Source organism: Thunnus albacares, chromosome 17 (genome assembly GCF_914725855.1).
Source record: "Thunnus albacares chromosome 17, fThuAlb1.1, whole genome shotgun sequence".
Classification (NCBI taxonomy): domain Eukaryota; kingdom Metazoa; phylum Chordata; class Actinopteri; order Scombriformes; family Scombridae; genus Thunnus; species Thunnus albacares.
In genome coordinates, this window is record NC_058122.1 from 12,728,699 (window position 1) to 12,797,500 (window position 68,802).

Sequence of the window (68,802 nt, forward strand, 5' to 3'; positions counted from 1 at the left end):
CTTAAGATAAGCATTTCTTGAGAGACAATTTACTGCTTGAGTGGTTCAGTATAAAAAGAGGGCAGAGAGCATGGAAGGATTATTATTATGAGGAATGTTGAAGTTTTTGCTACTATTTGGGCGAGAATCCTGCAACAGAATTTCATGGAAAAAAAACTTGCAAAAGTACAGATGGACTGCCTAAAACAGTGATTCAGTCACCACATTACTATGTTGCTAATGCAAACTTCCTATTTTCACACATGGAAGTCACCCCTCAGGTTTGAGAGCTTAAAACGGCCCCAGGGTTAGATGGAGTTGGGTGGAAAGCTGCCAACAAGGCAAGTCAAGATTTATATACAGTATATTTCAAGTGGCATGGGAATAGCACACTTTTTTTTACTGCCACCATGTTGAAGCTATAGGATGCCAGCTAAGTCCGGATTGATTCTCAAATTAATATATTACAGTATTTCTGACTGGTGGACAGGACTAGATGTTTGTTGCCAGTGTTATATTACATATGACAGGAGGAGCTGACAACAGGCTCACGGGACCCAAACTGTCATTAATAAGACAGGTACAAGATAGAATAGAATGAATAGCAGGATGCAAGAATGACATATGAGACCCATTTTTTCCACTTATAGTCACACGGAGAAATACTTTGTAAAAAGTAGCCGTAAGCAATCTGATAATAAGCATGAAAAAAGCATCCAATGATGAAACAGACTCATCTAAAGTCACATCACCGTGTTTATCCAAGTGTCAGGAATGAGCCAACAATGCAGAACTCAGAACTATGAAATTCCACGCTAATATTTTCAAGGCTAGAACATTGCTGGGCAGAAAAAGATGAGTAAAAACAAAGGAACAAATGTATAAATGTAACAACTGTATCTACAAGCCAACAATGTATTTCTGTCATGTAAAATTAACATTCCACTTATTTAAAGAAGTGGACACCCATCAGTTGATAAATTTAAATACTTGGGACTCTATCAGTCAATTGTTTTACTCTCCAAGAAAACAAATTGTCCAACAGCTTTTATTTCCCATGATTAAATATGGTTATATTATATATCTTTTAAATGTAGTCTACAATAATAATAATAACAATAATTTGTCCTGAGGTGTCCTTACCACATGCATCATTGTTTCATGTACGACATACTGAACTGGCTACCACTTCACTCTGGGAAACATTTTCATTGGTTGCTCTTTGTTTTCAAATACATTTTCTTTAACTGTCCTGTATACCTTAAACAGCTTATAGTTCCAGTAAGATCATCATATTCACTCAGACACACTCAGCAACCTTTTTTTATTGTGCCTAGAATCTTTAAAGAAATTGGGAGACATGCTTTTAAGTTTAAAGCACCATCAGACGGGGATAATTTGCCTGACTCACTCACTACTTCTTTCCATGACTTCAAGACTTCTTTGCTTAAATCTACTTGTTCTTGTTTTTGATTGAATTTACCCTCATTTTAGTTTATAAGTAGACCCAGTACTTTGGCATAATGTTATTTGATTCATTTATTTTGTTTCTTATTCATTCTTTGTACAGAAGACACATGTAACAGATGTAGTGGGCAGGTTTTGGGATGGTGTGAGAGCCCTTACGTTTATGTCCCTGTTGATGTTACTATGTTGATTGTTTTGTGTTGTTGTATTGTTTAATTTATTATCATTATTCTTAATAATGTATTTTGTTTTGTTTAAATGTTGTAAGTTTTATGTGTTGTGCCTGAGGACCCCCTTGAAAATGAGATGGTGCACCTCAAGGGGTTTATCCTCTAATTAAATTTTGAAATAAATAATCTTTGTCATTGACGTGGCAATGCCATTATGCATATGAGCAGACACAGAGTGCACTTGTACACATAAAAACACAGCAAACCTGCAAACACCAGCATGCACACTGTATTATTAACCCACATGAAGCAAATACTGGTAGTACTACTATGTCTGGTAGTAGTAGTCGTCCATGTGTAAACACGGATAAAGGAATTGTAACATTTTGCAGCTCTGCATATTGCAAGCACAAGCAAACTGTCACAGTCACACATTACGTACATGCTGCACTTAGGATGAGTGTTGGCCATGTGCTACTAGGTCAAGGAATTTGACATCATCAAATAGCTCTAAAGTCTTTCTTGTAGTTTGTAGTTTTACAGGACACATGCCGTGTCTACACATTTGTTCACCCCAAAACACACAGCAACACACACACACACACACACACACACACACACACACACACACACACACACACACACATGCACACGCAAACAGCTCACTGTGGGGCAGAGGGATCAGTCATGGACTCCCCAGAGCATGTCTGTGTTGTAGCGAATGCATTGCGACAGGGAACCTGACTCACCACAGCACCCGAGGGAGCTTGGCATCAGCGGCGAGCCTATACAGCCAACCGCTCGCAGCACCAAACCTCCTTTCGGAAGGGAAACAGCACCCAACGCACAGTCATCCTGCAACTGTCAGCGTCAATTACAGTGACTTTTTCAAATCATCTTCATGCTTCAATTCATCTCTCTGAACTGGAGCTGAATTGTCATCATCAGTTATGGTCTCAGGGGTTTCAGTGAAAGTGTTCCACGATCAGACATAATACGATCAGACTTTGATGACACTGAATAAAAGTCTAAATACTGAGTTAATTTGTAATCTGTATCTTAATGTAAGTCCCTCTGTGGCCAGTTGTCAGATTTTTTTTATTATACAGGAAAAGATTAAAAGAAACATTACAGATGTTAAAATGTGTTACATTTAAACTGACTCAATTAAGACTGGTTTACAGCAGGTTCCTGTTCTGCAGCACATAAAAGACAGAAACACATTACATAATAAAAACAGAAACAATCACAGAAACAAAACAACAACAACAAAACACAAACAAAGGAGAGGACTTGAGTGAAGTGAGTAAGATGGTGTGCCCTTCCGTCAGATAGTGTCTATATGCCTGTTTGAAGTGTTTAGTGTATGTATGAAAAAATGATCTCTGACCGCAGTTGTTTTTGTAAGCCTGTACTAGAATAAGTGAATGTGAAATTCATCTCATGATGTCTTGTGTTGTGTCTTGGAAATAAAGTAGTAAGTGTTGGAGGGGAGTTATTGTTTTGGATCTGAAAGTAAAATTTAATGGCTAATATAGTTCTGAAAAGTCAGGGCATTAGAATGTGAGAGTGCAGTGCAGTGGTGAGTCCAAGGGGGAAGGTTGCCATGGATCTCATAAGCTCTATTGTATAGTCTTGCTATTGGTTCAATAGTTTCCTTTGTGGTGAGGGACCAAATTGGGAGACAATAGGATATTGTTGAAAGAATGATTGCATGTAGATGTGAGCTGTGTCTCAACTCAGGGGCCGCATCCTTCAAAGGCTGCATTTGAAGACAAGGTTGTCCCAAGGCTGTCCCATTTCGAAGACTCCTTCAAATGCAGCTGAGAAATGTGGCCTTCTTTTCCTTAAATTGGAGGATCCAACAGATGAATCCTTTGCAGCCCAACCTATCCCAGAATGCATTTCCCACCAACTGGCAGTGATATGGCTGAGATTTTGAGCCAGGCTAAAAGCTGTTGCAATTTTCACTGTAGAACTGTTGATATGTTACTTTATTAAGTTTTAATAATTTTTCAGGTGAGAAAGTAACCATTTAGATTCCCAATATATGGTTATATCCAAATAATGCCTATTTGGAAATTTGCTCTGTCTCAGCTCAGCTGCTAGCAGTCTGACTCCTGAGATGATTGACTGGTCAACATTAGTTGTCATCCTGGGGAGACCATGATCTGATGAAGTGATCAGTAAAGCTCTTTTTTAATTTACTGCTGGCTCTATTGTCTCTGTAGCATTTTGATGATATAATTCCTTGTGGAAGAATGTTGGTCTCACAGATGAAGTCTTACAGTTGTAGCTGCCACATCAATTTGTCTGAATGTAAAGTGATGCTTCATGTTTTTCACTGGAAAGAACAACAATTTTGCCTCTGGGGCTCTATATGTACTGATACCACCACATTTCAATTAATATAAATCTATTAAAATGAACAGATTAGTCTACAGTTTGGATTTTTATTATAGCCACATTAAAAACTGAATAACATCATTTACTGCATCTCTCTGTCAATGAGGTTATTTTTGGTGAGAAAAAAAAAGTGTTAGTGGAGCTTTGAGTTGAGATTGTTTTGTCACAGTACAGTCAGGTAGGTGTGTTGAAGCTGAGCAGGTTCTGTTAGCAAGTACACTGCTGTTACAATTGCAGAATGACTGTACTGCATCCTCCTGTTCTCAGAACCCAAAACCACTTAAGAGAAAGAGAGAGAGAGAGAGACAGGATGAGCTTCTTTAGCTCATGAAGGAAGATATGAGGTTGCAGAAAGAGGCAGAGGAGAGGAGAGCCGAGAGAGAATGGATAGGCTCTTCTCTCTACTAGAAAGATTAGTTGAAAAATAAAAAATATTAAGTAATTGTTAAATACATTGTTTATTTCATTTACAGCAGTCTTTACAGCTAATTACAAAATAAATTAAGTACATAAGAAGTGGAATAACAGGGTGTCTGCAGGTCCTTAAAAAGTCTTAAATTAAATTTTATACATATCAGGCCTCAGAAAATGTGTTTATGTGTATTTTGGTTCAGTGGAGCAGGGAGTCCCTAGTGATGCTACTGGATCTGGATGGGCTGTCACAATAATGAAATTAAAATTTCTGGCTCCATTTCTACTAACTGTATTCCGATTGTCAACTACAGCTGTCAAGGTTGCTTGGTGACTGGAGCGGCACTTTGTCATGCAAGGGTAAGGACGGAAACAGCTGGTGACGCAAAAAGGAAATCTTCCATGGACCAGACCATCTCATTTAACAATACTCAGTTTGGCCTTTGCGGTCTATGAAGGACACACTTTTGTAGACAGATGCGGCCCCTGAATTGAGACACAGCTATGGTCAGATCTTGTTATAAACATATAATTTCTGATTGAGCTTCACATTCTTATGAATGTGGTTTCAATAAGTGAGATGTGAATCAAAGAATACTCCAAAATAATTGTAATAAACCTTGCTGTAGGTATGAATATTTAATACTGGACTGGCTGAAAAGTTACTGCTGCCACCACCTTTTTTCTCGGTATGGTCCGGTGTCAGAGATATGAGAAAGTTACACACTGACAACAATATACAAAAAATATATAGACTTTATTTTACAGCAATGAGTTCAGACAACAGCATTTTCATGGACCGAGGATAGTGCTGGCCAAGCTATAACATACCCCCCTCAGACAGTCTGTCCCCCAGCTAACCAGCCGCCCTGAGTGTCACAGCACACAAAACCACCCCACAAAAGTAACACACTAACAGTTGACATGTGGGTACACACACACACCCACACGTCCTGTTGCAAGAAGCATTTAAGCAAACACATTAGACTTAACACAGTGAAAACCACACAATTCCACCCTAAATAGGCACACTTGATCTCACACTACTATGGGGCGTGCAGACTAAACTAGCCAAGACAGTCATGTATCCCCCCCGTACCTATCAGGTATCTTTCCCCCAGTTTGCCCTGGTTGCCACCAATATACTGCTGCTGCTGCTTTTAAGATCTATAATAAAAAGTCACAAATAACCATAGAATAAACCAGGACAATAACAGACAAACTAAACACAAAAACACTTAAAATGTCCTTATTTAAAATGACCACTTAACTGTCCGGTCAAACGAGACCCTCCCCCACGGTCTAGGCTTGTTGCGCTGGTCCAACACAGCCCATATGCAGCAAGAGCCTGTGGGGGAATTGTCCGTCCAGCACCGGGACAGCGGAGCGGCTGACAGCGTGTCAGACACTCCAACACAAAGCTGGGAAGTAGCAGGGCACTCCTGGTGTTCCCTGGTCCCTGACTAAACTCAGCCCTACCACAGGAACATCTTCCCCTGTCCTATCTGTCTTCACTACCAGCAGCCCTAGACGGCTACGAACGGCACCCGCCCCCCTAACGTGAGTGCAGTATTAGTAGCTTCGTCGGGCAAACTACCCGCGACATACATGCTCGCTCCCCAGGACTCACTCCTGCTCTCTCAGCAGCCCCTTCACCAGTTTGCCACCTCAACAATCAAGGCCAACTGAGAACAATCAGCTCACCGAGTCTCTGTCAGCGGCAACAGTCCAGATCAGGTGAAACCCATAGTCTTTAGTTAGTTGTCCATACCATCACAGCGTATTACAACCCAATTTCACTACAATATTTACAGGTTTCTGTGATGGTTAGTGTTTGATTTACAAAATCATTGATAGACATTGATAGATTAGATTTCAACCAGTCATGTAAATAGTGAAGATCAGAAGAGAGTCCTGAGTTTATGACATCAGGATTTGAATCAGAAAGTAAAATTAGTAGACAATTGGAATATTTACACACTTCGGGAAGGACATTGATATACAGAAGAAAGAGTAAAGGACCCAAAATGCTGCCTTGTGGAACTCCCATTTTACAAGTTATAGGGGGAGATGTTATATGACTGATTTTAACCACTTGAGATCTGTTAAATAAATATGAGGAGAGCATCATTCAACAGAAAAGGAAAGTTGAAATGAGCTGAGTTTGTTCAGCACAATCTGATGATTCACTGTATCAAAGACTTAATGAAAATCAGTAAAAAATGGCTCCAGTGACATGACCTTTGTTGAGTGAAGTAGGTATTTGTCCAATAAATAACAACGCAAATATGGTTGATCGGGTAGAACGGAAACCATACTGAAAGTCACTGAGGAGGTTATTGCTTTCAAGATGATTGTTTAATAGGTTAGAGAGAAGTTTTTGATATTACTGGGAAAATGGATACTGGCCTGTAATTCAAAATAAGAGTTGGATCCTCAGATTTAAAAATTGGAGTAATTTGAGCAGTTTTACAGCCGGAGGGAACAATAGAAAGCCTAAGACAAAGACTGATCAGATGGTGGAGGAGAGGCATGCAGCTGTCAGCATCAGTCTTAAAACAATGCATATTTAAACCATAAATATCACAAGCATGAGAAATTTTCAAAGGGTTCAAAATATCAGACAGCTCATTCTGTGTAATCTCAGAGAAAGAGAACTAGTGGGATGTAGAAGAAAAATAGGTGGGGAATAAGAGGGAGTAGATGCTAGTTCTTTAACAGATGTAACAAAATAATCACTGAAAGAGCTTGCAATCTTTTTGATTTCAGTGATAAGAGTGCCCTGTAGAGAAATTTGACTGTTGTCATTCTTTTTCTTCTCATTTTCACCAATAATGACTTTAAGTGTCTGCAATAATGTTTTAGGTTTAGAAGCAGTTTCAATAATTTGCTTTTGGAAATAGACAGCCTTAGCCTTGTGTAGTTCAGTCGTACATTTCAGTTTCTGATCTCTACAAAATGTGTTTTACTCTCCAATGTTTTTGAAGATCTATACCTTTTGAGAGAGAGAGCCTTCTGTTTGAGTAATTGCAGAATTTCAGAATTAATCCATGGTAATTTAGTCTGCCAAAATTGTACGTTGTAGGCAGTGGTATATTTATTATGTGTTGTCTCCACTCTGTCATAGAATTGAGCTGATTGAACTGATAACTCCAGACGATGCATATTTAGAAGGTTGATTTGTAAATACCAGGTCAAGGACTGAACTGCAAGTGTTCCCAATTCTAGTCTGCTTTTTGATTAATTGATAGAGACCAAGCTTTATTGCAAACGCTTTAAAGGATTTTGATGGGCTGTCATTCCAGTCCAGATTGATATCACTCAATATAACAAGCTCCTTTGTTTTTACTGAGCTGCAATAAATAGACACTTGCACTGATATTTGGGGGCTTATAGTTGACAATGATTGTAATTGCATGTTCACACGTGAAATTTACAACCAGTTGCAAAGTCTAAGTTTCAGTTTCAATTTGTGTTACTAATTATGCATATTTCTGACTCACATAAAAGGCAACTGTACTGCTAGTTTCAACAGTGCGGTCTCTATGATATACATAGTAATTTTCTATTGAAAGAAAAGAATCAGGTAGTAGTATATTTAGAGTAGGAGTTGACTGTGATTCAGAAATTGCCATTATATGTGCTTTTGACTGCACAAGTATAATCTTAATTTCATTCAGTTTGGGGGCAAGACTTTCGAGTGTTTAGATGGCAAATTTTAAAACCTTGAATTCTACCAAGTTGGGACAGGGTAGATGGATTTTTTCTGAAGTGGATCAATCTTGTGGTTTAACTGCTTTAGTTTAAGGACACAGAACAGATTGAGAGGAGGGAGAGGAATAGTTAGAATTATTATATTTTTAGGAAAAGGGATAGGAATTGTGATTGGGAGCATGCGTTGTGGTTGTATTACATTTGGTAAAGGTATGTACCAGCAGAGGCTATTATAGTTGCATGATGAGCATACAGTCCCAAAAAGTACAAGTTGACATAAAAACATTTAAGTCAGTTTAGGGATTAAGTTAAACATTTCCAATAAAGTTCAAAATGAATTGCAATAAACAGAAGAATCGATTAGCAGAAAAGTTTAGATGGTGTTAAAAAATATTCAAACCCGCTTTTGTCAGATTTCATTGGGCATGTTATTTAAAGGTCCGCTACCCACAGATGGAATATGATGGTATGTGCTGAGAGGATCACTCTTTTTGCTTGATTGATGGGTAATTGATTCAGCTGGTCCAGCATAGTCCAGAGGTCATGCAGCCAGTCAAGCACATCCTACCCTAGGTCACACCATACCAAGGTACCAAAGTCCACCATCCACCAATGGAAAATGAGGGTTGGCGCTGAGAAGAGTACCCTTGTCAGCTGGTTGGTTGATGATTGGTTGTGCTGGTCCAGCATAGCAACACCGAAGGTCCGGTGGTCATGCAGCCTGCCATGTGCGCCCTGCCCTGGGTCGCACTCCACCATGGTGCAGTGGATTTCCAGATTGTGTGATTCCTAAATGACTGGGGTTCTGGTAGCCAGCCATGCATGTCCTACCTCGTATCCAACGACGCCATGGGGTAGGCAGACAGCCAGCCAAGGCAGCTTCACTCAATGCTTCTCCAGCAGCGTGGCAGGCAGTACATTCCATCCAGGCCAGGGAAATCACTGTGGACAGCAGCAGTCTTGGCAAACAAGTACAAGTTCACCAAGACATGGCTCAAATGAACTAACTTGTAGAGATAGCTGGTGGATTATCAGTAACTTTTGATAATGTAGATCTTGTAGTGTGTGTGGAGACTTTGCGGTTTTGTTTGAAAGTGACACCCACTGACCTCAGAGTGCGTTGAGAGGGAGCAAGCTTGTTGGCCATGTGAAATCACTCAGATGTGCAAGCAGTTCTTTGTAGAAGCATGGCATGAGTAGTAGTACAATTGCAGCATATCTGACAAACAACGAACCTACAGACATGTGAATTGTCAGGTATTTGATGTTTGTTTGCTGCAATAGTTCACAGCCATCAGCGACTGCTGCCATCTTGTCCTCTGTGTTCATTTAACAGTGTTTGGTGGGCCTATCATATCAGTTGTGTGTGTCACACATATCTAATGAAATAGGATCAGTGCTGCATGCATAAATGTTCTGTAGGCTTGTCTCTCCTGTGGGAGCCAGAATCCCAAGAGAAGTTTTTTCAAAGACATGTCAGTTTCTAAGGCATACCATTTTTCAAATCTCTGTGTTACATTGTGCTATGCAGATCACCCCCCGCTTTACACAATGAAATCTTACATATTGATTTAAGTTTTGAAATCATTTAAAGTTTTAAACAATTTTGGGGATTCTCGTTTGGCAAATGTAGGTGGAAAAATCTCTTAAAGCCATATGAACTGTAAAATATCACAAAATGAGAAAACATTTTAAGATAAACTAGTGCTGATGAACTGAAACTGCAAAATATTTATTTTTTTTGTTTGTTTGTTTGTTTTTGAAACAGCAAGAGTCAACCCATAAACAAGATTTTTTTTTGTATTGAATCACGGCTCTTTTTTGATTAAATCTAATTTTCAAACTTGGCATATACTCAAATGCAGTAAATGTCATATACACATAAATAATCCAACGTGCTTTCCTCCAACTGTGAAATACCCTGTTTAGACAATTGATCAAAATCATTCCTTTAATCCCTGTAAATAGATGAAAGCAACTCTTTTCTTTAAAATATTGTAGCAGAGCGACTAGACTAGAGTGACTGGAAGAGTACAAAGCTTCTGCTTTATCACCAACACATTAAAGGCTTACTTATACAAAAAATTAAATTGCAAAACCCAAACATTATCAGAAGTAATTTCAACCAACAAACACATCACCAAGTTTTTTTGTTTAATACCACTAACCATTTTGTGAATGGCTCTTCCCCTGGTGACTCTGCCTTTTTGAACGCTGACACAAACGTTTTTAACCTTTATCTCCTCAGCTTTTCATTTCCCTATAGAAACATATCTTGTCCTCATCTTGATGCTGATACTTCCAGTCACTGCATACTAATCTCTCTTAACAAAATAATATGTGCAGTTTCTAATTATATATAGCTGTGTTAATGTTATAATGGTTGTATTGCTGGGGCCTTGGAGAGAATGAGAGAATGGACAGAATGAAAAGGTGGTGAGAAGTAGGCAGAATAAAAGAGATTACAGCTGTCACAGAGCCTCATGACAGCCCACTGCCCTGAGCAGAAACACACCAATGGAAGAAAAATGTCCGTCACTCTTCCCCTTTTTTGTCTGTTTCTCTCACTCTTGACCAGGACTGTCCTCAACCAAGAAAATTGTTGGTCAAATGCAAGCTTCTCTTTAATCAATCAATTTGTCTGACCAAAGACAGTCATGTTTACAGTTGGATTGTTGCAGTGTCACTTATGGCACTCTATGCGTGGCCTAAGTTGATGTATAGAGATCACATAGGTTGATTTCCTACAAGACATCCTGCATCATTAACTCAAAGTAAAACATGTTACAGTAAAAAAGCAAACTGTTGACTATTTGACATATTGATTGGATAAGTACACATCATTCATGTTTGTGTCTATCCTCTTTCTTTTCTCTTGTGTTATTGCTCTCTTTCAGTTTATACTCCCACTACACTTCCTCAGTGATTTTCAATGATTTAATTTTTTTTACATTCCCACATTCTTACTTTTTCCACTTTAGTTAGCATTTTCCTTCCTCATTTGCTCATCCTCCTCTTTCACATGCTCCCTCTTTTCTTTGTTTACCTTTTTTACTTTGTCTCTCGCCAAGGGACTCCCCTCCCTATAGTTTTCTTCCTCTTTTCATTGCATCCTCACTTGCACATCTCTCCCCTCATCCCTCTCAAGTTCTAGCGGTCAATGGCGAACAGGATTCAGAGCCTTAATTACACCCCAGAGGAGCCTCCTCCTCTTCTCTTCTTATCTTCTTATCACTGCTGCTCCCTCATTCTCTTTGCTTTGTTCTTCTCCACTTTCTCCCTCCTCTGCCTGCTCCTTTTGCACACTTACATATTCTCCTGCCTCACTCTCTGTTTCCATCTCTTGAACAGTCACTTAACCAATCTCGGAACCCATCGGCTATCTGTCTGATGGTGATTTAGCCTCTGGGGGCAACGGCCAATATTGTTGGGTTTCTAGTGTAGCCAGCAGATATCCGGGCCAAGACTTCCACTTTCATGCACTGGTTTTTGTTTACAGTCCAATTAGCAACTTGATATGGTCCAGATGACATTTTGGTTAATCTCTATAAACAGATATATGCATATGAATGCAGATGATTAAAAAAAAAGCTAATAAAAAGCTAAATCATCATCAGATCATAGCCAATGGGTTCCGAGATTGAATTTCAGCCAATGTGTTCCACCTCTTTTGCTCTCCACTGTTTACCTGCATGGTAAACAACCAAAGCCTGCTCAAACGTGATTGATCAATACTACAAACAGACTACAAACAGAAACCAGAAGGCTTCTGGTACCGAAATCTTGTCCCGTTGCCTACAGATTCTGCATTCATATGCAGATATTTGTTTGTAGAGATTATCACTTAAGCCTACATTATTTATCTCTTTCTCATACAGTATAGCTTTCACTCTCAGCTCATTGTCATGATCATCTTATCCTGCTCTCTCACTCTGTGCATCACCTCTGCCCTTGTGGGTAACCATGAATTCTTTAAGGCAGAAGTACACCACAAAATATATCAAAAAAGTATGCTGTCAGGCTGTTTGTTGTTGTTGTTGTTTGTTTGCTTTCCAGTGACATTGGTTTGATCCTATAGGAACATTTTCTTTATTTCTCCCACTCCATAGGGAGGTCAAAGTTCAGAGTCAGCTCAATAACAATTAAACTGAGCGGATGTTTGCTGTTTTCTGGGTATGAACCAGCTGGTCTGCTGGGTAAGAATGTTCTCATAGTGGTTGAGCTGATATAAAAACTACATTGCCGTTTAAATAACCCCAAAATAGGCTCAGAAGCTAAAAGTGTGAACACTCTGATTCACTCAAACTGACACAGTTGACTTGAAGTATACAAACACATCTGTACTCTTTATCAAGCCATACAGTGTGTATGTGACGTCACATTTGTAAAAATGTCATCTGCTGACCACATTGTCTCCTCTGGTTTTCATTGCTGTGTGAATTACTGCACCTCCAGCATAACCCCCCCTCCAGACACACACACACACACACACACATACACGCACACACACACACGCACATATACATTCATTATATAAAGAAAGCTTTTCCACAATATTGTACGTCAGAATATAGATGAACATTAAACCAACTTTAGACAGGCTTCCTCTTCACGTCAAAATACTCCAAACTCCTCTTGTATCATTATAAAGTATATATTTTCATGTATCTTTATTAGAATACCACAAGGGCAACTGAGCAGGCTTGAGCTATGCAAAACATTTCACAGGGATCTAGAGCTGGCACACCAGAAAAATTAATGTTCTAGGCATGAATTATGGCATTATTCATATCCATGTCTTGCTGCTTCAGCAATCCTATTGAAAGTGAAGCTAGCTAGTGAAAGACAGCTTTAAATTTCATTACCTCATGGCGGGTGCTAGCCTCTCACCGGGCTGATGACTCATGGTGAAAATAGATAAATCAAACACTTTCCACTGCGTATATGTGTGTGCGTGTGTGTGTGTGTCTGTGTCTGTGTGTGTGTGTGTGTGTGTGTGTGTGTGTGTGTGTGTGTGTGTGAAATTTAATAGCTACATGTGTGTTTGCAGTCCATGCATGAACATGAGTGTTTCGAGTTGCTGTGCAGGGATTGCATGAGAGTGTGTGTGTGTGTGTCTCCTGTTTCTCTCTGAACACCATTCACATTCTCGGTGTGCAGCAGGGAAGGGAGTCAGCGGAGCGTAGCATTGCACTACCCTGCTTGTTATCAGGTGGAGAAGCTGAGGACAGAAAGTGGGCAGACGGGGCTGGCTGGTGAGTGGGTAAAAAGAGGTGAATGGAGGGATGAGCAGCGATGGAGAAAAAATGAGGGAGAAAGCCACAGATGAATTGAAAGACAAAAAGAGAGAGGATGGAGGGCAGCAGGCATGGACAAATGACTGGGAGATAGGAGAGAGGCAGGCAGACATACTTTAATCTTTGCTGAGAGCAGGCAAGAGACACTATGAGAGGATTGATATCGATGAAGATGGAGAGAAAAGGGAGGAAGAAGAGGGAGGGGAAAAACATTAGATGAGTTACAGGAGATCTTATGTGTCAGACAGAACAGCAACAGCTATGCTATTAGCTTCCTGAAATATGAATCGGTACACACACTGACAAACACACAGGACTGCAGGACAGATTTGGGGTTGCTGAGGCAGCTTCACATCCATATGTTCACATGTCCACGTGAATACAAATACTCAGTTTAATACGGATTAAAATGTACACATACTCATGCATGAATATTGTGGTTTGCACGGTGTTGCCAGGATAAGTTTGAGGAAAAAATGCACTTAAGTACTGAGAGTAAATGCAACATCTCATTAACAGTCACTATAAATAGTGAGATTCATGAGATTTTCATAGAGGTTCATGTAGAGGGCAAATTACTCAAATGTCCAACAGCCGTGAACTAGCAATGGGCAAAGAGCTGAACTGCCAGAAAGCAGAAAAGTTCAAGGTTCAAATGTCTGCAGTAATTGTATCACTGTACATACTTTACTCGGAAATTGATCATATGTCCCATCCCTACTGTCCAGCGACTGAAAACAGTCAGTTGCAGTCATATCACATGTGCTTCTAATTCACATTAGTGCCCACAGTGCATGTGTCATCCCAGGGCTGCCACTGGATGTATATGGTACATAAACAATGTTTTCCCTGTCCTTTCCACACACTTACACTTACAGCGTACATGCACACATACAAATGTCAGCGCATATCAAATGTAAGAGGAAGAGTATTTTTGCCCCCTGATGCTCTAATCCCTGTGGGATCCCTGTTTATACAGTGCTTAGGAGGAAAGGGGATAACAAGGCAGCATGCAGAGTCACAAATGTAATCAGGATCATATAATGCTATAGGCTGACCTCTTCTGGAACAAATTCTCTGCAGTCAAAGAATTGGCCAAGGAATATTATGTCTGAAAAAAAACAGCATTTATATAATCTTTATTTTGTGTGTGTGTGTGACAGAGGGTGTGTATTTTTCTGTTAGACGCATCTCTGCGTATTTTATGTAGATATGTTGTTTTGCATGCATGGCTGCACATGTGCACACAAGCGTCTCCGTGTGTAACCGCATGTGTGTGCAGCATGATAAACTTATTTATTAAAACACAGACTTTCAATATTTGATTTCCTGTGCTGAAGCTTCTAGGATGAGTGAGGTGAAAGGAGTGTCTTAAATATTTGATCAAACCCAGGTAGCGCCATGAAAAAGTCTGCTCTGACTGCTTGAAAAGGGGAGCACTGGTCTGACATCTCACTGGCAAGTAAGTAAAAACATTAAACCTTCTTTTAAGGCTGACTTTTTGTATGCATTGACATCAAAATGGAAAAAGGCAAGGATGCGATACAAACAGTATTTCAGTTTCAGTCTTACATTTTTCTTTCCTACACTTCACACTTTCATTTATAAATTATGTTATAAAATCATATAAGCACTCTAACAGGCTTTAAATTGAATACACAGACAAATGCAGAGATGATAAACATTGTCTCAAGAGTAAATGTGATGCAACAGTTGCCTTCACCAGATGATCTCTATAGCAACCACTCTAAGCTCTTGAATGGGTTAACACATTATATTGACCCCATGCAATGCAGGTTGTAGAAAACCATTCCTGTCTCAGTGATGAGCCATGAGTAAAGCACTTAAAGGGGCCCTATGGAGATTTATTGTCAACAAACAAAAGTTACATTTACATTTAATGTGGCACATTACTGCATTCCTCGGTGCATTCTGGCCACCTGTATCATTGGCATCCCTATGCCTAATTTTAATGTAACTACTTGAAAATCATGTCTGAGTGCAATTTCAAAATAAATATACCTTATATACACATGCACCATCAGGCTGATGACCAGGGACCTTACTGATGACCATCACACAGTCCTCTCAACAGCACATATAATATGGGTAATGGACATGTGCACTGTGATGTGCATTTATTCATACTTATATAAGGCAAGCCGCATCTAGAGAATTAATAAATAAAAACCTTTTCAGCATTCATTAGCTAGTATGTGGAGTATGCGCTAACAAACTGACAGCTAAGATCACACAACATGTGAATAAGACAACTTTTGGCTTTTCTGCTTCTCTGGAGCAGTCTGTCAGCTGCATGCAGAGACCACACTGATACCAACTCTCCATTAATCCCGGTAAGACAGTAGGCACGCTGACCTCCAAGTGTAAAAGTAGCAGAGCATTAACGGGATTAGTAACTGTAATGTAATTTACACATTGTAATCCCTTACACTACTTGTTACTGAAAGAAGTAATTACATTACTCTAACCTGTTACAAAGTAAAGCATTACTGTCCAGCACTGGTCAGTACACTGTGACATCACTAATGGGTGTGGTTAGAGGTGCAACACACTTGTAACTTTCAACCAGAGAGGGCTGTGAAACACTGCTTTTGTCATTTATTTTAATAAGTTTTCATTCTTGAATCCAAAACTGATAAAACAATAAAGATACTATTTAAAAACACTTAATAAATTGTTCTGTGCATACAAGTAAGTGGTTCTTGGCTTCTAAACAGCTTATGTTTATTTGACTTTCATTGAGTAGAAACTTCAGACCTTGGCTGACTGTATGTCATTGAAAATGTACAAATGGAAAAACCTGCATACTACTCTAGGCCATCCATAATGGCATTACATTACATCTGCCTTTCAAACTGAGGGCTTGTTTGCAGTGTCTGAACCTTGTGTTGATATTTCAATTTGCAGACACTCAGTCAGACAGTGAACAAGAGTTGTGAAGCTTATAGGGCCATTTCACAACAATAAATAAACCATTTGCACAAAGCTCACTGCCATGCCTCTCTCACACACAAATACAAATGGATGCACACACACACACACACATACAGACACTGATGAGAAAGGATGGTTCAGTAAGATTGTTCTAGTCTACCACAGAGTTAAGTTGTTGCCACTGAAATGAGGTTTGAAAAGGTTTTTCTCTTTGTTATTCATACTACCCGTCATGCTCGTTCCATAACATCACAAATGCATGATGACTAAGTATTTTTTTATCACCTTTTCTTTCCTCTTCTTCTTTTTAAACTCCACCTTCTCTCTTTTTTCATGTACTTTGAATGTGAATTGACGGTAAACGTGCATTCACAGCTCCCGACACACATGTTGACCTATTGAACAGGTCTATCAATGAAAAAAGGGGCCTAGCTGTTATAGACATATTCAACAAGACATGAAACTTCATCACTGCCAAGTGTGCCAGTATAAAATGTTGACTCACATAGTTAAATAATTATTGAAACGAGAAATTTCTCTCTGCTTGTCAGAGTTCCTCGGATAGGTAAAGTTTCCTGTCAAAGCTGCTAAGCACTTCATCTGCAGTACAGTTACTATCATGGTATAAAATTTACATAGATATGAATTATTCATAGTTTGTTAAAATGGGAAGAAGAAATTGATGTTAAGATTGTGTGTGTGTGTGTGTGTGTGTGTGTGTGTGTGTGTGTGTGTGTGTGTGAAGAGGAATATTTGAGCATAGACTATATTACATATTCATTAACATGTCTTCGAACACACATATGTGTAGTATGTTTGTTTTAACCTAAATCTAGGTAATGAATGGTCTCTGTTTATCTGTGTTTTTTTGTACAACGCTGCATATTTTCACCTACAGAAGGAGAAATCTTGTAGATACTGTTGCTCATTTGGTTCAGATACCCACTGGGATGTATTTATTCAAAACAGGTTTTAATGAAGTCTCAGTGGTAACATTTCATGCATCCAAATTGCACCCAGCATTTTAACTTAATCTTACGTGACACAATTTTACACACTGTTTTTTTTTCTTTTTGATGATGTTGGTGGTATTCTGATTCTGATATATGCTAATTATGTTTAATTTCCATAAAACAGGACTGCAATCTATGTGCTGCTGCTTGTGTTTTGTAGTGGATCAGACTGTTAAGAGCTTTTTGTATGATTTCAGGACTGAGAGTTCATCTGGAAGATTTGCTGAAGGTTGCAAACCTTACTTTGCTCCTGCACTCACACCCCCACTAACACATGACCATGACCTTTTATACGGCTACATAAATGTATGTAGAGACACGTTATTTATGCCACAATACCTCAATGCACATATGTTCTCTACCACATAGTCACTCTTTCTTTCATACACACAACACACACAAAGACCAAACAGCATTTATCAGCAGCCAGAATGTTGACAGAAAGTAAACAGCACTGCCTCTATCAGCCGATGTGTATCAGGGCTGCTGGGACCCCATTCATTCCCATTATCAGTGATTACCACCACTGAGTGCTCTTCCTCCCCCTGATTTTTATCTGTGCTTGCGAGCCAAAAGATCTCTATCAGACACCACAGTAACTACTGCTTAAGATATGAATGTTCACACTGTGAACTGTCATCATTTATCATTATCTATAAATGCATAGGTGCACTAAGAGGGTGAGGTGGGATGGCTGGGTGATAATGCTGCCGAGATGGGCAAATCATTCTAAAAAATAGACTCTGCTGTGGACTTAAATGTGGACATTTGCAGGACCTTTTGCACATGTTATTCCCATTTCACTGTTTCATTTGCTATATTACTAGAAAAATATTAAAAAATATTGAGGCGCTTTTCTCCAGTGTACTTGGAATATGGTTTATACTGAGCACGTACTACACAGGACTGGGGACTGCGGGGTCCAATAGAAGAAGCTAGTTTTTACTGATAGCCTGGGACCATGGATGAGTAACTTTCAGAGAAAGAGATGGAGAGTCATGCTTGTGAATAAAATTGTCCTTCCAGTCTCTTCATAATTTTGAATGGGAACCCCTGCGCATCCTGGAAAACATGGCCATCTCAGAGAAGGTGAGCTGGATCAGGCTGACTGACACACTGATTACCCTTGACAGTGTTGTAAAGAAAAGAAGTTTCAGCAACAAATAAGAAAATGTGAGGACTTTTTGATTTAAAAAAAGGAGATCAGGGATCAGGGCTAACAGATTTATATAATATAATATAACATATGATATTATGTTATTCTCTATTTAAAATATATAATATTTATAAATGACACTGCATGTATTTTTTGAGACACCGGCGGTAGTCAAGAACACTATGACAAAAGACCATCTGTTGTTCGTAGCTATATTACCACACACACACACACACACACACACACACACACACACACACACACACACACACTCACTCACACACACACACACACACACACACACACACACACACACAAAGATGTGCATTCAGTCAGTTAACTCAGCAACTTTACCGACTGATAGACTTTCTCTTAAATTTTCCTAATCTTCCTGCTTTTTACCCATTAAGGTTTTGTATCAACCTCTTTACAAACTGATTACATCCATTATTGTCAATGCAGATGGTTGTATGAGTATCCATCTACAAGTCAGCATATGGAGCAAGGGCATTTGCTCTTTTATCCTCTTAGCCAGCACTTAGTGACAGACACACATAGATGTGCACACCCACATACACAGATGTGTAGATATACTGTAAGTCGTGACCTCTGTCCTATCCTTACTTTTTCTGAGAGACCTTTACTTTCCCCTTAGGTTTTTGCTCTCTCTTACTTTTTGCTTTCTTTAACAGACTAATGGGAGAGATAAAAACAAGGTACAGTGGGCACCATCTCAATCCATCTCCATAAATGACACAATTAGCATACACATCTTTTTCTGCAGTCAGAAGCACAGATGCTTCTTATATCAGTTAGATTAAACAATATAAATTTTTCAACAAAAATATGCCTAAACAATGTGTGTGTGTGTGTGTGTTTGGAGGGGGGGTTGCATTTACTGCTGAATTATGTAAAAAAACAAACAAAAAAACAAAACAAAACAAAAAAACGGGGGTGATAATAATGAAATCTGTGCAGCCTTTCTCCTGTCATGAAGTAAGATGCATACAGCTAAACCCAACAGTCCACCTGATATAAAGCAGGAAGCTAGTAATGTAAGCATGGGACAGATAATGATTAAGTTAAGCATCATTTCAGCATCATTTCATTGGAGCAGACAAACTTTTCTTATGAAATGCTAAGTAGCATTGATAAGCAACAATTTGACCATATAGACTGTAAGTTGGCAATAAGTGCGGCAGAGTGCAGCAGCAGAGAAAACTGTAAAGCGGGAGTTCAGCAATTTATGACACGGAGAACAGTGAGGCAAGCTGTCACATACACCCACTGCTTTCTGTTGAAATATTTCTTGAATGGTTAGTTGAACATGAAGTGTGCAGAGAAAATGGAAATGTGACAACCTATCATACAAGACAAAAGCCATCAGTTTCCCATGATGCCAATATTACTGGGAAACGATTATGTGAATGAGCTGTGCGCAAGACAAATCCCTAAAGCCAATATACAATATTATACTCTGCTAGAAACCTGGTTGACAGTGAGATGAAAGAAACCCTCACGCCCACACCATAACAACAGGGGGTAGTATGCCACAAAACCTTTTCAGACCTTAACTCCTAATATGCCAATATGAGTTCCTATTACGTTCATATTTCACCGCGACTTAAATCATCAGCATGAAAGCATTATATTGTAAGTGCAAAACAACAACAGGAGAAAAAGGAAGCTCAGTCACAATAAGAGGTAATTCACAGTTATTGTGGAACATTGAATCCCACAGTGAGAGTTCAAGGCTCTGCAGGGTTCCATAGACAACAATTTGCTCAATTTTACTGTTATTACATTTAAAACAAATTAGCACAATAAGTGAGAGAAAATGTAATGGTAGGAAAAGGTTTTTATATCTTTGTATTCCCAGCCACATCAGAGTTCTCACTCCTGCACTTATGTCTCACTTTAAAATCTACATGCACAGTGGACTGTCTGATGATTGGAGTATTGACATACTGTAAAATGACATAAAAAATGTGTATACTAATCTTCTAGTTCATAAAGGATTATGTCCCACATTCTTTTTAGAAATATCCATCAACTGTGAGTTAATCTGACCAGGCACACAAACACATATGTAGACAGACAGTCCGACACACTGTAGAGTGAGGGGTTCAAGGGTTAACAAGCATTACATACACGGTCATAAATACAAGAGGGAAGGGAGGAGGTTAGAGGGATTTATGTAGCTATAACATCTATTCATCTGTGTCTATCACTAAGACAAATAATGACTGACCTTCCACCCATCCAGTGGCTACAGCAGATGGACAGAATGAATTGCTATACAAACAGCACATCCCTCATCGCTTGTGTCAAGTAAAGACACTATACTGTAATGAAATTGTAGGCAAACATAAATCTATAATATATGAGTGTTATAATAAGTTCAGAGGATACCACGTTGCAGTTCTGTTGTTATATTGCAGTCTGATGTCCAATTTCCTTTTATGGTGGTAGTCTGGTGGCTGAGGTTTCTTTTAGTACTTTGTTAAGGGTTGGAAATAGAAGGATTTTATTGCAGTGGTACATTAATGCAGCTCTTTTATATGCCGCAGTGAAAATAACATCTACAAATTCTGCTGCGGCTTAATGATTACTATCTCCCATTTTAGCTCTGTATTTTACATCTCACACTGCAAATCTTACTCTTCCCTTCTCTTTCATTCAGCGTTAGTTCCTTTGACCTTTGCGTCCATCATCTTACTCACCTCCTGTACATCAAATCAATTCCTGCGAGTGTGTTTTTTTGTACTGTATGTACTTTTGGCTGCTCAGTGCACAATCTCCCAAATGACTTGACCTCCATAAATGATAAAACGAGCTTAGATAAAAACGGGAAAATGTAATATTTGTATAGAAGTGCATTAAAGATGTCATGATACCCGTGAGACTCCTGTCATTCTTTCTCTTTCACTCCTCCTCCCCCCCGGCCTACCCATAAATAACAAATAAGAAAAGAAGAAACATATACAGTAGAGCTAAAAACACAGAGTCATAAATACAAAGAACAGCCACTGCCATTAAAACACCCAAGAGAAAGAATTTGCCATTCCAATGCATAGCCCCTGCCCCTTACCTCCAATCCCCCTCATCACAGAAGAGGTCCTCTGAGACTGGAGGAACATCTGCGTGAAAGCCCCGTGATCTAACCCAAGAGACTCAGCCTGACTTAGTCTATCCTGGCCTTATATCCATAAATGGTGCAAATTATACCAATGGCAGAGGCCACATCATGGAGGTTACATTAACCTGTGCACTCTGTGTTGCTAAGGAGTGCCCTATGCTGTTATGATATGACAGTGGAGTCATGTAGACTGTATCATGTTCTGGCTCAATGGCTTCAAGTTGAATGATGTTGTGGCTGGATCCAAATGGAAATATTAGAATGTGGACATATGAGAGACTCACAGCCTATTGTGATATTAATATGCATGCTAGAGAAACATAGCACACACATATGACATGGTAAGGACACATATGTATGCATGCATATGCATACAAATGAATATGCATGAACTGCGCCGATACACAAGCCTTTTTTTCATACGCATCAATGCATGCTTGCATGCATGCGCACATGTGGGGACTCACACACACACATACATTTACATTTACAATATACTCAAATGTGGCACACATACATGATTAATTGTGTGCTACTTGATATAATGCAACAGCGCTATCTTCTGTCCTGAAGAAAAACTGCATGACTGCAGCAAATTGACTCAGTGTGAACAAGTGTTGCTCTCTGTTTCTTTTCTTCTCTCCTCTCACTGATGGTAATCTGCTCATTCATATGAATCAATATTTATTCATCTGATCCAATGAGCATGGTCAATAACACTTGAACATGTGTGCTTGTATATGTGTGTGTGTGCTCACTTTAGAGTTCATGAATAACCCACCCACGTGTATAAGGCTGTGAGCCTGAGGTTTCTGTAGCTTCATGACCAATATTTCAGAAAAACGCCTCTTTCAGCCCACGCTCTCTCTCTTCTCTTTACTTTCTCTGTTTTTCACTGCAATCCTCACCTTACCCTTGCCCTTAATCATTCCCTCTTCTAAGCACACTCACTCACACACACACACACACACCATCTTGCTTAAATCTCTTGCTCATCCTCCTATATCTTTTCCATTCAATCTCCCCTTATCACAGCTGTGTTTCTCTTCCCACCCTCTCCCACATATCCTTCCACCCTCTGTGTTTCTCGATCTCTGTCCGTCTCCTCACTCCTCCCCTGGCATCTCCCTCCACCTCTCTCTGCCTCTGTCTGACGTCATAGCAACCGCAGTGTAAGATCCAGGGCTTGCTGGACAGTGCACATCACTCCATCAAAAAATTATGAAGACAGCCAGACAGATGAGCACTAGAGGAGGTGGAAGGAGGAGGCAGAGAGGGACAAACCGTGCCACACCCACATACTCTGATGTGTAGGACCGGTGCACTATTAAGGCTTTGTGGCCGGCAAGCTGTGGGCAAGGTCGACTTTAGGCTGCAGCATTTTAATGATGTGACTCATTGTGGCATGGTGCAGTAAACTGAGCATGCAAGCAGTGCAAGAGGGTTGGAATGACCAAAGCAGCATCATTCTGATGTGTCAGAAGGCAGAGGCAGAAGGGAGCATTTTAAAGGAAGAGAGAGATTGAGGGAAGGCTATGTAAGGTGAAAGAGATTTTTGGGGGGAAAATTATAAAGTAACTTTTCACTGTATGTAAGACACGATGGAGTAAAAATGGAGGAAGAATGTAGGAAATGGGGGATGAATTGATATGAAGGTAAAGCCAGAGACACAAGTGATTAGCATAAAGGGTTATTGGCTCCTGAGTCAGGAGGCTATACAACATGTCTTTTCATGTACATGTGTACACAAACACACACACATCCACACACACACAATCTTATCTTTTAAAACAAGTAGTCAAAATGCAGTCTCTCTCACTGCAAAATTTTCAGCTCAAGCATCAAAGCTACTGTCACGCATGAATCCTCTGTGAGATAGGAGAAAAGCTTATTATTGGGATCTAATGCCCATTTACAGGCTGACTTCCACTGTACCCTAACTAACGTGAGATAACACATGGTACTTTCCCTTAAGGCTAGTTTGTGCAACAAGAGCAACCAAGACTGCGATTATAATATCTTTAGGTGTGTGTGTGTGTGTGTGTGTTGTGTGTGGAGGTGGAGGATGGAGGTAGCTTGTGGGGGCTGTAATAAAGGGAACATATACAGTATGCTCTAAGGTCTCTCTTTCAGTGGCTGAACTATGATGAATATGCCAATGTGAAGAAGGCTGTGCAATCACAACACTAGAGACATGTTGTTGAGCAATAGTGTAAAAGCATTATGTTGTATCAATCATTGTTTTGATTGATACAACATAATAATTGCAAAATTCATTATTTTGAAAAAGATTCAATGTTGCAACCTAATTCTTCTATTTCTGTTATTTTCTTTTATTTTCATATCCAGGAAAAACCAAGCAAACATATCTTCCTGTTCGATTTAGTAATTTAATATGTTGGTTAATTTAGTATTTGTGGGTCACATGCTCAGTCTTAGGGGTAAGCGAAGAAAGTATGCCAGTATCATTGGTTAATACTAATTAATAATATTTGATAGTATAGTTATTTTGTTGCTATGTGAACCTTTTAGATAAAAACCTTATCATGAAATGATCAAAGACCAAACAATAAAACAGATTTTTTTTTTTGCTCTTAGGGAAACATCGTAAAAAGGCATCGCTCAAAAGGTTGAAGTGTCAATTAAAATAGCAAAATAAACAGACAAGTAACAGCCATCAATACAGACTTAGACTCCCATGACCATCTGTGTTGTTGGCGATAAACTGTCCTGATGGTGCTGCTGCTTTAATTTCACATTATGATTAATACTGTTGTGAATCGTGACTGGTTGGTTTTCGTGCTGGATGAATGAGGTAAAGGCCGAGAGAAATAATGAATGAACGGAACAAATAAACGTCGTGTGCCTACGTCATCCATTGCTGCGCGGAAGGATATTTTCAGTAAATAGTGTAGTTCCGGGATGTGGAACTACTTCTCCGGATGGAAAAGGAAAACCGTGAGAAGCGCAAGGATACAACGGAGCTACACGTCGCTAGCAGGTGCACAACGCAGGGAATTCACAAATACAGGACGAAAGATGGCATAGCATATGGTGTTTTCCCGTTTCCAGCGACAGAAGACACGTCTGCCATAAACCACAACCGTGTGCTTTCACTAGAATAATGTCACAGTAAGTGAAGCTAACAGGCTGTTGCACACCGTGGTATGTAACTGTTAGCTTTATGCTAATGTTAGCATGTATAATGGCTAACAGCTGACAACTTAGAATGAATACATTACAGGCTCCTGAGACGGGTGTTAGCAGTTTTACCAGTTCGTATGCAAAGCTTATGATCGTGCTGTGTGTTTTATGTAGTAACATGTGTAAGAACATTTAAATGCAGTCGACCAAACATATTGCCATTGAAAAATTAAGTATTGCTCATTATACAGTCTTTTGGCTGTAACTGACGTCAGCCGGGGGTTTGACGTAGTTTTGCTAATGATGAACATATGCTGTCTATAGGGTCGTGACCGTCATAATGTAACGCCAAGTGAGCAGAATACTTTGCTAACACCTGAGTTGATATTTTGCTTTATCATGTGTGCATACCACCTTCAAACGACTGCTTTAAGAGTGACACCTTAAAAGCTAATGAATGATGCCGTTTATAGAAAAAAAAAACTACCATAATTGCTACATCCTAACATGTGCTGCTCTGCTGTGTGTACTCTAACCACTAATGCCAAATTCAGTAGAGTCACTTGTTGCTGTATGTAATCTAATGTCGTATGGCTTGTTGCAAATAAATCTGTGGTACAGAAGGCTGCACAGCTTTAAAGTAGACTGATTTAGAGCTGTAAGTTGTTATAAAACCTCCTTTCCCCTGCTGAATGGTCTTTCTACCTCTAAGCTCTCTGTAAAGTTGTGGGTTTGGAGGGTTTCCCCCATATCTTCTTATTTCCCTGCTCTTGAGGAAGTGACAATCCAGTTAACCACAGTGGCACATGCCTAGATGTGACGCGTGGCAGTGTGTGTGTGTGAGAGAGACGGAAAAAAACAGTCTGCCAAAGTGAACAAGGTCCTGTCTATCATTATTCAGCCAATGCTAACTTGGCGGGGAATGAGGCAGTAATTCTTAAGCATACATGGCTGTGTAGGTGGGCGTATTCACAGGAGGAGAACATGAGTCACCATTGTTGGGGTTACTGTGAAGAACAACTGGAGGAGGTGTTTGGGTAGGGGAGGGGGTATCAGCTAGGCAGGCAGACAGGAAAACACTCCCAGTTAAGAAGGTAAAAATAAAGATATGTTCCCACTGTTGTAAAAGGAATGGTTTACAATGTCCATACATGTGCCCTGTCTGTACAACAGGATGTAAATCTTTGCTTTTCTTCCAGTAGGGTGTTGACCAGTGTGTGCAAACATAGCTGAGCACAGTCTCAACAATGGAAATGGAGATCTCCTTTTGTTCAGAGAGAATTGAGAAGACTTTCTGTTATAGGCCCAGCCAAGTCCTCTGCTAAGTCAACAGAAATTATTTGGTTTCTTCTTCTTTCTTTTTCATCCCTGGGAGAACATGAATAACAAGACTACTATATGTAAAAATGTGTTAGGGCTCTTTTATGCAACTGACAACATTAACTGTAATGAATGGAGTTTGGTCTTCCAATGGATGGGTTTTTACTGTATTGCTTTGCTAGTGCGTTTCAGTGCAGTTTTCACACACCTTGATAGCAGAGACTTTATGTATACATGACAGTACCAGTCAAAAGTTTGGACCTTCCCATTCACTTGAATGAGAAAGTATGTCCAAAATTTTTGACTGGTACTGTTATGTATATATGCGTATATCAACATATCTGTATGTGGGGAAAAATACTAGAGCTGTAATGATTAGTCGATCAGTTGATTGGCAGAAAATTTATCAGCAACTACTTTGATAGGTGAGTAATTATTTTTAGTCATTTTTTTTTAAGGAAAATGCCAAAATTCTCTTGTTACAGCTTTTTAAATGTGAAAATTTTCAGGTTTCTTTAGTCCTCTATGATAGTAATGAATGTCTGATTGAATGTCTTTGGGTTGTGGACTGTTGGTTGGTTCTATTTTTCTTAACTAGAGCCCAACTGATACTCAACTTTTGAGGCAGAAGAAACCAATATTCTAATTTGAGATTTTAAAAAAAGAAAAGATAATATCTTATATTTTCTTTTCCATACTTTTTGGTGAGGAGTCTTCAAATTTGGCCATAATGATGAAAGATTTATTGAGGTACTCCAATATTTTTGATATTATAAAATGAAAAATATATAAATATTCATATATAAATATCATAGCCTATAAGTTTAATGTATAGCCTACATTAAACTTAAAGAAGGGTCAAATATACATAAACATGCAGCCTATTAAACACTTATTTGCTGCAATCTCTTTTTCCATATCTGTCAACATATACCAAACCTACATGGTAAATCAGTATCTTCAGATAATAATGGCTGACTTCTATTCTTGAGTTTATATAGGGTACTTAAAAGGTGATCTTAGCATATTACCCTGGGGCTTCAACTACATAAACAGTTGATGCCCACACCGAGTTACCTGCATTTAGACTATGGACATTCAACTTTCTCTCTGAAGTTTTTCAGATTTGCCATAATTCTTCTCAGGAGAGATCACCATACCTTCCATTGACTCAGAAATCAAGGATTAGACATGAAAAACTGCTTTCTGTGCGCCAACACTCACTTTTGCAGCTGAATATTGCTGTTAGATTGTCAATATGTGCAACAGTTTGCAGTAGGGGTTCTGTCATGTTGCCTTTCTTGGCAGGAGATTAAACTGTTCTTGTAAGAGAGTAGCTAAAATCCCAGGACTCCCCTGAGCTACACACAGAGCTAGCCTGAAAGTACTTGGCCATCCTCCAAACCTCAAATTGATTTCTCATCTCTCTTAAGTCCTAAATCCCTCTTCAGATGCCGCAAGCTTGCTGCTGGAATGAATCATTTTGGCGGGGTGTTTGCATGCTCGTGAGCCTCTTTTGCAGGTTATGGTTGTTATGCTGTGTCTATCTTTGTATGTTTGCTGGGGCTTACATGGCAAACAGTGTCCCCTCTTATGCTATACTGCGTATTTACATGTTTTCATTGTGATATTTTGGTGAAAGAGGAGAAACCGGAAGACTTTTGCAGGAATCTCTGGAGACTTTGTTGCCACGGACACATCATAGTGATAGCCGTACTACACACAAATGTGAAACCAAGATGCCAGGATTTTATTAGCATCTAAATTCCCTCCCTCTGTGCTATGGCTTGATTGATGTACAAGCTTTGGCTCTGAATCTAAAAAAATGGTGGTGACGCTCCAATAATCAGGGGATTGGTGATTATTCTGTGTGCTCAAAATTTATTTGGACAGCTGCTCATTTGATGTGGGTATTTTGGATCTGCGGTCTTTGGCACTGACTTCCAGTTTAAATATGTGTTTCTATGCAGCATGTTATTCATAACTCTACTATTCTGTGGTCATTCAAGTGCGTATGTCCCAGTGAGCCATAGACGATTTTCCACCCTAGTGGACAATAAAGATATATTCTATTCTCTTCTATTCTGTCGTATCTAAAATGGGACTCCATTTTACTGTTATTTTGAAGCTCGTTGGATGTCATGCCTGCTGATTTTTGCAGACAAAGGCATACTGACAGAGGAATTGTGATCAAATAAAAACACACTATTAATAGGAGAAAGATCATGTTTTTTCATGGTGAGTTTGTGTGTTTATTACTCACCCTGCAAATAAAATGCTGTAAATATGATTATGATTATCTAATTGTGGACTAGCCAGTAGAGCAATCTATTTGTTGACCACCCATGTAGCCCTCATAAGAGGACCGTGCAGTGAAAGTTGCTGTCAGCGCCATATTCACAAAGCCTTATAGAGTTAAACCTAGTGGTGAAATTCTAGGACAATTACAGCAGTTGTGATGTACAAAGAGTCTTTGTTACGAATTTCTAGTTAATAGGTCTGTTTGTAAAATTTGCCCCAGGACCTGTACTGTCTAAAAATAGAAAATGAACACACACACACACACACACACACACACACACACACACACACACACACACACACAGACCAGTTAATCGAGTTAATTAGCCTCTGGTAAATACAGCAGTCATATGGCCAAGACAAGAGACACCAGAATGTCCCTCTTTCTCTCTCTCTCAGCATCTTTTCCTCCCTCACTTACTGTAATTATACAGAACCTCTGAACCTCTCCATTCAGTCTTGTTAGAAGAAGGAGCTTTACTTTATGACAGGATTTTTGGATTTAAGTTTGGAATCTTTCTTCATTGTGAAGGTACTTGCATCATTTTTTAACAACAAACTGTGTTTAGGGCAAGAACAGGCAAGTTTAGAGAAAATACGCTGTAATAACTTGCAATCAAGACGGAAGAGGAAGTTGAGGCACAAACTTAATATGAAGATTTTAAGATATTGCGTGTCAAAAACGTGATGCTGGCTAATCAGATGTGGTGCATTAACTGCAATTACTGTATATAACATAGTACCTTTATCCTCAGAGCTGTGCTATGCCTTACATTCACTGGTAAACACATGAAGTAGTTTGAATTTCGGTGTCCTCCTCAAGGAGACTCCTACATGCTGTTAGGAATTGAACTACCAACCTTTTCTTTTCCTCTGTTTGTCTTTTCTACAGAGTGGCTACTATCTGCTGACCGTTTTTCTCCAGAGTGACTGTGGTCTTTCCGTGTAGAAGACATCACTCTACTACCCAGTACCATGTCAGGTATAGATTTGTATGAATTTAGTTTACAACCTAAGTGCCAAAAGCTCTCAATTTGAAGAAAAGTCTTTTTAAATGTGCCTCTTGTTCTCAGCAAAGCTTTTTCATGTATCATACTGTATTTTCTGTTTCTATTAAGTGTCTCTCTGTTTTAGGTACCTACACACCGGCCCCTGGTGGGCCCTTCTCTGCTCTCACTCCAAGCATGTGGCCCCAGGACATTTTGGCCAAGTACCATCAAGTGAGGATGCAACTTCATATGTTTTTTATGCCCAAGTATTTATAAGAATAGAAATGTTACGGCAAAAGAAAAAATGCTCGTATAAAGCATGTCAGCTCTTAATAAACAAAATAGCGGAAGATAACATTACAGGCTGTGACACATCTGCTTAGCGTGACAGAATATAAAGACAAACTAAAACGCTGCAGGAAGCTTGTGTTCATGTGACACTGTGACACATGAACTTTTGTGCTAACTGACATTTAAGATGTAAGAAAAGCTGTTGTCCCATCTTCAGAATTATTATTGACTATTTTCTAATCAAGTCATCTTTCCTTTATGAGATGTGGACTAAATTAAATGCATGTTATTTGTTTTTCTCTATAGAAAGACCTCCCAGAACAGTATGAACTCCAGTATGATGAGTTTGGCTTCAGAATGGACACTGAAGGTAATTTTTTCACTCACATGGACATTTGTACACATTGCCATTTTTTTTTTGAAACCCTCTCAAAAAACATAAATGGAAATTGTCATATCTGGGCACAGTGGCTACATTATGTACACCAATTGAGTGCATGTGATCTCAAAGTTATGACTGCAACTAACTGAGTTGCTCTTTCACTACTTTTGGTCTTTGCTGGTGGGGAAAAAAATATTTTATACCACTAAACATTTGTATTTTTTTAATATATCCTTATATATTATTCTCTCTTTGCTCAGACGGTTCCGAGCCCAAGTCCTGGCTGGGCACTGAAGGCTCACCCCAGCGTGAAGACCCCCAGCAGAGATTGCGCTGGCAAGCCCACTTGGAGTTCACCCATAACCACACAGTGGGTGACCTGACCTGGGAGCTCATTGCTCCAGTCCTTCCGCGCTCCGAGCGCCTTCGTTCCCTGGTGCTAGGTGGCATACCTCACAGCATGAGGCCACAGGTAAGTAGACTTGCACTATATTTGGCTAAAACACTGCCCAAGATTGCCAGTTACTTTTAAATGTAATAAGTAAGAAGCTACAGAGCTTTAACGATGTTCTGTCTGTTAGCTATGGATGCGTCTATCTGGAGCACTGCAGAAGAAGAGGACTTCAGAGATCTCTTACAGAGAAATCATAAAGAACAGCTCTAATGATGACACCACTACAGCTAAACAGGTAAAATCCCTAACCGCAGGTACATGTCTATGTAAACAAACATACTCCCATTGAAGTTAAGCTACTGTAAAGAGCATACTATTACCTTAGAACATGCCAAACGAATATCAGAAACAACTACTTAAATTAAGTCCTATTTATACTTGACACAATTAAGCATAGATTTCTTAAAACACTGTACAGCTCGAAAAATAATTGGATGAAGCAGATTTGCACAGGGTATGCACATTATGTCACAGTATGTGGAAGTTGTCACTATCACACACATAGCAGTCAACATTTGCCATGGTGCATTCAAATGGAAAAAAAAAAACCCACTGATAACATGCTAAAGAGCTTTTATGCAATTAACTGTACAGTCTTGTTTTGCCAGTAAGTGGAGGTTAGGAGGGTGAAGTCAATGCAATACCCTTTTTATAATGTGTTATTTCCTCATTAGCACACAGGTAAGTCACAATTAAGTGAAATGAAAATACCCTCAAGATAGATCTTAGATAATGGGGTGCTTACATTAACAAAGGTAAACGTGACTTTATTAAAGTTTTTTTTTTTTCCTCCACCTCCTCTCCCCAACTTTTCTCGCTGTTTACTGTAATAATGATTTGACAGTCCCTTGTTAACCTCTGTCTCTCAGATAGAGAAGGACCTGTTACGAACTATGCCAACCAATGCGTGTTTCAATAGCCTGACCAGTGTTGGAGTGCCAAGGTTGAGACGGGTACTGAGAGGCCTGGCCTGGCTTTATCCAGACATTGGGTACTGTCAAGGCACTGGCATGGTGAGAACACCTACATACAGAAACCGATGTCACCGTAAACAACTATATTACACCAGTCAGCTGAGTCAACACATAAACAGACACACTTTAAATTTGTATTTTGTTTACTCACAGTAACACCTCCATTGTACATCATCCTTACATTTTGCTCCTGCCTTTTCCATCTTCACTGTTCCCCTTTTCATTGTCTCACCCCCCATCTCTGTATCTTGATCCTCCTAGGTGGTTTCCTGTCTGTTGCTCTTTCTGGAGGAGGAGGATGTGCTATGGATGATGTGCGCCCTGATTGAAGACCTCCTCCCTCCATCCTACTTCTCATCCACCCTGCTGGGTGTTCAAACAGACCAGAGGGTTCTCCGACAGCTCATTGTTCAGTACCTGCCAGCCCTTGACCGCCTTCTGCAGGAGCATGACATAGGTAAGGGTAGGCAAGGGAGAGATGGAGCATGTGTGGCTGTGATGAATGGAAGAAGTAACTGTGAGAGAGGGCAGGGGAAGGGCATTAAATGTACCCACCACCTTGTAGCCTTCTGAAGGGTTTTAACTCAAATAAAATATGACAGTTATGAGATGCACCTGTCTGAGTTTGTTAGCGAATTCTTCTGAATTAATGACTGTGTTGAATGAATATACACGGTGTTGTATATTATAGATAATCCCTTCTTTCTCATACATCCAGAGTTGTCACTGATCACACTGCACTGGTTCCTGACATCATTTGCCAGTGTGGTGGACATCCGTCTGCTCCTTAGGATCTGGGACCTACTTTTCTACCAGGGCTCGTTGGTGCTCTTCCAGGTCACACTGGGCATGCTCAAGATCAAGGTATTTGCACTACACCGCATACTTCTGATTCTTGACTTCCTGATACATTTTATTTTGTGCTGAGATGCTTTAGATTCTTTAATACAAAGATCATGTTGCAGCGTTTTATGTCAACAGATATTTCTTTGTTACCTACATTACATTATTATTTCTAGATATTACCGTCCCACACCGACTATTCCCTTTTTTTAACAAAAATATCTCTATATGTTGACTATTAATCCTTGTGAATTTCACTCCACTACCCCAGGAGGAGGAGCTTGTGTCATCAGAGAACTCTGCGTCCATTTTTAACACTCTGTCAGACTTACCAAGCCAGCTGAGAGATGGGCCTGCAGTTCTTGGGGAGGCTATGAGGCTAGCAGGGACACTGTCCCAGGAAACACTAGAAGCCCACCGACACAAGCACCTAGCCTACATCCTAAATGAACAGGCCCAGCTCAACAATGGAAACAACACAATACTCAACTCCAATCTCAACAAGGTCAGTCACTGTAGACTTTACAAAGTCAGTGTGATGAAATATCAATATTTTTTGTCAGAAATTAAACAAGCAATGTGAAGGTGTTTGTGTTTTAGCTGTCCAAACTACAGTCACATATTACCATCATTGGATACTGCCATAAAGTGTTTTAGACAAATTAGAGGGCGTGTGAATTTATTCTGTGTTTGTATATGTGCAGGTGGTGAGGAGACAGTCCCTGCGCAGAAAGTCCACCCTGAGCTCCCTGCTGTTTGGGGAGGATGAGGCCGAGGCTCTAAAGTCCAAGAACATAAAACAGACAGAGCTGGTGGCTGCCCTGCGAGAGGCCATAGCCCGCACTGCAGATCATTTCCATTGTCTGGACCCACGCCATTCCAGCACTGTGAGTTCACACACTGCAGTACATGAACAGTCTGGTTTATGTCCTGTTGTGGACCAAGTATAAGTCAATTTGCCAAAATGAGAGGGACATTAAATGAGGCATCCATTCATTTGGTAGCATGTCTGACTAAATGTTTAAGTCCTAAATTTAATATACCATCAAATCATGGCATTCAGTATAGACACTTTTGATACCATTTCTCCTGCTTTTTTTCTGTAGGACCTGACTCCTGACTATTCCATGGAAAGCCACCAGCGAGACCATGAAAACTTCCTTGTTGTGTCCCGTAACCGGCGGAGACGGGCAAAGGCATTGCTGGACTTTGAGAGACACGATGACGATGAACTGGGCTTCAGGAAGAATGACATCATCACTGTGAGTTATGACACCCACACAGACACATACAAACGAAATTCTACTTCCTGTTGTTTGCAACCATGTACACACATTGCACATCCCATTCATGTCCCTGTGTAATTTTCTTTCTCTCAGATCATCTCGCAGAAGGATGAACACTGTTGGGTTGGAGAGCTCAATGGCCTCAGAGGTCTGTGCTTCTGTGCTTTTATGTATCAACATCTACTGTTGCCATATGGGTAACTGATTTTTTTATAATCTGTCTCGAGGCTGATTGAACATAACTTTTTTGGCTCTTTAACAGGGTGGTTCCCAGCAAAGTTTGTGGAGATTCTAGATGAAAGAAGCAAAGAGGTATGGAAGTAGTTCATTTACAGCTTAATAAGGCACAGTGCTTTTAAATAGGTTGGTTTGCCTAGCAGATGTTCCTTAAAGTTAAATCCATGTGATATTTGTCAGTGTTTATCTTAGTTTCCTCACATTTTCCTTCCAGCATCCTGAATATTAATTTATAATGCGTCATAAACATTGACTGGTGCTCTTGTGTCTGTACCCAGTACTCATTAGCAGGCGATGACTCTGTAACGGAGGCAGTGACAGATTTGGCCAGAGGGACTTTGTGCCCGGCCCTAAAGGCCATCTTTCAGCACGGTCTCAAGAAACCGTCTATACTGGGAGGGCCCTGTCACCCCTGGTTATTCATAGAAGAGGTACTTTTTTTTTTTTTTTTTCTTTTTTTAAATCCACATGGCACCATATTACAATTGTTTCAAATTCCTACATAGGACTTAATCATTCTTTGCCCTCTGGGTTTCTCTCAGGCGGCCAGTAGAGAGGTAGAGAGGGACTTCAATTCTGTCTACTCCAGACTGGTGCTGTGTAAAACCTACAGGTAAAACACAGACACACACATCATTCTGTTTTCATTTGTTCTGTCAAACTCTCTGTTCACACAAACATTACAGATGGGTGTAGGGGATTTTAATCTTTTATAAATAAGTAAGTGTTTTAGGAATTGGATCATCCAAACTCTTTCATATGTGATCAGGGATGCACTTGCAATGTATTTGCAATATATTCCTAAATAAAATCAAGCAAGTGTTATGTGTATGTGTTATAGCAGGGGAATGAGAAAGCTACTTTCAGTATGTACACCAGAGATGTATTTTATTGTTCCAACATTGCAAGGTTAACAATTTCTTCTGGCATTAACCAGGTTAGATGAAGATGGGAAAGTACTAACACCAGAGGAGCTGCTATACAGAGTGAGTATGTGTTATTGTAATTAGTTTTAGCGAAATGTATTTTGTGGACCTAAAAAGCTTGTCTCAGCTTCCAACAATAAAAATGTTTATTGAAAGTAGTGTTTATCTAGTGAGGCCTAGCCATGTCTGTAAATTCAGCCTGTAGAAATGAAGGTTAGTAGGAAGTGCATGAGCACCCTCTGTCTACTCTTCCCAGGCAGTGCAGTCAGTCAACATGAGCCACGACACAGCACACGCTCAGATGGATGTCAAGTTTAGGTCTCTTGTCTGCGTTGGCCTCAAGTGAGTTTTCCAGACTGACACACACACACACAAACACACACACACACACACACACACAGCATTAAAATCATCACAGTCCCTCTGGTATCAGAGAGTAGAAGCTCAAAAATGTGTCCACACATGAGCAAATGTGCCATATGCACACACTCAGGCTGTTTGGATCCTAACATTTATCTAACCCAACAGTGAGCAGGTGCTGCACCTATGGCTGGAGGTGTTGTGTTCCAGTATGGCCGCTGTAGAGAAATGGTATCATCCGTGGTCCTTTCTTCGCAGTCCTGGATGGGTTCAGATCAAGTGTGAGCTCAGGTAAGAAACACATTATTATAAAACTGTTGTATTTCAATTTGGAGAACATCAGAATTACAGCTAAAGCATCCAGTGTGGTTGCAAACTCAGTACTGAATTTCTGGCATCCACATCTAACACACACTATCCAGTATTCTGAAATGTCAACTAGTAATCTAAAAAAGGATTAAACAACAGAGAATTAAATGAAGAGGGGAACACTGTATATAATTAAACATGTAATGAACAGTCTACTGTTGTTTCCTCAGGGTCCTATCAAAGTTTGCCTTCAGTCTCTCCCAAGATTGTGAGCTACCTGACAAGAAAGAGGTGAGTCAAGGGAATTTCCACAGCATTCCTACATTAAACTGTAGTAAACATGTCTCACTATTCAAAGACAATATATCAGTCCTCAGGGGAGAAAACTTTGTCTTTATGCTGTTTAAGAAACCCCCTATTCTGGAGGCAGATGTTATGGATGTGCTTGGTTCAGCATCACCTCTTTAGTTGGGATCTCTTAACATGTCACAGTAGATGCTGTAGTATAGTGATTAATTACAGTAGTTTACTTATCTACTTACCCCATCGCACAAATCGACTCACTGTGTGAAGTTGTAAAGGTGCAACTGCACCAAAAACTTGTACCTGTTATGAAAAAGGCCTGTTAAGAAGAGCTGTTTATCTTGGCACTTCTGAGCTGTACTTCACCTTTGAGTCTCTCCAGTTTCTGTTGTTATCACCATTCATCTTGTAAATTAGATATTCTCATTTCAGTGATCAGTGTTTCTCATTTTGTGAAGCCCCCTGACATTTAACAATGTGATAGTAGTCACCATAGGGAAAATAATCATTGCTGCATTGCTCTCTGTGTGTTGAAAGTTAAAAGCATGATGTACTCCTGGCCAGACTCCAATCAGTGACATCAAAGCTGCCATTTTGCATCAGCCCTCTTCAAAATTGATGATTTGCATGTAATCTGAAGTGCAGTATGTTGGAATTACCCTCTCTGATGTAGTGTTGATTTTGTCTTAAGGTAATAGTTGTCCACATGTCCTTTCTTTTCCAGGAGAACGAGCAGAGACCATTGAAAGAGGGAGTACAGGATATGTTGGTGAAACATCACCTCTTCAGCTGGGACATTGATGGCTAGACACACAACAAAAACCTTCTGAATCCTACCGTCCTGTGTCTGTGTGTATATTTGATCTGTCTCTTCATCTGTTTCTTACACACTGGAAACTGTAACTTAGACACCATTGTCTGCTTTTATCCCTGGATGATGATGACACCCAAATAATGATGACACCCAAATAATGATGACTCTGAAACTCTCATGTCATCATAAGGTCCACTGGGTGGTATGAACTGAAGTATGTGTGCATTAAAGTGCATAATTACAAGACAGTTTCTATTCAGACTCGGTGTAGGAGGTTTTGCAACATGGTTGAAACTATATGAAGTTTTACAAGTAAAACACTCCTGTAGTACAGAACGGTCTGTACCCACTGGCCTGGAACACTTAAGTATTTCTTCAGTAGTCACTACACTGGCTGTTCAGCTTTTTATAGCTAACTGGGTGTTTGTTTTGTGCAGGAGTGAGACGTACAGTACATCCTCTTGCACTGGTTTGTGTCTATGTAAAATGCAGTGTCAGGTTACCCCACAACAAACACTGGACCTTTGGCATGGTCCTAAATTCCACATGACCCTGTAAATTCCAAAATATTAAGACCAAAACATTCCTAAACATGTTACAAATTATTTTTGAGAGGAATGCTACTTACCTCAGTATCATGAATTCCACAAAAAATTTTAAGTCATACTATGCAGGATTTTCCTTAAAAAAACAAAACAATGTACAAAAATAATCCCTCTCAATCATCACCTATGACCCACTAGAAGGTTGTGGCGGTGTCTGTATCTACAGAGACCCTGTCATCTACCTGTATTTTCTTATTATTTTGCTGTGTTCAGGATGTTTCTGGCCTTCAGCCTTTGGGTAGTTGTTGTGTAGCCCCCAGCCAATAAGAGCATGCAGGCTGTGAGTGTGGGACTCTATAAAAACGTAGCGACATAGACAAGAGGAAGCTACAAAAATGGCGGACACAGCACCGATGTTCTGCTTGTTCAACAGATACAGCAGCGAGTTGTAGTCAACTCGAGTGAAGTATAAGTGAAGTCTGTTTCATTCTGTCTGCTATGGACTCTGTGCTCTGCAGCAGACTGCTGTCTGCTCTGTGCGTGTGTGTGTGTATAGCTCAGCCCCGCCTTCGTTCATACAGGCAAAGAGCAGACAGAAGAATGAGCCGGAGTGGAGGGGCCAACTTTGAATGTTGTTTACAAACAGCAATCAACAAATCCTGCATAGTATGCCTTTAAATACTAATGTTGCACATGCCAAGTAAAGCCTTTTAAACTGTGATATGAGACTATATGTTTGTGCTACCTTAAGAGTGGTAGTGAACAGTCTGCACTTGTATGACATAATGTAAATGAAGCAGATAAATACTTTTTGTGTTACAGTCAAAATAAATGTTACATACATGTTTTTCTGTATAGAAAGTAAACACATCTGTCGCTTGTGACTACATGTACCTTGTAAGTTAAAGAAATTTGACATAGAACTTTATCTTTCTGATCTTGACACACTGATTTCCAAATTGACCTCCAGTACTGACTTCAACCTGCATCAAAAAACAAAGAATAGCCTGTGGATATGTATTCAAACTGTGGACTAATGATAGATGATAAATGAGGACTTAAGAGGATTGATATGTGAACAAAATTGTAATACTTTTGAGTAATCTGTTACAACAAGTTTGTTCATAATTAATTATGTTGTGATATTTTTTGGATATTTGGTGTAAACAACTTTTAATTTCAGGCAAAGATTTTGTTGTATCAGTTGTTATTCTTGCCAAGCCAATTGGATCTTGGAGGTGACAAGATTGACATAGTCATGTAGTTTCAGTTAAGAATTTTTTAACTTACATTGTTATCTGTAACTTTCCCTTGTGCAGAAAACACAATCAACTTAGTTACTGGTTTTACATGATGGTAAGTTATTGTAGCCTGTAAAAAATCACATTATGTTATCAAAAATGTACGACTGAAAGAAAAAACTTGTGTGGCAGTGACTCTTATAATCTTATAAGACTGAGACCACACAGTAACACTCCTGGGCTTACTGTACATAAAATATGACAAAGTATATTGGAAAAGAACACTATAAACACATGGAAAACCCATTCATTGTCCTGTTGAGTTATTCCCAATTTTAATATATTTTTTACACACTGTCATGAATTGTATACTGTTAAGATTTTTAATTTGTAATGACAAAAATCGGAGGAAAATGCAAATATAGAAAAAGACCAACTATTGAAAAGTTCAGTAAAGCCTGTTTATTAATGGTCAGTTTTTTTTTTTGGCGGCAAAGTGTGTTTAAAATGTCACAACATGTTAACAGCAACAGGCCATAACGCATGGGGTACTAGAGTTACAAGTAGCACTGCAAGTACTGTATGTCTTACAATCATGAGCAACTGTTGAAGTGACAAGGTTATGTGCTGTATTTGTTTGTACTAACACTATTGATATAAGGTTTGTAAAATGGACAAGTAACAGTGGTAGCATGATGGATACTACTGAATCTAAGAGCGCGAGTGAGAGAAGGTTGAAAGAGTTAAAACCATCCAAGAGTCGACGTTCTGCATGTATACCAAATAAATAACTGACAATTATAAAATGTTAACAGCTTATATTTTCCATATATGTAGAATTTGAAATCACTATGTGCCCTCTGCTACATTCATTTGTGATTTGCATACATTTTGTACAATGGCATATTTCCAATGGGGGCACAACTAACAGCTAATTTACATATGCAGTATAAATAGTACATTGTTTTTCATTGCAAATACACAGGGAATGCATGGGAGGAGTTTCACTTATAGCTGCTCATATTGACTTGACCTTGTTTGGGTTAGCCTTCCTCCCTGCCACTGACATTGAGCCAGAGGACTGAATTGTAGATTTCATAGATCCACATAAAATATGGATAAAATTAAATAAATCATCATCCTGAGTGAGGCTAACCTCAAAAACCACACTGCCTGCTTTCCATCACATAAACCACTTAAAATAGTGAAGGCAGCTGACATTAAAATGCATTAAGGGCGTATCCCTTTGTGTTCCCTTTAAAATAAAAACCACAGGGCCTGGTATAAAAAGGCAAGGAGAGTATCTTGCTCTAAAACATCGGTATCCTTCATGGTTTTGTGGAATGAAGACACTTGGTGGAGTGATAGCAGAGAGGGAGGTATGTGACGGACAAGAGGGCAGTTCAGCAGCCTCCTAACCCTGATGAGGAGGGAGCTGCCGTAGAGTTGGTGCTGCTGTTCTGGCCTTTTCCTTTGTGCCTTTGTCCGCCCCTTCTCCTCCCACCTCCTCCAGACTTTGGCTACAAAGGAAAAGTAAACAAAACAAAAACACTTGATAAGGGACCTTCAAACTTCTATTTGAAATACTTAACTAATACTGTTGTCCAGAAAAAAAAAAAATCAGTGCAAGTGGTTACATTTGGCAACATGTTAAAATCGAGAAAACATTATTTAGGAAACAAGATTGCAGGGCAATGAACTTGCTTAGTAAAAGACAATTTGGATTATCCGGGTTCTCCATTGTTCTGGTTCATTTTGAATCAGCCCGTTTTACCTTGTTCTCTTTGTTGCCCTCCTTTATCTGAGCGTCTTCCTCTCCCTCTCCCTTAGGAATCCAGCCACGCAAGCAAAGGAGAGGGAGAGAGTGTGATGGAGTAATGTGGAATGACAAAGGAAGGATGTTAAATGATGGTGGATGAAAGGAAGTGGAAGGAGGAGGACACAGTAGTTAGAAAGTTAGAAAAGGGCAGCAATGTTAGGGCAAGCACACAGTAAGCAGGAAGGAAACCACATACAAATGCTGGAAGACAAGTCTAACATTCATAAACTCGTATTCTAAAACCACACTTAATACCACCTCACGCAGTATTTGTTAATATTGTGTTTTTAACTTGTGTCTCACCGGTTGTGTCGTGTTTGGGCCTGCCGACTGTGCTATCGTTGTTGCATCTTCACCGGCTGCTAAGGTGCCGTCCTCTTTTCGGAGTGGTGCCTTTTTTGTAGACTGCATTTTGATTTGTGGAGGTTTGGAATTTGATGGTAAATTGTTGGTGGATTGCAGCAGCTGAAAAGAATGTGAGTCAATATTTGAGTCTCAACAAGATAACGAAATCAGCTTTTGTCAACAGCATTCTACAAATTCTACAAAAATCAGCTTGTAAATATCGTTTTTCTTCTGGTCTTTAACCTTCTTTTAAGTGCTAAAAAATAACTATCTTATAGCAGTCTCTGTGAATTGAAATTCTTGGTAAATGTAATGAATATTCTTGTGAAACAGTCCTTCCCAGAATTTTCTGCTCTTATCCCATAGGAATCGCTTGTCAGCATTACAGATTTCCTTTGACAAAAAATTACAAATACTGTCCACAAAAAGTATTTAATCCAATTGGGGCTTTAGGTACTTGTACAACATTGTGAGGAGAAAAACAAACAAACAGAACTTTGATTTGGTCCATACTATGCCATAGGCCACCACTCTCATCCTACTATAAGCATAGGTCCTTGATCTTTCAGAAGGCTTTCCTACCTTAGTGATGGTCCCCACAGCCTTGGTGCGTCCCTCCCTGAACACCAGCCTCTGGTCACAGTGCAGATACTCAGGGGTCTTGATGAAGCGGAAGTGGACAGAGGCCTTGTCTCCTGTCCGTAAGCAGTCTCTGTTCATGGACAAGATGGTGGCTGTCTGCCTTATGCTGCCACAGTGGACTGAGTGAAGAGAAAGAAAAAGAGACAATAGGGGGAAAAAAATGAGTTTTTGCATATTGCGATCACCACAGTGAGTCAATAGGAAATACAGTCTGAGCAACACATGTGCCTTTCTGTGTTACTGTCACCCACCCATGGCCTGGTATCTAGGGGATATCGTAGTGGGATGATGCAGTACCAGGATCTCCGCCTCAAACTCCCAGGTGGCCTGTGGGCTCAGCCTCGGGGACACCATCACCATACCTTTCCTTATGGAAGAACGCTTGATCTTTACGGATAGCCATGTGGTAGGAGTTGTAAAGACGACAGGAGATACAGACAGAGGAACACGGAACTGTTAATTGTTCCACACAACAACAATCAGTTGTCTAGAACATTTTAAGACATTGATGTATTAGAGCATGATAAAGTAAAAAGACAAGGAAGATGACCACGCTTCCCCAAAACAACACAGCACATGGTTTTCAGTCAGTGAGCAGAAGGCTTAAGAGGAGGACACACAAAAACAAACAATGCATTCCAGACTTTCCAACTAGATGCTTCTGTGGGAGAGCTGTCCACTCCTACCTTTTTGAGAGCAAAAGAGGCAGTCTGGCCACCTCTAACTTCCTTCACAGGCATTCTCTTGCGGTGGATTGATTTGACAGCGATGGGGATGAAGCTGCCCAGAGGGTCTGGCCCCAGCAGCATGGTATCATTCAGACGTATGAGTCCACGTAAAGTAGTTCCTGATACTACCGTTCCCACTCCCTGATACATAAGCAGAACACAACCGTTTTTAGGTTCCTTACTTATATAACACACGCAGTAAAATGCATTTAGTGATAAGAAATTGTCAGCGTATGTACCGGTACAGAGTAGGTATCATCTATCTGAAACTCAGCCGGCTGGTCGTCTCTGTAGGATGTTCTAGAGGAGAGCAGGTTGAGAAACATCTTGAGTAGGTCCATGTTTTCCCCGGTCACATTAGAGATCTGAAAGATGGGACACATCCTGGACACACACAGACACACAGACGTTACAAATGAGCTTTTTCACTCTTATTCTGAATCTGGCTGGGACAGATTTAGTACCTCTCCGAGCTGAAGTTTGAAGCGGTGACTATGACGTCGTCCTTGTTCTGTACCAGGACAGGGATCTTCCTACAACCGGGGGACTTCAGTAACCTCTGGAGCAGCTTCAATGTCTCTGTCATGATCAAAGAAAGACCATGAGAATTACAACACATAGCCTGTTAATGAGTGTAGCACATAATGAATTTCATGTAAGGTTTTGTTAGCAAGTGCAGCCAAACTACGTATAAAATTACAAAGTACCCAACACATCAACACAAGCTGTTCCTTTCGTTCCATTTTGTACGAGAAAACTATATAAAAGAGAGTAAGAAAGTAGACTCCAGACTGACCTTGCAGGATGTTGGATGGACACATATCTATCTTGGTTACCACTACGAACACAGGCACATTCAGAGCTAAGGCCAGACCCAAGTGCTCTTTGGTCATCCCTACGATACCTGCATTACTGCCCACCTGGAGGGAGAGGGAGAGAGCGAGGAATTCTATGAATATATTTTTGGTAAAAAGATACCAAAAAAAAGCCTTTTTTAAAATTGTGAACACTGAACATAAGCCTCACTTCACATCTTGGTGTGTAATAAAACTGCTAAAGGTTTAAGCTCAAATTTAGATATTGACTGCAAATAATTAAAATGCTTTACAGATATACATTAAAATACATACAGGCTGACATTTTTATATTTTTTTGATATATGGGACCCAATGTCCTATTGTCCATACCATAAGCATGCAGAAGTCAGGCAGGTGTCCAGTCATCCCAAACACAGTGGTCTTGAGGTATTTCTCATGTCCAGCCAGATCTATGAAGGTAATGACTTTGGAGGACTTCTCACAGATTTTTGTCCAGTCCAGGCTTCCTCCATGACTATCTGGTTTGTTCACCACCTATGGACACACAGAAAGGAAGTTATATACTCAGCAGTCATACTGTCTACACCTACATGTACTGCTTCACACTAAAGTCACATCTATATCCACTGTTATGTGTTGATTGTTATTTCATTTATATTTGTTTTTTTTCTGGATGCCATCCTCTGCTCCTTCATCTCTTGCTGAGGTAGACCTGCTTCAGTTTTTTAGCTAATGTGCCGAGATAACTTCTGTTGTGATTTGGCGCTATATAAATAAAGCTGACTTGACTAATGTCAATTTTTCCTTTAGAATATCGCACATTTGAGCACCTCGTCGTATGGTACAAAACTCAATCATATAAACTATTATTCCAATGATTTAACAATTCCAGCTCTTTCAGAGGCATGCCAACCTCACCTGTCCCTCCTGGTCAAACCCGAGGATATCGTTGCCCACACTGCTGGTCCTGCCACTCTCCATCTCGTGCTTGTGTCTGAAGAGTTTCTGGCGAGCAAAGCCTCTGCCATTATCCAGTTCTCCGTGCGTTAACACTCCCAGAAGAGTACTTTTACCAGCATCCACGTTCCCCACCACTGCAACCCTGAGGGATGGCGGAGTACCAAAATATCACCAAAAAAGGTAAACCTTAGATGAACTGGTAAATAGACCAATGGGAACCATCACTGTAGCCGTGGGTATTGTGAGTGGAATCAGAGACGGTTCACAAAGGAGACAGCACTTAAGAGTCATTTCCTGTATCTGGGATTTGCCACTGCCCAACCCCTCTAGAAGACTAGAGGCAGGTCCTGAGTCTATTCACTCCAACGGGAGAAGCGAAAGGACCACAGATTATTTCAGATTCTTTCGCCTAATAGTCACCTAAGTAAATATCAGACCCATTTTTCACAAGCCACATATCTTCCGAACACTTCTTCTGACACTAAAATGGCTTTTTTCAGACGGACAAATCAGAAGAAAATAAACTTTGTTCGAGACCTGTCTCAGCAACACATTCTTGTGAGATCTGGCAACACCTAATTCTTCTCTCTGTCAGGGCAACCTTCATTTAATTCACATGACAATAAACCTGAACGCCATAGTAATCCATACAGCTATGTGTTTGTGTTGTTTGCGTGTTTTGTTAATCAATTTGTTGTCATGAACTTCTGTTTTACCCCTTTTCTCTCATCGAGGGGGGTTGCTATATGCTAAATATCCAGGTGCTAATGCTAACGTTAGCTTGGCCATATATATGCCTGCTTCCCGCCTCATATAATCAATGCAATGCAATTTAAATAAAGATTAAACACATCAAGGTTGATTATGTTGTGAATTTGCACCGTGTTTTATATAACTTAACTCCACTGGAAGCTGAGGTTGTAGCCTTGGTGCTGGCAGTTTGAGTTTGTGGGGTTGAAAATGCGAAGCTAGCCTGTTAGTATTGGTCATGTCTAGATGGGGGGGGCGACCACGCTCACTTAGAAGACAGAAAGTGCATACCATTTCATACAATTGGTGCAGCCTGTAACGCGTCATCTTTTGTTACAGAGTGCCTTTGGTGGAATCCGATCTGTGACCACTCACCTGACCTCCAGGAAGTCCAGCTCACCCACACGCCGGCGGATCAGATAGTCACGTACCCAACCAGCAGCCTCATTGCGTTCCCGGAGTGGGATAAGGTCGGCGTCAATTTGCTCACACATAGAGAGCACCGTGGCCACAGAGGCCTCCATGTCCTTCTCATCCAGACCCCAGTCACCACCATCTACAACAAAGACATGGAGGAGGAAGGAGAATAAGACTTACGTTACAATTTAACAAGAGGGCCCTGTGAATTGTCCAGCCTTTGTAAACTGTGTTGACATAGATTGATTAAAATATAGGGGAAAGAGGGAAAAATAGGAGTTTTATATGCGGTATCATGACTTTGCAATGGTCTAAAAAGGCTCAGCATGTGAACTGTTTGCGTGTCTCTCACCTGAACCCATCCCAACCACATAGATGGTCTCTCCGCACCCTTCTTCCATCCTGTCTCGTAGCTGGCGAAGTAACGAGTCATACTGCTCTCCATTTGGGCTAACAAGTGCCAGCTATTGGGTTCATGGATGCGGAGGAGGAGAAAGAAAGAGAGGGAATATTGGCTAATGTTGACATTATGACCCTGTCTGCTATTATTGATGTTATATAAACACATCCTTCATCTAGTGAGTGCCTTGAGTGACAGTCAGTAACTGTTCAGAAAGTGGTGGAAATTGCATCAGGTGCAGCTGCTTTCAAGAGACACAGTTGCTGGATCTTAGAGTAAGTGTCACTCAGGATATTTTTCATTCACTGCAGACAACCCTCACATTCAAAATGTAAGCCAGAAGAGAAATTCAAAAGCTGCTCTCCAGGCACAAACACAGCTGTATCTCTTCCCATGAAACACCTCAAGGTTACATGTGAACGCCATACTATTATCTCTGCTGATATCAGCTCCCTTGTACAAATCAGTAGCACAGTAGAACTGCTTCAGGCTGTTGGAAGATCTATCTAGTTACACAAAATAAAACCAAAACCATTGTAACATTTTATGTTGTTTTAACTGTATGTCAGAAATTAACCAAAAAGTTAAAATGACAAATGGAATAAATGTACCTTGATATTGTGGAGGTGTGATTCAAGTTTTTAAGCAGTCACGCCATTAGATTACATCTACAATTACAACCACAATATAGTTGAGGTGTGAATGGTGTGACTTTTTTGTTCAACTATTAGGATAAATAGTCCCTGGAAAACCTGGTTAAGACACTACAGATATCACAACTTATGCATTTGGAAGTAGAGTGAAGCAAATCATGCTGCAGTATCATTAAGCCACATCAACAACTATTTACATAAGCAGATTAAAGTATGGATTTACTGATAAAAGTTAGTACACAGCATATCAGCAGTAGAAGCAAAGCAATGTAAGGAACAGAAACCAAAGGTGAACAAGCGACTGCATGCCTGATGCAACCATATGCAATCTGATTGTGTGACTTCTAAAACTATTGTAATATGTAGCCACAAACCTGATTGTCTAGGGCTCAAACCAACGATTCTTTTCGATTAATGATGAATCAATTGATAGTATAATCTATGAAAATTATAAAAGAAAATAGTGAAAAATGCCCTTATAATTCCCCACACCTCAATAAGAGGTATTCAAAATGTCTTGTTTTGTGTGGCAAACAGTCACAAAGATACTCATTTTACTGTCGTATGAGACACAAAAAAGCAGCAAAATCATCACATTTGAGAAGCTGGTGCCAGGGAATTTGGGGATTTTTTTCTTGATATTGTACTAAAATGTTGATCAAAATAGTTTCCAATTCATTTTCTATCACTTGACTAATCCACTGCAGCTCTCTTGCTGTCGCTGGTTTACGTCATTGAAAACTCGTTTGACAGGTCTGAATATATTATGACTACTTCGTAAATCGAAAGTCATCTGTTTGTGTTAGTACCGCCTAGTCCAAGTCGTTGCTCTAGGATATTATTGTTGGTATAGCTAACTAATTACAAACACACTGCTGTATTGCCCTGTGCTTCATCAGCCTGTTTGTTTTTATTGTAGTATTACTCACCACGTCCAGTCAGTGTCATGGTTTGTTTGACAACAGAGTCATTCACATTGCAGTGCCTTGCTTTAGACAGTAATAGCATCATTAGCTTTGGTTCAGCAATGAGCCTGCTGTGGTAACAAATGGTGCAACGTTCTTAAACTGAAAGGCAACTTATGTTACGTTAGATAAGGTTACGTGCTCAAGCATTAGCGGGAGCTAGCGTTAGCCACAACTAGCTATTTTATCTCAACGCCAGCAAAAGAAGCCCCTGAAATTCAGACAGCCAGTCGTGCATAAGTTAATATATGGTACCTACTAATGTACCTACTCGGTACCTACAGTGTGGAATAGCGTGCGATGTTTGGTAATTACATATATGCAAGAAACACCATCTGTTTCATTCATTCATCTGGCAGCGCAACGGTATCCAAGGCCTAGCTTTTACCTTGCTAGTAAAGTCAATCCTGCGGTCCTCGGGCTCGCCATTGACCATGTCCCCGTCATCGAAGCACTCGTCCCCGGTGTCGTCCCCGCCGCATCCTCCCCGGTCTGGAGCGAATATACTCGCTGGGACTAAAGCATCAGCCAGCGGTATGGAGCCTGGGCTTATTCCTGGCTCATGCGCCGCAGCTACTGATGCCATTTCTGTGTGAGTATTGCAGTAATAAATCTCAAGCTGTCTCAATTGTTGTGATGACGGTTGGCAACCAAACAGACACACATACACACACACTCTGACACCCCGCAAGCTCTACACGCTAACAGTTAGCAAGCATTAGCTACACCCATTTGTCTCTTTAGCTAATTTTACAATAACCTGCTGCTTATTTGTGTTCCGTCAGTTTGGAGTCGAGCCATTTAAAAATAAAAATGCCACCACCTCGTCAATAATAATGAGGAAGGTGTGGGTGAGCGAGTAAACACGCCTTGACGCTTAATTCACCAATGGTGTTCGAGTCAGCGCGAATATGTGAGCAGTGGACCAATACCAGTGAGGGGGTCGTTCATATTATTATCATCGTCAGTCCCTCTGAGGACAGCAGGGCCGGTCATGTGTCTGTATAATATACTGCTGTTGATGCAATGATCCTACTAACGTTGTAATGCTCTGTAATGGTGATTAATTCCTATCATAATTTAACAAGTTTATTCCTGTTCTTAATCGGTGTAATAATAATTCTCCTGGTCTTGTAGAGGTTTGTTGTGACAAACTAAGCTCGAAAGGAAATAGACGTTAATTATAATTTGACCAAAGTTGATAATTAAAATGTCTTTTTAAAAATCAAAATCAGTGACAAGGAAGGACTCTAATTATAGACTTTTCAGTTATTGTGATTTCATCATTTCCTTCATCATCAACATTATTCTACAGACTGAACATAGGGAGAAAAATGCCCTGTTCAACCTGTCATGGTTGGGATTTGCTAGACAGGTTATTCAAGCAGAGCTCTGATTAATGTTATTATTATTATTATCGTTGAGTTGTTGATTTGTTGTTATCCCCAGAAACAATTATGAAAGGAGGATGCCTGGAAAGTCCACTTCCTTGATTCCTCTCTTAATAAGCACAGCTGTTATGCTGAATGTTTCTAAGAACCCAGAGCTGTTTAACTAAATACAGCAGGATGTTGTTCATAAGTGAAATATGTTGAGTTCAAACTCTTGAGCTGAACGAATCATGAATCAAGACTAATAACGCAAAAGAATCTAAATGATTTGAATTGTTACTCGCAGACTTTCTTTGTTGAGGACATACAGCCTGAAGAACTAAAAATGCTTTAACCCTCCTACTGTGTTTCGGTCAATTTTGACCTCTTTTCAAGTTTAGATGTGTGAAACATACTTTTAATTTTTTCTGATCAAAGCAAGACTTCATTACATCCTTTTCAATGACCTACTGAATACAGTAAAAAACATTTTGATCATTTTCCTTTTTTTAAAATGCCAAAAGTTATGGGTCAAATTTGATCCGGTAGTAATTATGGGTTGTTTATGCAGAGAAATACATAGTAAATGTTGTCAAACCATCATGAATTACAAAAATAATAGTAATAAAATCCTATAAAAATGTCATAATAATATTGTGTAGTGATATTAAAATTATGTTTCATGCCAAGAAAGTGTACTGACTTGAATTCAATTGTAGAGTGGCACGGAGCAAATATGATCCCACACACACATCTTCTGTCCCCCAGCATAAAGGCTGTGGCTTTCCCGCGCTTTATTTCTCACATCTCACCGCACATCTGGCACAGCACACACACACACACACACACACTCATACGCACATGCACACACAGACAAAGACACACACACATACACATCTCCTGTTCCCCAACTGTATAGCGGTATATAGGCTGGGGCTTTCTCGTGCTTATCTCACCGCACACATTGCACAGCATGCACACACACACACGCACACACACACACATACACACACACACGCACTCACTCACACACACATACACACTCACTCACACACACACACCATGCTGGAGATGACACTGTTGATTTTGGAACTAAACAGACTTTTCTGCTTTTTTATAGGAAAGACAATTTTGACCCCTAACACAACAGATGTAACAATAATTGCTAATTTTAACATATAAGAAAATACAAACAAGTTATTTCGGGAATTATGTTGTTTATCATTAGCCTCTCATGGTCTTATAATATATTTGCCTGTTCTGTTCATAACTCAACATAACTTTTATGTTAAGTTAAATGCAGTCTATATATGTATAGATAGATAGATATTAGCACTAAGGGTGTTAACCATTTTCGAACGGCAATAGGAGAGTTAAACAGAAGATTTTTTAAGGTAGTATTACATAATACAATTATTGGGCTACCTCACTGTTAAACCACAGTTATTGCTGTCAGTAATTCAACGTGTGGTATTTTGCTAAAGATCCAGTATATTGCCAATAATGAGTTAGCTGACTTGACAAAAGAAGTAGAAGCAGCATTTGATTACTAGCACATACTAGTCTGTTGTTGAAAATTGTTGTCACCAGATTACATACATACATTTGCCCTCACTCAAGCCTACATTAGAACTTCAGGCTCAGGTGTAGTCAGAAATGTCTCAAAAGCTTTTTAATAAAAGTTTACCTGGAAACCTTTTCTTCAAACCAAATTATGCAAGTTTTGGGCCCATTCACTGTAATTTCAATTAATAATTTGAAAACTTTTGATGAGTTTGTGTGTAAAACAAATTAATTTCCTAATTTTCATGAAGTTTATTTTTAGAAAAGTAAAGACTTTTGACCCACATGACCTGATCAAAGTTTGATTGAAATGTGTACTGTCAGGTGTGTAGAGACAATAAGTAACTGCAGCTGGACACAGAAAAATACTCATATATTTGAATGGAGAGTGTGAGCAAACCGCTAGGTGCTTGGACCCTAATAAAGGAAAAACTGCAGTACAGAGCTACAAATTTTAATTTTGATTTTATTTTTCTGCAGCACTTTATCACTAAACTGTCACTTTGACCACTAGAGGACAGTGAACACTCAGCATTTTAAATACACTCTGGTCAACTGTCAACTCCACCCAGCCTCAATTAAAGCAGACACTATCAATACCATACTAATTTAACAAACCTGCTTTACTTTTAATATTCTGTCCACTGCCAAGTATGGAAATTTAAATATTCACAAATACAGTATTTATTGCAGAGGTTTATATTGTTTGATGAATTGTTTGTGCATTATTCAAACAGATTATGATTAGCACATAATGACAAAGTATAGCCTACTCTTATTGATATCCATATAATGATAACGAAAATCTGTAAAGCATAAATATCTGTATTATTCCCACTGACAGAGACACTGACACTGATGTGGTGTTGTAATTTACAAGTGTGAGTGTGTGTGTTCTTCCTCTGTTTTCCTCTGTCTTCTCAAAGATCTCTGTGTCATTCGATCTCCTGACTGTCTTAAGACTGGGTCTTGTGGCAAGATGAAACATATCAGGTCCTTGTGCCCCACTGAACGTCTGATGAACTCTACTTCCTGCGTGGTTACCGACCATATTAATATATCTTCCAAGAAACATACTGTACCAAAAGAGATCAGCCTATAAATTAAGTTATATCCACAGCATGATGTGATAAGGAATGCACCTCTGTTTGTTGAGGAGGAGGTCAACAGAGCTGTGACTCAGACACTGTTAGTTCATTGGATCATTGATACATGCCAGCTGTTCAGAACTATTTGTCAGCGTACATTCATAAAGAACAGCTGAACTAAGTTCTACAGATGTGCACTTGGAAGCTGGTGTGTAATTGTGAGTGAACATTATAAAGCAGATGTGTTGTTCATAGTGAGCAGATATACAGGTCATCAGTGTTAACAAGCAGACATTGTAGACAGGACACATATTAAAAAAATCTGACAAAATAATCTCAACTCAAGGACCACTTATCTCTTTCTGACCTTCAACTCATCATCATCAAAGAGCAAAACTCTTTCACACTTTATCAAACACACATATGCACACAAGACTCCAGCCTTAGTTAGACAAAGAGACAAAGAGCGAGCCACATAATGTTATAGAAGACTCAGAGACCCTTACAATATACAACCTTGGCAGCTAAATTGTACAACAGTTGGTTCTTTGTTCTTCACTTATCAGTGTTTCTTCCTGGAGGAGTTCTGCCTCCACATCCATCTGCTGGAAACTGGAAGTTGAAAGTCGAATGACACAGTGTCGCTTTTAACATTTCTGTACTTTCTCACTTGAAGTAAACAGGTTTCACTCACATGCACACCTAAGTATAAACACATGAATTATAAAACAGTATAACAAAGATTATAAATTTCCATTACATCAGCAAAAGGAGCTGAGCCAGTTTTTTGCATCATTAACCAAAGACAATCATGGATACATGATCATTTTTAAAGATTGTTTTGCATTGAGATGGAGCATATATTGAGATGAAATCAAAGTTTTGTGCATATATATTTGTCTTGATGTGGGCTATCCCCACAACCAAATGTCTCTAACACCACAATTGAAAGAATACATTTCAGCACAACAAGTGAATCATATGATTTAGAATCAACTGAGGCACAAGCAAAATGAAGGCTATTACTGGCACAGAATGACTGCCATACAGATTTTAGTCCTCAAATCCTTGTGATCCAACACCACAATTTTGGTCACCACAGAAACAAGGAAATAGAAAAACAACAAAAAATAAATACATAATCCTTGACAGTTGCTCCTCGTGATTTTAATCTAAATTACATTGGGCTGCATTGCATTGCAATGTCTGTCTTACTGCCTTATTGAGTCACAGCAGCTGTGTCAGTTGTAAGTCATCAGATGAAAGTTAAGCCTATTGCTGGCTGTGATTCAGATTTAAATCATTTTTAGGATTTGACTTAGTTTCAACGTTTCACTTTGGCTCATTTCTCTCCTAACCAAAGATTTGTGGGGGTCGGACTGAACTCATACACTGCCATTTGATCCTGCATTGTAGGCAATATACAGTACATTGTAAGTGGACATTATGGCTATCAGCAGTGCCAAATATTTAGTCGTCTCCCTGGAAACAAATTCATGTCTATTTCTGTCCAGCACTCTGGCTAGTGTTCCCTCTCGCAGTCAGACTCAACACCACCAAGCTACAATGTAACAGTCCTCTCTCAACAAATAATCTGTCGCTAATTAGCCTTGCTTCACTGAGGACTACAATCACTTGTTAAGCAATAAATGAGTTATTTATGGTCTATAACTACACTGTGAAGTCATTTGTCGATGTTCTCTAAAGGCCTGATTGTATTGGCTGCTTGAAATGTCACTCAGATCGAAGGATCCTCCCACACTGTATAAACTCTCCTGACGGTGCAGTGAGGCGAGGCCCTGCAGCACTCTCACTTCTTCTCTGCTGTAATTCTTGACCACATCTGCAAACATGATGACCGTAAGTATGATTTTGATAATAATATTGTGCTCCTGCACGGCTTTTGCTCTGTATTTTATGACTCAGATGGACAAGCAGTGTCAGGCCATATGTTAAAAGAGAGACTAACAGCTGGTTGACATGTGACAGCTCACTCTATGCCATGCCAATGTAACTGAACCAGCTCAACTGTGCTTTGACTAAACTTCACTATATAAAACATTTATTTAGCTATTGAGAGTTCTGGACATGTGGATTTCATTGATTTCCTTTTATGGGCAAAATATTCACTACAGGACATACATGCATTAATCACCTAATGACATCAGTGAGTATGAATTCTGTGCATCCTGTGTTTTCTCAGTGATGGCAAATGAGTCAGCTGTTTAGGGCGCTCCATTCTTCATGCAATAATTTAATTTCACTGCAGTTGGAATTCTTAATATCATTTGTCTGTTTTGTCCACTCATGCTTCCTTAGTTTCAGTATCAATAACTGGGAGCTTAACACAGGCAGCAATGCATTCTGGCCCCCTTGGACTCATAAACTGAGTAGATTACAATAAAGGCCTTGTATCATGTTGGCTTTTTGGCTTCTGGGGTGAACATGTGTTTGTTGAGGGGCATAGTGAGGAGGGGGAGGCAGGCTTAAATCACATTATAGGATAAAATGAAATAAAGTCATCATGTGGATGTAAGAATAGATGCGGCTATACTGTGATTCTGAGTTTCAACACTTGGGGTGAACAAATCCATTTCATCAGCGGAAGATTGTGAAGGCTTATTTTCATGCAGCTCTATAAGGGGATGATTCTTGTACTGTAAAAAGAAATCAGAAAAGAAAAGAGGTCAGAAATTTGTTTGTACAACATAGAAATTCCAGCAGGATGGCTGTTATCTTTGAGTGAAATAATTACTTCATAATTCCTCTATAGCCATGAGTATATGTGGTCAATAGATGTGTGTTCCTTGTACATATTTGGGATGTGCAGTCATTTGGCAGCCTGATCTTGTTTCTTTGTCAGTGAGAAGCGCAGTGAAATGTCTTCTCACACACATGCAGTATGCATATTCCTTTAGAACAGTGGTTCCAAACCTGTGGGTTGGGACCCCCACACAGGGTCGTGAGATAAACTCAGTGGGTCATGAAATGATTGCCTTGATAAGAAATAAGAGAAAGAAATAATTCAGATAGAGAAATGTATTTTTTTTTTTTTTTACAACTTTTCTCTAACTTTTGCTTCTTTCTTATGAAAGACTGTATAGTTTGACCTCTTTAGACCACTCCTTTAGACAGCCGTGTCTAGGAGATACACGGTGACCGCCAGCTCAGACTGACCTCAGCCCAGCCCCAGACAGCTCAAGAACTAGTGCTATGTGTTATACTTAACAGCTGGACTCTAACATGGAAAGAATGTCATACCCATGTCATTCTATCCCCTACCATCCCTTTCATTTCATGGTTTGGTTGATCTTTCAGATCAAATGTTTGGTTTTTTTCTCCGGATCTATCCTTCCAGGATCTGGCAACACTCTAGCAAACCACTAACTATACAGCTTTCATTTGCAATGAGTGTATCTAAACATTGTTAATACTCGCTGAGATTTTTTCCAACAGCTGCAGCATGTTAAACTCATGCAACTCATTTTTGCTCCTATCCTCTGAAAAGGTAATAGATTCAGCCTTTGAAAGGCTGATGAACTGCAATTTTTTTTCATTAATGATTAGATTTTTAACATTTTAAGCTTTTTGGGTATAAGGAATGTTCCCCTCAAATGTAAGTGGATGTATATTTGTGTCAAATCCTTTCCTGTTTAATTATCACTGTGTTTCTGACCAAAACATAAATTATTGCAATGAGCTCATGTTTCAGACTGTTACTACTCTGTCTGCTCAGAATTACTGTAATTTTTTCTAATGTTTGACATTAGTGCACATTAAACTATTGTTAAAAATGGTTCCTCAGATACATCATTGGACTGACATGACAAAATGTCGAACAGTGGTGATCCGTGTTTCACAACCAAATACTAAATTGCTCAAGTGCAATTTCCTAATCATGACACAACCCAGTATTCCCCCGCCACATGTGCAGTGGCAACCGAGCAGAGGATTTCTGCTGTGCTCAGCCTTCTTTTCCACTGTGCACTTACCATTCAGCACTTAGGAAAATATTGCTCATTTTAACGAAGGTAGTCCCTCATCATTTTTCCACATTTTTAGCCTCTGCCAAAATCGGCGTAGAGGAAAATGGGAGTGGTAAGAGGAGAAAAGAAAAGATCTGGAATCTTTGACCAGTCTTCCAATGTGAATTTAATGTGAAACACATGTTTCGTAATTTTGGGGGGATTTGAGAGTTCACTGAGGCAACTACTGGTGCAGGTTTTTTTTTCTTTTGCGTAAAGCCACAATAATAATTGGATCTTGTAAAATCCAGTAGTTTCACCACACAATAATGTACTGTATTCCCCCCCTTCCCCCCTTTTCTCTGTACAGGGAATGATTATAAAGAACATGTCCTTCAAGGTCGGGCAGACTCTGACCATTGTTGGAGTCCCTAAGCCTGATGCTACAAAGTAAGTGCAAATGTAAAACATTATTTTGATATTTTGAAATATGTTTTTCTCCTTCTGTGCTTGTTTCACTTTTCTTGTGAAATGAAGACACTAAACTCAACACGAGGGACATTTACTCTCAGTTACTACTCTTAACCTGACCTCAGCAATAAAGATGATAATGACTAGCAGATGAAAAGAGCAACCATACAACTGCTGAGGATGTCTCAATATCTTACATGTAAGGATCCATATCAAAATCTGATTAATATCTTTGTGTCTATGCAGTTTTGCTGTGAATATCGGCCCCGATGACAAGGATATTACAATGCATATCAACCCTCGTTTTAACGCCCATGGAGATGAGAATACGGTGGTCTGCAACTCTTACCAGGGAGGCAGCTGGTGTGAAGAGCACCGTGAGGGAGGTTTTCCTTTCCACCAGGGAGAGGAGTTCAAGGTGAGAAGTCCAGTGCATACGATTTTAGCCAAGAATGTGTGGCTGCTGGTATGCAGTCTGTCCCATGCCTGTTTTTGTCTGTTAGTGACCTCTGTTGGAAAGTGTGTGTCACTGTAGCTCTGATAATTTGACCATAACCAGTTGAGCACCAATATATGTATTTGCAGAGATCTGTGAAAGCTATAGCCAATTATTTTTTTACCAGATAAGCCATTTCCAGGTAATTATATTATATACGGTATCCTATGGTACGTTTTACATAGAACTGGAAAGAGGTGTTAAGTTTGGTTCCTGTCCAATTATGCAGCAGAAGTTCAATCTGTAACACCTTTCCTTTGTCTATATATTCTTCCTCTTCCTTTCTCCTCAGTTGACCATCACATTCACCCCTTCGGAGTTCCAGGTGAATTTATCAGATGGCTCTACAATCCATTTCCCCAACCGCATGGGTGCGGAGAAGTACTCATTCATCAGCTTTGATGGGGAAGTTCGCATCACAAGCTTTGAAATCAAATAAACCTCCACCCTCCCAGGAATCGTTGGATTGAAATCCTGTTTTACTTTTTTTTAAATTTGTCTGGCATCAGGTCACTTATTGCCCCAGCTTTCAAATTCCTGGTATAAGTAGTGCCTTACACGCTTATCACATGAGGTACAGTGCAAGAATTGAGCTTGTTTACAAATGCAGATTCAGTAAACTACAGAGAAGACTACAGATGAGATAGAGACATACATAGTTATAATGCTCAGATGTACACGCAGAAACACATACAGCAAATATCACTGCATGTCCTTCTTGCACACGTGACAGAAAAGCAAACCAAACATAAAGTACCCCAAAGTTGTCTGAGTGTTATTTGCTTTGCAGTTTCAACTGTTAAGCTTAAAAGAACCTACTGCATAAAATGTGATCAGTTGTCATTTAAGGTGCCTTGAAAATGCATTGTGCTTTTTTTTTCTTTCTCCCAAACATTCCAGTTTTGTAACTGAGTACATTGCTTGCCTGTATTAACACATATTAAAGCAGGATAAAACATGGACTCTTGTGATTCCTTAAACCGCCAAGAGCACTTTTTCTTCGGTGTGGAATTATTTCGATTTGATATCTCTGAACAATTGCATATTACTTTTTATTCTCTCATTATTTCTGTCACACTGACACACTCATCACCCTCTTCTGACTTACACAAGTGTATTTACAAGCATATTCTGTGTCCTCTGCTTAGTTACACAGTAAAAATACTCAAACATTGGCCCCCTCTTTAATTACGATCACTGTAGTGAAACATACGCACCAACAGGTTATGAACTGGCACGTGTGACAATTATTCATCTTCCATATGTAAACTATAATGTTTTAGATTAATAATTAACCCTGTATCAACATTAATGGTTTGAAGTTTGCAGTTTCCATTACTATGCAGGTCTTTGTGCAGTGTGTTTAGCTATTTTTCTACATGAAGGCTGAGCTCATAGTTTCCTGCTGTGAATTCTTTTGATCCCAAGTAAACAGGACTTAAAGTCTCGAGCAATGAACGCTTCTTCAACATAGATGCCTGGGAAAGCTCAAATTCTCTTTCTGGTTTTGTAAATAGTTTCTGTTTTATGTTGCTTGATTTAAAAAAAGAAACAAAAAAACTCAATTAGCTATGTTAGCCCATAGATGTCAAGTACAAAGGAGTGAAGTGTGCACACTGTTAAGCTCCCAATGAATAATTTTATTCTCTTTTTTTGAGGCAACATTTCGATCTGTAAGATCTTCTTTAGGCTGAGAATATTATATTTTTATGTACAAAAAGTACAAAAAAGTGGGGAAGGCTTAGGAAGATCTTACAGATCAAAACATTGCCTCAAAAAAGAGAATAAAATTATTTCTTGGTAGCTTAACAGTGTGCAGACCTCACTCCTTTGTACACTGCATTGAAAAATGTTTTTGTCTTGCACCTGAATAACTTGCCTGGATATGCGCACACTTAGTCCCTCTAGCCAGTAGATGTCACCATTGCTGTATTAATGTGATTTGCAAGCAGATGGTGGGAAACATGTTTGATGTCACACTTGGCTACAAGATGTAAGTTACTTTTGATTTTATGTCAGTGAATTATGATTTATTTTTCCCTTACGAGATTATTTAATGTCTGATGTCTTAAATGTCTGACCATTTTTTCCAGCCTTTTTCACTTTTTATTGTCTTTAAATGGTATGTATATACAAAAAGGGCTCAACTCAAGACTGTGAAGGAGATAGTGATATCTTACATAAACAAATATTATGTAATCTGGAAACTATCGATCTTTTGGTGACCTGCACCAGTATAATTGTCTGCTGCATGAATTCAATGACGCAGAGATGGAAATGAAAATTAGAACTGAGACAGATATCTGCATTAGCTCCAACCAGATACTATTTTGAATGTGCAGGCATGTTTGAGAGACTTGTAAGTATTATTTTAATCTAATATGATGTAACAGAAGGCAATGTGTGTGTGTGTGGCTAATTTGAGGAGAGATGGAGAAGAGAGAGTGAGACACACAGGAGAGTTTCTGCGTGAACAGGTTCCCATGCTCTGATCCTTCAAGATAAAAGCTGACAGGATCGTGTCGGATGACCTTTCCTTTCTTTCGTTTGTTAGGATTCATTAACAACAGTGCAGTGTGTGTGTTGTTTTTATGACATATTTGATCAGTATTTATATATATATATCTATATATATATATAGATATATATATATGTGTGTGTGTGTGTGTGTGTGTGTGTGTGTGTATGTGTATGTGTGTGTGTATGTGTGTGTGTGTGTGTGTGTATGTGTGTGTTTGTGTGTGTGTGTGTATGTGGTAATCAGTACTCAGGAGCTACCTGGCAGTGTCAAACGCTCTCTCTCTCGGGAGGAGAAGGAGCAGATTTGGTTGCCATGATGACCACAGTCTCTTGCTCTTTCCCCCCCTTCTTCACTTCCCCTGTTATTTGTTTTTTTTTTTTGGTATTTCTCTCTGCTCTTCTTTACCTCTGTCATATAGCTCATCATTTTCCTTCCTCCATCTCTTCTGTTTGATTATTTTTCTATCTTCCTTCCTCTGCTGAGTTGTCTCTCTTATTCTCTCCCTTTCTCAGTCATTCCTCAGCTGTAACCCATCCCTCTTCCCTCATAATTGGAAATAATTCTTCATTATTTTGTGGCAAGATCAATATCTGGGGCTGTGTTGTGAGTGTACTTACGTGTTTGTGTTTGTACTGCATCCACTTCATCCGCATCATTTTAGCATGGCTTGAGACCAGTATATTTATAAATATATGGTATATATAAAGAGATGTGAGCTTACCAAACCTGTGTACTAGAGTGTGTGTTGCACACTGATCCATACTCGTCTTTTTTGGCAAAGACTGCGACGCTTCTGGGAAGGACAATCCTCCGGCTCTTCAACACACATCCAATCAATAATGTTAAGGCATTGATGAGCACATTCAAATCACCTTGCTTATAGTAAACCCGGAGGACACACACACACAGACACACACACACACACACACATACACATACACATGCAAGCAGACAGCAGGCATATGCTGTGTTGTCAGTTCTCCATTTCATGTGATGAGTATCGCAGATTTTTAACACATCCCCATGTTTCCTTCACCTGTGTCATGCCACTTATTCAATGTCTGTGAGTAAATGTGGTGAAATGTGTGGAATGGAATGATTCACCTCAGCTTACATAAAACCTTTGTCTATATTTAGCGCCAGCATGACTCCAGATTTCTGCACCGAAGCTATCAGCCACACATTGAGATGTGCGTGGGCCCGCCCTGAGCTGACTGTGGTCCTGGATTCATGTTCTGCCTGCCTGCCTCACCTCAGGCTTGGTTTTTATCTTAGTAACATGATAATACATAAACAGAAGAGAACCTGTTGTGTTGCACCATCATGATAGTGTTACTTTGGGGAGTTTAGATAAATATTATAGTTCATTTATTTATACAAACATAATAATAGAAAAGATAGAAAACATAACAGCTGTGCAGGAGAAGACAGAAACCAAGTGGGCTTGTTATAGCTGTCCCCAAAGAGCACTGAAAATCAAGCAGAAATGCAAGCAGACAAAAACAACACAATAACACTACCAATAAATGACAAATTAAGTCTAAATATGAATGTATATGTTCCATTTGTGTGGATGGCAGGCAACTGAAGTAAGAGGAAGACAGTAAGGAGAGTACAATGAGGAGGACAGAAATACTCTTTATAAACACTTGTCAGTATGAAAAAATCAAATGAAAAAAAGTTGGAAAAATATGGGTACATGAGGCAGTAATGTTAGACAAGCCATTACACTCTGCGGGTGATCTCAAACAAATATGTTGTTTTATAACCTAGTTGAGTGCTTGCACAATCCTTCCAAGTCAACTTTCATTAGTCATTACACCAAGGTATTGAGCGGACTGCCCTTGAGTCGATCATCACTTATTGGTTTAGCAATGATTTTGATGGTTATACTTTTTATTATTTCATTCAATTTTATCAGTGAAGATTTATAAAATAGAATCTATTTGAGAATTTAAGAAGACTGTTGTTAGCCTGACTAATAAATATATGTTTCTTAGATACAGAATTAAATTGTAATCACCTTCAGAAAGAAGATACTGTATATTAAGTGCATGATGATAAAGAACAAATGTCCAAATATGGAGCCTTGTGGAACTCCATATCTTAATTTATCTTCATTCATGAATAAAAAGGTACTGAATATCATGAATATTAAACACAAATTCAATTGACTATTTCAGACAGAAATTTATTAGCTAATTATAAAATTGGTCAGGCTTCTATATAGGCAGGTAGAGTGAGAGAAAATGTTTAAACATACTTCTGTGTATCCCTTTCAAATTTCTTTTTCACTGCCTCACTTTACTGTGGATGTGAATATGTTTATCAAAGCACCTTGACTTTCTGGATCAAAATACTTTGTGTCTCATGGAGAATAGATATTACAGTTCTTCACCTGCAATCTAATATTCAAAATGATACGACTGAAATTGATATTCTTTGGTTGTGCACTGTAGCTGATAAAACTTGAGCTGAGCTGTGACCCTGAATCACAGTGTGTTCCTCGGAGGAGTACCATATAAAATATCCATTTATAAATATCTATCCGGCTGAGACGGATCCATTGTGCACTCATCTCCATTTGGTGGCATGAAAGGGCTTTACTGGAATGGAACAGAGGATTGCTGCTGTAATTTATGTTAATGAAGTTGTGTGCCTTAAGTTGTGTGCCAGTGTGAGCATACAAAAACCGCTTGTTTTTGTTTACTTAGCTCAGTCATTATCTGTCTGAATAACTGTGTGTTTCTGTATTTGTGAGGAATACCATGTACACGTCAGCCCAAGGGATTTTTTCGTTTTGTCCCGGGCAAACCGGAAAATAACCCTGACAGCTTGGGAGAGTACATTATCATTGACCTGCCCCACAGTGACAGTGTGTGTGTGTGCCTGTGTGTGTCTGTGGGCAGACATGTGCATGCACAGCAGCACAGGTGACCTTTTACATGGAGTAAGTCCTTTCAAATATCAAGTATCATAGCTGTTCTGCACATATATGTAATGTTTGAAAGCTAATGTTAACAAACCTGTTGTTACAGCCTGCAGAAACAGCAGAGTGAAACAGGTGGGACAGAGACAGCACTTTTCTCAATTGGTGGATATCTTAATAACATTATTGAATGTGAAACATATGTAATACATGAATCTCATGCACATCTCCCATTTATCACATTTAAATAAAGAAATCACCAGGTAGGCACATGCCTCACACTCAAGCTGTAATTCCACAATACATATTTGCAGGACCAGTATGCTTCACTGAACATGCATTTGTTCTTACACCACTGATGATGAACTTTTCTTTGTTAATGTGCCAGTGTCCTTTGCACTCAGAATTAGCTCAGTGTACCCTGTTGATGCCTGAGGAACATTTTATAAATTCATTTTAGATAAACATGTTTGCTAAATGCCATAGAGAAGCTTTAAATTTTATTTGGGCTAGAGATCGCAGAATACAAATAACTGTTGTGTAAGTCAAGCCTTCCTTATGATGCATTGATCTACATTTATTTACAATCCAATGGGCATATACATGTACCTCTAGCAACTATGTAATGAGTCACCTTCAGGCTATACCTTCATAATTTAAATGACAAGTCCACCCTAAAACAGAATTTTCATTTAATGTCCCCTTAAACTTGTTACATAGTCCATCAGGCAAAAACGATGAACAGAAGCTTAACCTCATTGTTTGTTTATTTCATGGCTATCTCACAGTTCCAATATTCTGGTAATTTTTATGTCCCCTTAACATCAAGTACATTGTGGGCTAAATTGTGGGAGTTATATGATTCATACTGTATTTGAAATATGTCTGTAAGAACAATATACTCCTCATCCAGGGAAAACAGGTTCTCCACAGTCTTAACAATTCAGGAATAAAAAAAAAAGATAAGTAAAAAAAAGTTTTGTCTTCAGACTTTGTGAGAGCAGAGCTGTCAAATGAAACAATTGTTCTAAATGACAAAACTACACTGACAGAGCTGACAAGAAACACATTGAAAATGTGGGTGTACATCAGTGATAAAAATAAGCATTTAGGAGCCATAAGCTCTGCTGTTGTGTTCATCCAGATACTGTAGCACCCTTGTTAGTTTGCTTAGCATCAACTGCAAACACAAGAATTTCAAACTGAATGTTTTTTGACATCCTCTTCCCCATCTGTTTGTCTAGCAACTTGCATACAGAGTTGTCCTTATTGTCTCCCAGTTGCTTTTATTTATGTCACTTCATCATCTTGTATTGCAATGAGCTACATTACCTAGCATGTGTATATTTAAATACATTACAGTCAGAGACTCTTAATCAAGGAACTGACCATTTAGCAAAAGGTTATAAATTTGGCAGGAAAACACTCTGTGTTTTCAGGGAGCTCTGAAAGAATCTGAGTAGCAATTAGGTTTCTGCATAGGAAGCTAATCCCCCTAAAAACAGGCATGAAGATAAATCTTAGTTAAATCAACAATATGAAATAAAGATGAGGTTGGTGGAGGGAACTGCAGTACTTGAATGTGTAACCAGGAGGTTAAAAATAAATGCCCACTTCAGTGTGTGCAACTCGGCCAATTCAGTCACTTGGCTCAATGAGACAGGAAATAAATACCATGGGAAGTGCTCTCCCCCTTTTGCTGCTGCTGGATGTCTCTGCTACGCCTAACCATAACCATAACCTAAGTCCTTACCCCAACTGTGGAGGTGATGCTACGGAAAACACAATTTTGACAGGAGATGGAACATTATTTGAGGGGGGAACAGACTTTGACAGAACACTGTCTTGAAACTGACTGTGGGAGTGTCTGTCAGCCAAAGTATCCTATCTAAAATGTCTCATAGTAAATCATTTTATGTATTAGACCACATGTATCAATAACTTCTCATTTCTACTCAGGACAGAGTTTGCCACAGCTGCTTTGCTTTACCTGTAATGTATGGTTAAATTATCATTGTTTTTATTACTTCTCATTTTATTTGTTTTTAGTCTTGTCATACAGCACCACAAGACATCAGCTCAACTGCTTTTTTATGAATAGCAATACAAATACACAGATTGCAAATGAATACATTAAGTTTTAGCAGCATAATAGAGGACTGAGCAGCCAGCAGTACGTTACCTGCAAGCATGTGGAAGCCATAAATACTAATAATTCATGCTAATCACAAATTGAATCTGAACAGCAACAGCGCAGCAACAAAACTCAACCAAGAACATAGCCAACAACAATGCAGCCTCATTGTTTACAGCCTTTACTAAGCAAACACAGCCTGTATTAAGCCAAAAATATGAAGTGACACTAGGAATGAATGAAAGCTCAAGTACCAGATACTTAACTTAGATCTGAGTCAAAGGCACCTGACAGTAAACACAGTAAATGGTGTTGGCATGAGCTTAATCAGAATAGTAACATTAAGTGTCAGGTTATAATGTCTGCGCCTTACACCTGCATGAATACGATTTGACATAACTAGCCACACAGCTGTCACTGAGCCAGTAAGTGTGAAGGATGTTGAAAACAGTTGATGCCAAACAGCCAACACAAGCACAACTTCAGTGCTATGCCTGAACTGATGGTATGCTTCATGCATGCTCAGTGAGGGAGCTACGCCGCGCTGTGAGTGTGACTACAGTCCTCCGTGTTCCTGTGAAACATGCTGTGAGAAGATCTTTTCAATTCTGCTTCATCATCTAAGTGAAGAGATTTTATCAAAGAGTGATCATCTAAAAGAGGAGTACTCTTCATGCTAAAATCTTCTCTGGCCATGTAATTTTTATATCTTGTAGTTTGTGGTCACTGGGTCTGTATTTGGTCAGGATTTTTCTTAGTGTTTTACTTATTTTTAGGGCCAGGTACCAGAGATATATGTTGAGTTCTTTTCTGTTCACCTCTCTTCTCCCTCCTCTGTGCCTTACCTGATCCCTCCCTATCACCTCGACTCCTTCACTACTCTCTCTGGACTCATCTCTTCCTTTATTCACTCTGTTGCCTCTCGCCACCACTTTTTTCTCTCTCACCATCTATACCAGTGTCTCTGAAGAAATGTCCCACATAATCTTTCTTTTTTTTCTTCGGGTTTACTCACACTCGCCCCCTCAGGCAGGGTGAGTCAGGTGTGACCACATCTGTGGTTTCAAGAACTGCCTAGGTTAAACATCACACACACACACACACACACACACACACACACACACACACACACACACAAACAAAGTCCAATATCTTTACTGTATAGCACACATTCTCTTCCATTTATGGTTTTTCAAACCTGTCTGGCTCTTGCTATGGTCACCTTCCATATCACTGTCCAGTGTGTGCAAACATGTGCATGTGTGCATGCCTGTGCATGAGGTACTGTCAGGTCTCTGCACTGTTCAAATGATATGCATGCTGTCAATTTGAATCAGTGTGTTGTGGAACTCCATGCGCCCACACAGTCAGTATGTATGTAAAATGTCAGTGCATCAGAACAAACCAGCGCACGCAATTCTCTCATGTGCATAACTTGAAGACAAATGCACTTTGAGTACACTGATTTGCAATTTATATAAGTATACATTTGTCAACGTTGCTGTTAATGCTATATATATGAGCACACCAAGGCAACATTTCCTGTATTGATATACTGATGCTCTGGTGATCAATCTGAGGGTGTGACAACTGACTTATGGTTTACAGTTGGATGCAGTTGGAGCTCTCTCCTTCACTTCTTATTTCTATCTCCCCCTATCTTCATCTCTCTATTTATTTTTTTCATTCCTCTACCAAAAGCTGCCCCCCACCCCTCCCACTCTCCCACCTTTTCCCGCCTCCACCCTCAAACCACTGTGGCCTCCGCTGGGCTCCACTTGCTACTTTTCTTGCATGTCTCCCTGAATGTTCGGATCGATAAGAGCTGGCTGCGTAATAGAATTAGGCTCTAATGGAAAGTACAAACTAGCTTTCTATTTACTAAATCCCTCCAGGGGGGTTCTGGGTAGGTAAAGATCAGACTGTGAAATGAGACTGTAGTCGAAGATGTATGTGCACAATTTTCTCACGTATGGTTGTGTGTACGTGTGTGTGTACATATTTGTGCATTAGGGGAAGAGAGAGACTGTAAATAGACTTGAAATCATGTAAAATTGGTTTAAATTCATCAGCTGCTGTCACAACGTCGGGTGGTGGAATTTTTCCACAAGTGATGTGTGGCTGGGGACAGCAGGAGTGAGAGAGTTCTGTGATCATGTATATCATTAAATATGTGTTTTTGTAAGTGCAAACATCTCTAATGTGGACAAAGACTGGCTTAGGCTTACAATGCTTCCAATCTACAAAGATGTCAGGTGGTTTCCTGTAAAACACCAGTCTAGAAGCACAAATAGCAGTAAGTTAATATTCAGTAATTTATTGTATTAACAGGCATGAACAGGCAACAGTTTGTTCAATAAAGGCAAGTGTACACCCATTAATAGTACAAGATATGAAAATAAACAACTTTGGTGTAATATTGTGATTAAATATTACAGCATCTATCCTCCTGTAATGCATGCAAAACACACATTTTCGCAGTCATTATCCATGGCTGCCGTCAATGTTAAATAACACTCAAAGAGATTACATGGTTATATTCACAGCAACTGAAACCTGATGGGAAACAATTAAAAAGATGCAATTAGACATATTGTTTGGTTTGTATGATTTTTTTGGTTGAAACAAAAACACTTGCTGCCAAAGCAACAAAGCTAACAGCACACAGCTAAACAAACAATCCATCAGTACACTGGGCAAAACATCACATTTGGGGTTTAATGGAAGCAGAGTTGTTGTGTGAATTGTCCTCTTAAATGTGAACATTTTAAAGTAATGAAATGACTCCTCTCCTCTCCTCTCTCCACATCTGTACCTTCCCCCTCATCACTCCCACTTTCTTTACATCCCCATTTCTCTCTCTCTTATTTCCCCTCTTTCCTCTCTGACAGTATTCTCATTGAAAGAGTAACATAACCGTATTGTAAGGCCGCCTCAACACGGCCTATACATGACTGATGTGATACAAGCCCGCACACATATTCAGAGGTTTATCCACACTCAAAGGTGAACATATGTCCAGTCAACTGGGACTCTGAATGTTTCATAAGATCACAGGGGGCCACAGTTCAGGTTTCAGTCGAGGTGTATGTGTGTGCATGTGTGTAAAGAGGGAGAAAGTTTGTGTGTATGTGTGTAGAGAGAAGAAGGCAGGGCAAGTTTATGGCACACAGAGAAAATTCAAAGTGCTTTACGTAAGACATAACAGACATTACAGAGGAGGAGCCTCACGGTTGAAACAAATGTTTTATGTCACATGAGATTGTAGAGATGAATGTTGTTTACACGCTACCTACTAAAGTGAACTCCTGGAGGTTTGTGCACATCTCTCTCTCTCTCCCACTCTCTGTGTGTATGTGCATGACTGCATATGCTTAACCATATGTCAGTTTGGCACACAGACACACACCAACAAGCTGCTTACATGTGTGTCCATATGTGTGTGTAAAATGTGTTTTCATGTTAGTATGGTTATCTACATAGATACAGTTGTTTTTAACAGAGTATAGATAGTGAGTGTGTGGTTTGAGTCTGTGGCAGTAATCACTTTCCTCTAGATCTTTCCATGCTTAAAGTATCTCCAGGACTCAACCTTATCTCTACCAAGGGAAGGTGAGAGCTCACACTCACACACACTAACACAACCGCATACACACACGGACCTTGGGATGTAGCCTATCTTTTTCCCAGCAGCCCCAGAGGCTGCGTACAACTGGCATCTCTGTGGAAAACCAACCTCTATCTGCACGGTCATCCAAACTGACATACCTGATTTGACCACACGACTCATTCAGGCATGTTGGGTTTGTCCTACTTGTTATGACTCTAAGAACAATGTCAAACAGAGCATCTTAATAACCATCCTTGTTCTGTTTCCTGCTTGTAATCAACTCTTACACTGTATTAGCACTGAGCCAGAGGCTGAAGTCTGACTTTTTGGATTAGAAGCCAATGGGCCATAAGCCAAGGAGGTGTTTAGGTGAGTTTGAAACTGTTTTCATAAAAGCTAAGCAGCACCCGACAATGCACTTTGTCAGGTGCATTTAGATGCCAGAAACAAAGCCAAAAAAGTCAACAATAACTTTCTGTAAAGTGTAAGTACTTGCAGTATTTTGTCCTGGGAGAGTTTTTATTTTGCATCAGTCTTCTGCACAATTGGGTGACGTATTTGTTGCATAAATATGCAGATTGTGGATAAATTATGTTCCACAGTTATCCCACTGCTGTAAAATTGATTCCCACTTTTGCAGATTGTGGTAAAAATGCACCTGTGTTACTGTTTGGAATAAAAAAGCTCATTATGTTGAACTTTTGTGTTACAGCCCTGTCTTGTGTTACTGTGTTATTGCATTGCTCTGTTGTAATGCAATGCATTGTGACATGAGGTGACTTGATGGAATGTGACCTGATGTGATGGATTTGATGTGACACTAGGTAACATGAGTTGATGCAATGCAATATAATGTTATAATTCACATTTGCACATTGTTTCTATTCTATCATGAGTGTTGTTACACTGTCCAGCCAAAGTGGCTTTAAGTCAGTGACATATCCATTGTTAATAGAAAAAGACTAGCTTGGTAGCTCATTCTTCACCAATAAAGCACACAGGGTACCTTGTTTCACTTCTTTGTTCTGCCTACTAATTGCCTGACCCAAGCATTGTATTTGCTCATAAGTGCCAACCCAGACAAAGCACACAGTCAGCAAATACCTAACACCCTCCCACCCTTCCCCTTGGTTCCAACTGTGCTCCCTAAACCTCAATTATTCACAACTTATGAATAACGCACTTTACCTCAAGCTGGCAAGTGGGGGTATTTTTGCACATGGCGCTTTGAATTAGTCATAACCTCACAATGGCAAAACATACAATTTTCATGCCTCCAGCCTTTCTCTTGTGCGTTGTATAAAAGTGCCATAATAAGTATTTTGCTGTCAATACATGTAGGGAGTGTCTAAAACTAACCCATATGCCTAAGCTTCAAAGCGGATAGCTGCTTTCTGCTTTCAATGTGACTGACTTGGCATGCGAAGTAATGTAGTCATGTTTAATTGATCTAAATCTCTGCAACTTCACTCTTTATACTGTATGGATCAGCATTATTTCTAATGAACAACAAACAATAAAAATACATTTTTGGCTTATGGAGCACTTACGTAAGTCATTGATGCAGACATTCTGTATCTAGGAAACAATGTGACAAGGCTTTGAATCTCTATCATCAACCTTCTAATATATGAACTGATCACTAGAGTCAGAAAAATCCATTTAACAAATTAGCTGCTGCAGGCCTCTTTTATTATTGTACATATTATTTCTATGCAGTATTTGATGGGTG

At 39.5% G+C, this 68,802-nt stretch overlaps 3 protein-coding genes across 8 annotated transcripts; 2 read left to right on the plus strand and 1 right to left on the minus strand.

Moving 5' to 3' along the window:
- Nucleotides 1-24,667: 24,667 nt before the first annotated feature.
- Nucleotides 24,668-38,732, plus strand: sgsm3 (small G protein signaling modulator 3). Its single transcript, XM_044330740.1, has 21 exons — nt 24,668-24,839; nt 29,365-29,454; nt 29,607-29,692; nt 30,059-30,122; nt 30,395-30,606; nt 30,716-30,823; nt 31,458-31,601; nt 31,824-32,019; nt 32,281-32,426; nt 32,677-32,910; nt 33,110-33,292; nt 33,512-33,667; nt 33,785-33,839; nt 33,954-34,003; nt 34,207-34,359; nt 34,471-34,541; nt 34,866-34,914; nt 35,111-35,196; nt 35,383-35,505; nt 35,754-35,814; nt 36,551-38,732. Exons 2-21 carry the CDS (start codon nt 29,448-29,450, stop codon nt 36,632-36,634), a joined length of 2,268 nt encoding a protein of 755 aa, XP_044186675.1. The 5' UTR covers nt 24,668-24,839; nt 29,365-29,447; the 3' UTR covers nt 36,635-38,732.
- Nucleotides 38,733-38,865: 133 nt separating this feature from the next.
- On the minus strand, nt 38,866-49,348 carry gtpbp1 (GTP binding protein 1). Of its 6 annotated transcripts, XM_044330747.1 has the most exons (15): nt 49,319-49,348; nt 47,312-47,598; nt 45,258-45,369; nt 44,864-45,044; nt 43,697-43,880; nt 43,148-43,312; nt 42,757-42,880; nt 42,425-42,539; nt 42,200-42,344; nt 41,919-42,101; nt 41,484-41,619; nt 41,173-41,351; nt 40,549-40,710; nt 40,201-40,251; nt 38,866-39,946 (listed from the first exon to the last, which is right to left on the minus strand). In XM_044330747.1, coding segments are annotated over exons 1-15 (2,142 nt in total). In that variant the 5' UTR covers nt 49,320-49,348; the 3' UTR covers nt 38,866-39,829. The 6 variants fall into 6 exon arrangements, with proteins under 6 accessions (XP_044186682.1, XP_044186676.1, XP_044186678.1 ...); XM_044330741.1 differs by lacking the exon at nt 40,201-40,251; XM_044330743.1 differs by lacking the exons at nt 40,201-40,251; nt 49,319-49,348 and adding an exon at nt 49,289-49,302 and having other exon boundaries at nt 47,312-47,600.
- A 3,348-nt stretch (nt 49,349-52,696) lies between these two features.
- lgals2a (lectin, galactoside-binding, soluble, 2a) lies at nt 52,697-56,838 on the plus strand. Its single transcript, XM_044330781.1, has 4 exons — nt 52,697-52,804; nt 55,280-55,359; nt 55,627-55,798; nt 56,169-56,838. The coding sequence occupies exons 1-4, from the start codon at nt 52,796-52,798 to the stop codon at nt 56,313-56,315; spliced, it is 408 nt and encodes a 135-aa protein (XP_044186716.1). The 5' UTR covers nt 52,697-52,795; the 3' UTR covers nt 56,316-56,838.
- Nucleotides 56,839-68,802: the final 11,964 nt, after the last annotated feature.

What these genes read in the sequence shown, in the direction of transcription:
- gtpbp1 (XM_044330747.1), bottom strand. An exon ending in GCCCAAACACGACACAACCG is followed by an intron (nt 40,252 to 40,548) that starts GTGAGACACAAG and finishes TGGATTCCTAAG; the next exon opens with GGAGAGGGAGAGGAAGACGC. An exon ending in AGGGCAACAAAGAGAACAAG is followed by an intron (nt 39,947 to 40,200) that starts GTAAAACGGGCT and finishes TTTCCTTTGTAG; the next exon opens with CCAAAGTCTGGAGGAGGTGG.
- sgsm3 (XM_044330740.1), top strand. An exon ending in ACCCACGCCATTCCAGCACT is followed by an intron (nt 33,293 to 33,511) that starts GTGAGTTCACAC and finishes TTTTTTCTGTAG; the next exon opens with GACCTGACTCCTGACTATTC. An exon ending in AGCTACCTGACAAGAAAGAG is followed by an intron (nt 35,815 to 36,550) that starts GTGAGTCAAGGG and finishes TTTCTTTTCCAG; the next exon opens with GAGAACGAGCAGAGACCATT.
- lgals2a (XM_044330781.1), top strand. An exon ending in CCTAAGCCTGATGCTACAAA is followed by an intron (nt 55,360 to 55,626) that starts GTAAGTGCAAAT and finishes GTGTCTATGCAG; the next exon opens with TTTTGCTGTGAATATCGGCC. An exon ending in ACCAGGGAGAGGAGTTCAAG is followed by an intron (nt 55,799 to 56,168) that starts GTGAGAAGTCCA and finishes CTTTCTCCTCAG; the next exon opens with TTGACCATCACATTCACCCC.